Below are 72,089 nucleotides of genomic sequence, written 5' to 3' on the forward strand. Positions count from 1 at the left end.
AGGAAATCTAAGTTCTTGAGCACAAGGTTTTTGGTAAGTATATTTTGATAGTATAGTTCCTTCATCACTTTCATCCCTTTTCTTCAATATACTCACCCTATTATAAATGGTTTTTAGGAGTGTTCCAAGGTCCCAAATCAGTTCTCATATCCCGGTTATTTTGGTAAGGAAAATAGGATAGGATTTATGTGTTATATGATTTTATATGTTATCTTATGATTATGTGTTATGTAATATGCTATGTTAAGTATGTTTGTAGACTTGGGCATATGACCCGTACAACTAACAAGCCCCACATAGATTATGGGCATATGACTTGCTTAGCTAGCAAGCCCCACTAATCTAATGGGCATATGACTTGTTTAGTTTATGGGACCCCAAGTAATAATGGCCATTATAGTATGTATGTGACATAAGTGTTATGATATGTTTTATGTTACATTATGAATTTTACGTATATGGTTATGTGTTAGATTTTCCTTGCTGAGCATTAGGCTCACTCCTTTTATGTTTATATGTGCAGGAAAGTAACTTTGGTGGCGGTAAAGGTTCTTGGAAGCTTTGGGATGTGTATTGAGGCGGAATGGATTCAAAGAGCCGAGAGTTTCGATTCGAGGATGAAGTCTCTACTTATGTTTTTATGTGTATTTTTCTGCACTTATTTATGTAACTTTTTTTAATTACAATTATGTTATGTTTTGATTTTAAAACAATGGGATCCCATATCCTAACTTAAATTTTATGTAAGTTTAACCTTTATTTTTACAAGTTTTTAATAAAGTTATGATCTTTTCACTTGTAAGTTCTATTAAGGATTAGGGTCTATGTGTAGTTTTCATTAATGGTCCAAAGTCTAGAGTAGTTGGGTCATTACATTCTAGCTTCAGATTTTACAAAGATTCATATATGGCACATGCAGTCGATATATCGCCCACTATAGGCGATAAATCGCCTACCTTGTTTTTTCGAGGGTCTATGGTTTTGATTATGCAAAGTCGACGTGTTTTTTCATATCAACATAAGTGATATATCGCCCCCTATAGCTACGATATATCGGCTTATGCTTATGTAATAAACAACGTTTTTGCACGTTTTAAGCACACTTAAAGTTTTTACACAAGTTGGTTGTTCGGTTCAAAATAAGATCACCTACATTTACTTTTATATGTTATTACTATTTAGAATTATTATTACTCTGTTGAGTTTCTACTTACAGAAAAAATTACAGTTGTCCATCTTACATCACGACACCACTATTTACAATGGTGGATCTTTAACTTAATCCCTAAACGAATGGAGTAGTTTCCTCTTTTTTTACTATACACATAAGTATTAATTATTTTGTTCCTATTTTGGTGAAGTTGATCAATCAACTTTAATTACTCGTCCTTGATATGTGGGGTCTTCTTTATGGTCGTCCAAACTCTTAATTCATTTGACATCAGATATTATCCATGTTTGGTCTTTCAAGCATGAACTTGAGTACTCTTTCACAAGATTTTTTCTTTGCCTGTTCAATACCACGGGAGTGCTCGACCATAGATGTTCTATTACACCCAAACACCTCTAATAATCGAGCAAGACTTCACTTGATGTATAAATGTCCTACACGATCTTAATTACTGCAAAAATTAATCCTTTATTCACGATAAACACTATTCCAGTTGGGAACCTCTAACAATAGTAAATGTCTTTGTTTTAATTGTGTGAAAACCATGCACAACACAGTTTAATTTTGAATGATGTTTTCTTAACCACTCCTTTAATTAATTAATTATTGGAATAACTACACTACAAATTGATGATAAATAAATTGTTTACAAAAATACGGTATGGTATCTTCCATTCTTATTGTGCCCAGTCACCAAAAACACCCAGCCCCTAAGTCTTGTCTCCCTACTTGCGGTTGGCAGCCATGGGAGGCCATTTGAAATTTTTAGTTAACATTCTTAGTTCACGTTGGACTGTTTCCCTCTGCTGCTCTCCCATTGACATGCACCAGCCCATTGTGTTTGCTAGCCACCAAGACCCGATTGAAGTTTTTGCCACTGCTTTCTTCAACCTCCATTTCCAACCAATTCTAACATTGAAATAACGAGCTCTTTGTATTGTTGAACTAAAATCATCGAGGAGAACAAATCTTAGCAACTAAAGTGCCTGCTAATCCATGCCACCAAATTCACAACAAATCTAGCATGTTGTCGATCATCTGTTGGGAATTGTGCCCTGAAAGCATATGTAGTAGACATTGTTTTAAGAAATAAATAAATTAATTGAATTTGTTATGCATATATTTTATGGACTATATTATTCTGTGATAATATTAAGTAAATATCAGAAAAATTCCTAAGTTCATATATGTGATCTTAACCATGTATTGGTACGGGAGGATTGTGTTTGAGATACATGAACTTGAATAGTTCGCAGTTAAATAAAGTTATGGAATCTTTAGATTAATTACTGCAAGTACGGTCCACTAGTATTATGAATACATATGATATAGATCCGGATTACTAGGGTGGTAGGACACTTTAGTGGAAGTACTTTATATATTAGAGAATATATATAGAACTGGACCAGATATGTTTATTAATACTTAGTTAAATACTATTTCGAAGTATTAATTAAATATATCAATTGATGATCATATACAAATAGATCTTAATCCTGAAGTTACTGTGAACTCTTGTTTATGCTATATGAGTCATTTGATTCACTCGTTAGGGTTTGTCGGAATGATCAAGCTAGAAACTTTTGTTTTGGGAACTCATTAATGTAAATGACTGGGGACATAGTATACAGATATGGAATCTATACCTTCTTGTAAGAGATTGAATAATAGTTCTCTTAAGGGTTGACTTTTGGGACTGAAAGGTTATTGAGCTCAAATTCATAATTTAGTTATGAATTAACCTTCACTAGTAAAGTCAATGGTACTTAAGGAAACTAGATATAATTAAAATGGTAAAACGGTAATTTTATTCCCGGTTAATTATGAACCATTATTAGAGGGTTAATTTGTATGTAATGATTATAAAGTACTCAGTAAATGAAATGTCTATAATTACAAGAGTGCAGTCTCATATTTATAGTGGAGTAATCATGAGATTAATAAATTCAGATTATTTAATTAATAATCATAAATTTATTGGAGCTTGGAATTATAGGTCCATAGGTCCCCATACTCTATCAACACTATTCAAGGCAAGAGTCGATATAAAGGGTAAAATGGTAAAAAGACATATTTAAGAAGAAATTTATTCTTTGGGCCAAATATGTAATTATGTGATAATAGTGATTAATTAATTAATTGCAAATTAGTTGTAATTATCAAAATTAATTAATAATGAATTATTATATAATTTTCAAAATTATGTATAAATAATTAATTTATTATAATTTTCAAAATTATAATAAAATAAATATTTACTTTACAAAATTAGTATTTGCTTAAAATTGGTTTTAATTAATTAAATATCTTTATTTGAGTGGGAGATAATAATCTGATAAGTTCAAATTGGATTTGAATTTAAAATATTGATATTTATTCAAATAATTGATTATATGTGATAATTAGTTAAAAAGATAATAGATTCAAATTTGAATTAATTATCAAGTTGTTGGATTTTATGTGATAAGATAGTTTGAATAAATAATTAAATAATTGTGGAAAAATCATATATCCCTAATTTATAAGGTGCTGCACGACACACACAGTCCCTGGACTATGTGTGGCGTGCAGCTATATAAAAATCAGGGATATATTTTTCACTTTTATTTATTTATTTAATTAATTAAAAATTCAAAAGTTAGTTTTTGATATTTTCATTAATAAGATAATTAATTAATTAAAAGAAAAATTGTAAATTGGTTACATATTTATTTTTTAAAATTTAAATATTTTTCATATAAGTTAGACTTATCAGAAAATAAAGAAGATACTAAATTTATTCGCTCTAAGAAAAAGAATGATACTTTTTTATCTCTCCCTGAAAAAGATACAGGTCCAATCTCAGGCCTATTCTCTTGATCTCATGTGTTGAGTACATCAAGTTGAATCAGAAATATTTCACCCTTTATTCTCTAAGTGCCCACACACTTCTTGAGGTGTAGAGAACGTTGTGGAAGATCTTGGTGTGAGTACCTGGGAGCAGCTTGGATAGAAAGATCGTTTATTTTACGAAAAGATAGCAATGACACTTGATAGGCATTAAGAGGTATGTTCTTTATTATTTTCTTGTTTATGATTAATATATGTATATTAATGGGTCCGCGTGTTTAAATGTAGTTTAAATACGTTACAAATTTATTTTTTGTTGTACACTGGGCCAACCCATCACTATTCTGCTACATATTAGGAAACTTGTTCCTAACAATTGGTACTAGAGTGGTCATTAATCTCTGCATACATTAATTACTGTGTGAGCATAATATAAATTCTTATGTTATCGTAATATATGTGAATGAACAGATGTATGTATGTTTAAAGTTTATTCTTAAGGGTTGTTAATTATATGGTGTTTTGGGTTTATGAATAGTTTTTTAAAATTCTAGATGAAAAATGTAAGTCATTTTGGGGCATAGGAATTTTTTTGTCAATTAATTTTCTGCTTTAAATTATTTTAAGAAAATCTACGGGCGCCCATGCGCCTACTGCGCGCGTGCCCCTGCGCCTACATCAGCACGCCTTCCAGCCACACCTCCCCATTCCGAGCCACCTTATGTCGCCGGCCCTAGGGTTTCTAAACCCTAGGGCTTGCATCTTTGTTATCTATTTAAAATTGTGAGCCTAATTTATTTTAAGCCCATAATTAAAATTGTTTTGTTTTGAATTAATTGTTTGAGCCCAAAATCAAAAGTTGGCCTAATAACTTATTGGGCAATAAAGCCCAAGTTAATTATTCTTAAACTTTGTTTAAGAAAATTTAAAATTATTGTAATTCAAAATTAAATGGATAAAGTGGCTTAATGGATCAAGACTACTTGTGAAGACCCAAAAGTTGAAGATAGAGATCTCTTTAGGTTTTATTTAGTTTCTTACATTTTTTGTGTATAATTTTTCAAGTTTTGTAATTTTTCTAGAAATAGCCAAGACACCCGGCCCACATTTATTTATTTATTTAGTTAGTATTTATTTATTTAAATGTTTGAATGTGATTAAATTGTTTAATACTTTATCATGCATTTTTGACATGCCATACATATTACCCGCACAGTATTTAAAATTAGCATGCATCTCATATGAGTAGAAACATGCCTTAGGATTGTCTTATGTGATTATATTCTTTATGTGATGGACCATATAATAAAAAATCTAGTTTTAACTAGTTCAAGAGCATAAATAGATTTTAAAAGTAGTTTAATTTCTATTATTTAATATAATTATTTTATTAAATAATAAATGATATTCTGAGTAATTATAGCAAATTAAAATTGAATTAATTAGGGCATAATTCTATAATTTAAATTTTTCTTGATTGGATTAGTAATTATTAGAATATCATTTGGTAAAAATAGATCATTTTATTTTTACAAACTAATTAAAAAGCATAGGATGTTTTGAGAAAAGACATATTTTAAAATAGTGAGTGGGAGAGGGAGTTATGACAATAAGTCTCATGACCTCCATTATTAGTTAGCACCGAGGTAACATGGAGAGAGCCTCGCGACACCATTGCTTGTGTCCCCCTAAGGAAGGCTTCCGACTGTGTTATTCTTAAGGCAAATTTCTTTTTCAAGAATAGGATTTAATGATGTATTTCAAGTTTGACTGACCCTAAGGCACATTCTTGAGTTAAGTCATTGATCTAAAATAATGGGTTACACTCACAAGATGCATTAGGCTTTCGAGCAGACTAGTGTATCATTGACCAAACAAGCGGTTTTTTATAAGTCAAAAGAGAAATGTTGATTTGAGTTTTCACTTATAAATTTGAGAATTTGTCTCAAAATTAATTTAGAATTAGTCTGACCTACCCTAAGGCTGGTCCATTAATGTTCAAATTAATTAATCGTGGAATTAGTAATTATTTTTTTTATGTGTTCTTTAATTGTTGCATTCATGCATAACATTTACTATTCCAAAAATTACTGATATTTATTATATGCATAAATTCAATTTTGTTTATTTATTAATTTTCAGCAATCATGTCTAGTTCAAATCCTGTATCTTCTTTACTTGATAATGAAAAGTTGATTGGTGAAAACTACATGAAATGGAAATAAAACATGAACATTATATTAATATGTGAGAACCACAAATTTGTCTTAACTGAGGAATGTCCTGAAATCCCTCCCGCTACTGCTGCCAAAATTGCAAGGGACAAGTTTGATAATTGGATCTTATCAAACAACAAAGCAAAATGTTATATGCTTACAAGTATAAGCGATGTGCTCAGAAAGAAGTTTGAAGACACTGAGACTGCTTATGAGATATGGGATTCCCTTCAAGATATGTTTGGGCAACAGTTAGATCAGTGCAGGCATGAGGCCACCAAATCCTACATGACCAAGAAAATGAAGAAAGGAGTTTCTGTCAGAGAACGTGTATTATACATGATCAATATAATGCACGATGCCATTATCCATGGGGCAACCATTGATGAAAGGACTCAAGTGAGCATTATACTTGAATCGCTTTCTCCCATTTTTAAAGATTTCACAACCAACTATGTCATGAAAAAATTAACATATAACATGACATAGCTGTTGAATGAGTTGTAAACTTATGAATCTCTTAAAAAAGGTTCTAAGAAAGAAGGAGAGGCAAATGTTGTTGATTCTGGCCCATCCTCTTCAAAGGCTACAACCAAAAAGAGGAAAAGTGGATATGTAAAGGACAAAGAGAAAGAAAAAGACAAGAATTCAAAGAAGCCTAACAAGTCATCCAAAGGCAAAGAGAACAAGAACACCAAGAGCTCCAAAAATAAGACCCCTAAAGGGACTTGTTTTCACTGTGGAGTAGATGGTCACTGGAAGAGAAACTGTCCAAAGTATCTCGCTGACCTAAAAGAGAAAAGGAAAGGTAAATTTGATTTACTTGTGTTAGAAGCTTGTTTAGTGGAAGACAATTCCTCATCTTGGATGGTAGATTCAGGAGCCACTAATTATGTTTGTTTTTCTCTATAGATTCTTAGTTTGACGAGGAAGCTTGCTGATGGAGAAGTGACTATGAGGGTAGGCAATGGTTAGATTGTCTTTGCAGCAGCAGTTGGAACAGCCCGTCTGGAATTTGAGAAGAATAAATTTCTCATTTTAGAGAACGTTTATTATATTCCTGGATTTTCTAGAAACTTAATTTCTGTTTCTATGTTGCATGAACAAGGTTTTAAAATTTCTTTTAATAATAATTCGATTGTTATTTCAAGATATGGTTTTAAGATATGTTCTACAAAATCTATTGATGAGCTTTATAAACTACAAGCTAAAGAGAAATCTGCTTATAATTCTGAATTATTTAAAACATCTAATCCTAGATCTATTAAATGATAAAAGACTAATTCCAATAGTGAAACATATCTGTGGCACTTGAGATTGGGCCATATTGGTCTAGATAGAATTAATAGTCTTGTAAAGGATGGTCCTTTAAGAGAACTATCTATTGGATCTCTCCCTGTTTGTGAATCCTGTCTAGAAGGCAAGATGACCAAGAGACCTTTCTTTGCTAAAGGTTCAAGAGCTACAGAACAACTTCAGTTGGTACATACGAATGTTTGTGGTCCACTTATTGCACAAGCAAGAGGAGGTTATGAATACTTTGTCACTTTCGTTGACGATTATTCAAGATATAGTTACCTATACTTAATGCAAAGAAAATCTGAAACTTTTGGAAAGTTCAAAGAATTTCAAGCAGAGGCTGAAAAGCAATTAGGTAAATCACTGAAAGTTCTTCGATCTGATCGAGGAGGAGAGTACTTGGATTTTGAATTCGAGGACCATCTGCGTGAGCATGGTATTCAATCCCAACTCACAGCACCTAGAACGCCACAACAAAATGGTGTTTCAGAAAGACGGAATAGACCGTTACTAGATATGGTTAGATCAATGATGAGCTTCTCATCATCACCACTGTCATTCTAGGGCTATGCAATTCAATGTGCTCTATACATATTGAATTTTTTTCCATCTAAGTCTATCTAGAAGACACCCATGGAATTATGGAATGGTTGTAAACCTATTTTACATGTTGTTCCATCTAAGTCTATCTAGAAGACACCCATGGAATTATGGAATGGTTGTAAACCTAGTTTAACATCATTTTCGCATTTGGGGGTGTCCTGCACATGTGCTTAAAGGAAAGACCGGGAAGTTGGAATCACGCTCTGAAGTGTGCATGTTTGTGGGATATTCCAAAGAGACTAAAGGTGGAATTTTCTATAGTTTAAAAGAAAATAAAACATTTGTATCGACAAATGAAACTTTTCTTGAACATGACTATGTTAATAACCACAAACCTCGCAGTAAGGTTGTACTGGAGGAGATGGTCTCGAATGAAGTTGCAAAGTCACCAGCAACAACCAATGAAAAACAACAAGAGGAAACTACTAGTTCTAGTCAGAATAGTAGATAGCCTCGTCGTAGTGGAAGGGTTAGTAAGCAACCCATACGTTATGAACACAAAGTTCAAATGATTGTGTTTGACACAAACAAAGACGATCCATTGACATTTAAAGATGCAATGAATGATTCTGACAAGGACAAATGGAAAAACACCATGAACCAAGAAATGGAATCGATGTATTTCAATTTTGTCTGGGTTCTTGAAGATCCACCTGAGAATATCAAGCCCATTGGTTGCAAGTGGATATTCAAGAAGAAAAGAGGAGCGGGTGGGAACGTAGAGACTTTCTGTAACGCCCTACTTCCTTAGAGTCGTTACGAGGTGAGTTTTTAAGACAAAACAGTGTGCAATGAACTCGCTAACCGAGGTTTTGAACAAAAGTGTGACTAATTAAAAGTTAAGGCTGTAATCTTTGAAAATGCGTCGTTTCATTAAAACTTCTATCATTAAACATTTGGGATCCCAAAATAAGGTTTGAAAACTAATTACATCTTGAAATAAGGTTACAGTTAAGAAATCATAAAAATCATAGATTATTACAGCCATTTTCGAATAAACCCCCAACCAAAGCAGTCGGGCAGGCCAAACATGTACGCGTCGCTTCACGCTCTCCGTACTCATGGTTGGTTGACTCAGTCTTTGCCCTACCTGCAACACGGAGCACCCGTGAGCCGAAGCCCAGCAAGCAAACTCATGCAGAACATAACATATGCCAATATATGTAATTAATCATATCAGATAGCCCACAGATAAACAAGTCAACCATTAGACTAAGCAAACACGGCCGCCCCAGAGCCTTACCGAAGCCTGGGGTATCGGTTCTTACCGCGAGGATAACTCATGTATCCCTTGGGTCCCACCCTGAATATAGCATAACACATGTATCCACCGGGCCCCGCCCTGACTATAGCATCCCATGTGCTAGGTGTTACTTTCGGCCCCACGGCCGCCCCGGCCTACGCCGTACTCGGCCCTTGCCGTTCATTTCATCATAATCACACATATAGTACATTCGAAATAAACATTCACACACATCACGGTTCATTTAAGGTTAAACATTTACACATAATACAATCCGGGGCCATGCCCTACAATCACACAGTGGGGCCATGCCCTATTATCGGGTGTTACGGTTTTCTTACTTGTATCCCGAGCTTTCCGATGAACCACGGCCACGAGCACGGTCCTCTAGCACGAGCCTCCCCGAAATCCTAGTCACAACACACATAAGACACATTTAACAACCTTAAATGAGCCTCCAGGCCAAGTTCTAGTACTCGGAACGTTGAACTTCACCAAACGTACTTCAGATGATATCCTCAACAATCCATCTGCCAGAGTTTCTAATTCCTTCTCAATAAGTATTACTGTCCTCGGCCTCTCAAATGGCACCTTTGAGGCAACCTCTCTATGTCCATCTCCCTCGCGGAACATTCTCAACACCGAGCCCTTCCAGTTCGCTACATGCCCAAAGCATAAGCTCGCCAGTTAAATACTCATCCTTGAGGACTCAGCCTCGAACCTCGAATGTATCGGTGCATTCCAGTTCTCCGTTTCCCGCACCATGGGAAATCCATCCTAACATCTCGAGTCATTCTACGTAGAAGTCATGTCCTCACCTGACCTCCTCTCAGGTGGCATCCTCTTCCTCATGTGCATACCAATTAACCTCCTGGTTCCTGTCGCCATCTCGATAACTACCTTTTCGATCAGGCTTCTTTCCAACCTCAATCTAGGTGCCCAAGCACTATCTGGAGTCCTTTTTACCTCAAAATTGAGAATCCGACCTCGCTGCGTTCTATCAACAAAATTACCGTCTTATCAGTCAGACTTTTCCCCCTTTATGGCAAACCAGACACCATAGGACTATCCGGGGTTCCTTTAACTCGATTATCACAAATCTATCTTTACTAACTCCATCAAAGGAAGCACTGCCCTTGCGGCTCTAGCACTCATGCTCTATACATCAACCATCAGTTCCTCAAACAATATGGCCCTCTCCGCCATCCACATGCAGACAAAACTCTTTCCTCAAAGCAGCCCAAATGCCTTAGACTATTCCAGATCTCATGTCCTTAAATGGGTCGCCACTAATTCCAGATACATCCATCTGTATAAATTTCTGAAATGAACTATCCAATTCACCAAACCCATTGATCTACGATGTCGTTACCCCTAACAGTCCAAACCAGACTTAAACATTTGCCCGTCTCCACGGTTCTAATCATGTCTTTAAAATCTCTTCTAACCATTCATCATCTAGGTTCTTTCCAACCCATTAAGCCAGTGCCTCAGCTCGAGTACCAATTCCAGGCATCTCCCTGCCTCAACATTTAATACAACCCTCTAACCAGGATCTCTCATCCTCTTAACCAAGGGTGGAATTAACTCTGCTCATCTATTGAAAATTTCCTTGTCAACTCGAACTCTCCTCAAAACCCGAGGATAACACCCTTTAAGCCTTTCATATAATACCCTTATCTGTCCATACCTCACAGCAAACCAACACTGGTAACCTTACTGTTAACACATCGGAATCAGCTATTTCCCCAGAGAAATCCGCTGTTCTTCTATCCCATCTCGACTAACAAACTCCGCAGCTTACTCACAAACTAGAGACCCTCTGCTGCTGCTTTCAGGGACAACTGGAGATCTCAACTCCAACTTATATCTAGAATCCCCCTCTCAACACAATATCAAGTCCACAAACCCTTCTAGGAACCAACAACCCGAGTTCACCTGCCAAAACTGACCCAACTTCTGAACTCTGTGGTCCCTACTCTGAACCAAACCGCATCCAGATCCAAATATCCACAGGTATAATGCACACACAAGCATATACAAGGTCAAATCCACAATGTCACACATTTAGCTACCAGATTTAACATCACTAAGTATATCCAGGTCTCAACATGCTTCATACAAGCAAATAAATGGATATAACTTATGAATTTAATTCAGAAAATTAACCACATACACTCAATATGTAAACCATTATGCCAATATTCATCCATATGCATAATAGTATTATTCAGCATGCATCAATCTCAACATGCAATAATCAAGGGCCTAGCCCAACAGCATCTCATGCATATGTCATTTCATTCCTCATGCTCCATATAAATAAGCAGGCAAACAGGGCATTCAAACATATATTCAGTCATGTCAATCATTCATACCAACCAACCCTGAGTCGAGCTTGTCACTGACAGCGAGCGTACATGTTCGGTCGATCTCCAGAACCAATAAACCTTGGCTCGCTCTGATACCAAGTTGTAACGCCCTACTTCCTTAGAGCCGTTACGAGGTGAGTTTTTAAGACAAAACAGTGTGCAATGAACTCGTTAACCGAGGTTTTGAACAAAAGTGTGACTAATTAAAAGTTAAGGCTGTAATCTTTGAAAATGCGTCGTTTCATTAAAACTTCTATCATTAAACATTTGGGATCCCAAAATAAGGTTTGAAAACTAATTACATCTTGAAATAAGGTTACAGTTAAGAAATCATAAATATCATAGATTATTACAGCCATTTTCGAATAAACCCCCAACCAAAGCAGTCGGGCAGGCCAAACATGTACGCGTCGCTTCACGCTCTCCGTACTCATGGTTGGTTGACTCAGTCTTTGCCCGACCTGCAACACGGAGCACCCGTGAGCCGAAGCCCAGCAAGAAAACTCATGCAGAACATAACATATGCCAATATATGTAATTAATCATATCAGATAGCCCACAGATAAACAAGTCAACCATTAGACTAAGCAAACACGGCCAAGCCGCCCCAGAGCCTTACCGAAGCCTGGGGTATCGGTTCTTACCGCGAGGATAACTCATGTATCCCTTGGGTCCCACCCTGAATATAGCATAACACATGTATCCACCGGGCCCCGCCCTGACTATAGCATCCCATGTGCTAGGTGTTACTTTCGGCCCCACGGCCGCCCTGGCCTACGCCGTACTAGGCCCCACGGCCGCCCCGGCCTATGCCGTACTCGGCCTACGCCGTACTCGGCCTACGCCGTACTCGGCCCCACGGCCGCCCCGGCCTACGCCGTACTCGGCCCTTGCCGTTCATTTCATCATAATCACACATATAGTACATTCGAAATAAACATTCACACACATCACGGTTCATTTAAGGTTAAACATTTACACATAATACAATCCGGGGCCATGCCCTACAATCACACAGTGGGGCCATGCCCTATTATCGGGTGTTACGGTTTTCTTACCTGTATCCCGAGCTTTCCGATGAACCACGGCCACGAGCACGGTCCTCTAGCACGAGCCTCCCCGAAATCCTAGTCACAACACACATAAGACACATTTAACAACCTTAAATGAGCCTCCAGGCCAAGTTCTAGTACTCGGAACGTTGAACTTCACCAAACATGGTAAAAGACTCAACCCCGAGCACCCTAGGTTAAATTCCCAAGCCTAAATTCTCAAAATCCCAAAATCCCTTAAGCGCCGCGGCATGGCCCAACCATGCCGCGGCATGGCCCCCAAACAGGGCCACAAAATGCCCAGAAACAGGTAAGGGCCGCGGCCCTACAAGGACCATGCCGCGGCCCGCCCTCCATCCTCAGCGCATCTTAGCCTTCAAGGGCCGCGGCCCTCCAAGAACCATGCCGCGGCCCGACCCTTCGAACCCAGAAAAACCCACCATTTTAATCTCTAACCCTCACCTTAAACCACCCCAAACACATATCCCAATCTCAAAACATCATAACCCAACTCAATAACACAATCATACTCAAAATCCACCCATTTGATCTCAACTTAAGAGATCTAAACCCATAAACCAAAACATAAACCAAAGCTTGAAAAAGCTTAAACCATGCTTCAAATTTCACAAATCAAAACATAAATCAAACTTAATTATGCATAAATTCCTTACCTTAAGTAGAGAATCCATCTCTAAGCTTCCTTCATCCTCTAAGTCTCCAATTTCAGCTCCTCCACTCATCTTCTTCTTCTTCATGCCCTAACTTTCCTTCTCCTTTTTCTTCTCTTCTAATTTTATCAAAGCCTCAAATGACCAAGCCCCAAACCGTGTACCCCTTAATACCCAGCTGCCATATATCAAATTCCCAGCCAAATGACCATTTTACCCCTCCAAATACTCCTTTCCCAACTAAGTCCTCAAGGGCACTCTAGTCTTTCCACTTATATTTCAATTCTACCATTTTCCAACTAAACTTGTTACTCACAGCAGTAACTAATGGTTACCCAGGTTACTCAATCACCAATAACCATTACCCGCTAAATCTAAATTTAACCATAACAATTCCCAAAGTACCCCTAGGCTCCTTCCGAGCCGGATATAAAATCCCGTTGTGACTTTTGAGTAAACTAGCTCTCTAGGACCGTCTCGGCACGTGCATCACAACAATAACACCACACTCACGTGGTACAAATCACAGAATACAATTATCACATATATGCCCTCAGCGGGCTAAAATTACCAATTTACCCCTATCATGCAAACGGGGTCCACATGCATAATTATTTCACCTAACATGCATACTAACCACGTAGTCATGCACCTCAATGTTCAATTAGTCATATAACATGCTTTAAATCATAACCATGCATTAAACTCATAAAATCACACATAAATTCCATTATGCCCTCCTGGCACGCTAATCAAGGCCCTTAAGCCTTATTAGCGAAATTGGGTCGTTACAACTATCCCCTCCTCATAAGAATTTCGTCCTCGAAATTTATCCAAACACATCAATCAGTAAACTCGCAACTCTGACCCTGAATCCCAAAGTCCACCGCCTTAACTTTACTTTTTAACAACACTCTTTCAAGAGCAACAATCTTGCCCCACAAGATCTTGTCTAATAGCCGTGCTCTCGATAGCCCCTTGTTAACCCTGCAACCCTGCCGAAGCCCAGGGTCTGCCTAGAGTACAATGGCCAATTCATTGTCTTATTCCTGATTCCAGAGATACTCAAAAGTCATCACCTCTACTAGGTGGGATCAACTTGTAGGCCCCGCTGGCCTAACCCTTAGTACAACTTCAGTTCATGCTGAATTAAGAGTCAGAACTCTCCCTCCTTTCTCTGCACACCTTACAGATCCTCGTCTGTTACCACGCAGAGATGCAACTCTCTCTTCCCGGAACTTTATTTCCTCATAACTTAGCAATTTACCAGCTCTTTATTCTTTCAAATAGACAGACACCCCTGCCTTAAGAAGTTTCAACGACCTCTTTGGCTTTCACTCTGAACTAAAGCCAAACTATAGTATTCACTATCCTTCACCTCTTACCAAGCCCTACGTCGCGTTACATTAACAAGACACCAGCAACTGCCCCCACGGCTAATTCCTCAGGGAATACACTTCCCTTAATACCTCAAGTATTCGCCTACTCAGCACTTAATTCTTTAAGATATCTGATAAAATTTCAGACTGCCATTCCACTTGCAATCAGCTGATAATTCCAGATTCCCACTCTGTTCTTTTTCGCTCTTTAGATCCATTCCAGAATTTAAAATACTGTAGGGTCTTAATTCGATATCATCGACGTTTTACCCTGCTACCAGTTCACCTGAACCAACTACATTAACTCAAACCACCGAGTTAAAACTTTTCATGTCCAATCACTTTACTCAAGGTCCAAAGTGGCCTATTCCCGTGATACACTACCACATCACCTAACCCCTCAGGGTCCAAAGGAAAACACTAGATTCCGCCACCTGCTCGACCCTCCCGGTACAACGTACCCTAGGAGGTGGAATGATATCCATTCAAAATTCTCGTTCATAAACCAAATCTAATTGGATCCTTCATCCATTCCTGGTATCCCAACTTGTACTACCTTAGCAGGGTCCTTCCCTGCTTCAACTCAAGCCAACACTTTAAATTCCATAGATCATTGGCACTCACCAGCTAATCATACCTACTAGCGTTACGCCAAACTCAGTCGTCGCCTTGTCCACTCTATCACAGTCTATGGCGCTATCCCCTGACTGACACACGCCTCACAGCTAGGAGTTCCGTCTCCAATTATAACTCCCCTCGCTCAATCGAGGATTTCAAATACTGATCATCCGTCTGTTACTTTTCACTACATCTGTGTCTCAACGTTAACCTTTCTCACTAATACCCAAGACTTAAGCATCTTATGATATCCATAACTGTCAACTTAATGCTCCAAGTGTATCAACTGTGTTCATTCTTTCTTCTCCCGCAAGGTTCGATCCAACCTCGCGCCAGATGCGCCTGGGCGTGCATAATCCGTGATGCACCCCTACAAGTCCATGTCCTCATCATAGATCAAGTCCTTTATGCCATCACTCTTTACTTAATCATAACACACACACAAATTCCATCATCGTCCGTAACCAATCAAATCTTACCTTGTCTTCTGAATTTCTTTCTGATTTGACACCACTCAATCCGTCTAACCTCAAGTTTTACTGTTCTCCTCATCTCTGATGTAGTCGTCTCCGGAGGTGCTTGTGCAATAGATGACGCGCTTACCAGTCTTGTTATGCCTTCAATTCTTCAGACGTTTTTCATTAGGTTCTTTGCGACTTCAGACCAAATCTTCTCATACCTGTCCTTTCTTCTTGCAGCTGTAATCTGAGAACTCCTGACGACACCCAACTAACACTCCGTAGAACCTTACCTGAGACTCTGCCTTCTGGGTACTAACGTCTTCAGCATAATAATCAGTTGCTCACCATTTCCGTCTGGGAGTAATCCACATGCACTACTCGTGAGCTTGAAGGGGACTTGCCCACACCGTTCATGCATTCTCTGCCTAAAGAACTTACCTGTGCTGCTGTAGCTTGAACCAATCCAGAATCTTTGTTACCAACTCCTCACACTCTAGCCGACGCAAACTAGACAACCCACGAAATGTCTCTATCCTTGGTTTCCAACTGGCAATAACCAGGTCGTAGATCAACTCTTGGGGACATCGTCCCCTCTTGTATCCAACATTGTACTTTTCGTCCTAACCCGACGATACTAGCAATCCCCGCAGTATAACACTCTGGCTAATCCAAGATCAAATTCCTTCGATTTCTTCAATGGACTTTCTGTCGGCCAAAACCGTCTTCTACAACATCCCTTATACCAATCCTATCTGTAGTCTGACCTTGAAGTATTCCCTAAATCTTTCTTTGCATACTCACATAACTTTCCTACTGGTCAGCTCTGTCTCCTTTACGTACTTCAGATGATATCCTCAACAATCCATCTGCCAGAGTTTCTAATTCCTTCTCAATAAGTATTACTGTCCTCGGCCTCTCAAATGGCACCTTTGAGGCAACCTCTCTATGTCCATCTCCCTCGCGGAACATTCTCAACACCGAGCCCTTCCAGTTCGCTACATGCCCAAAGCATAAGCTCGCCAGTTAAATACTCATCCTTGAGGACTCAGCCTCGAACCTCGAATGTATCGGTGCATTCCAGTTCTCCGTTTCCCGCACCATGGGAAATCCATCCTAACATCTCGAGTCATTCTACGTAGAAGTCATGTCCTCACCTGACCTCCTCTCAGGTGGCATCCTCTTCCTCATGTGCATACCAATTAACCTCCTGGTTCCTGTCGCCATCTCGATAACTACCTTTTCGATCAGGCTTCTTTCCAACCTCAATCTAGGTGCCCAAGCACTATCTGGAGTCCTTTTTACCTCAAAATTGAGAATCCGACCTCGCTGCGTTCTATCAACAAAATTACCGTCTTATCAGTCAGACTTTTCCCCCTTTATGGCAAACCAGACACCATAGGACTATCCGGGGTTCCTTTAACTCGATTATCACAAATCTATCTTTACTAACTCCATCAAAGGAAGCACTGCCCTTGCGGCTCTAGCACTCATGCTCTATACATCAACCATCAGTTCCTCAAACAATATGGCCCTCTCCGCCATCCACATGCAGACAAAACTCTTTCCTCAAAGCAGCCCAAATGCCTTAGACTATTCCAGATCTCATGTCCTTAAATGGGTCGCCACTAATTCCAGATACATCCATCTGTATAAATTTCTGAAATGAACTATCCAATTCACCAAACCCATTGATCTACGATGTCGTTACCCCTAACAGTCCAAACCAGACTTAAACATTTGCCCGTCTCCACGGTTCTAATCATGTCTTTAAAATCTCTTCTAACCATTCATCATCTAGGTTCTTTCCAACCCATTAAGCCAGTGCCTCAGCTCGAGTACCAATTCCAGGCATCTCCCTGCCTCAACATTTAATACAACCCTCTAACCAGGATCTCTCATCCTCTTAACCAAGGGTGGAATTAACTCTGCTCATCTATTGAAAATTTCCTTGTCAACTCGAACTCTCCTCAAAACCCGAGGATAACACCCTTTAAGCCTTTCATATAATACCCTTATCTGTCCATACCTCACAGCAAACCAACACTGGTAACCTTACTGTTAACACATCGGAATCAGCTATTTCCCCAGAGAAATCCGCTGTTCTTCTATCCCATCTCGACTAACAAACTCCGCAGCTTACTCACAAACTAGAGACCCTCTGCTGCTGCTTTCAGGGACAACTGGAGATCTCAACTCCAACTTATATCTAGAATCCCCCTCTCAACACAATATCAAGTCCACAAACCCTTCTAGGAACCAACAACCCGAGTTCACCTGCCAAAACTGACCCAACTTCTGAACTCTGTGGTCCCTACTCTGAACCAAACCGCATCCAGATCCAAATATCCACAGGTATAATGCACACACAAGCATATACAAGGTCAAATCCACAATGTCACACATTTAGCTACCAGATTTAACATCACTAAGTATATCCAGGTCTCAACATGCTTCATACAAGCAAATAAATGGATATAACTTATGAATTTAATTCAGAAAATTAACCACATACACTCAATATGTAAACCATTATGCCAATATTCATCCATATGCATAATAGTATTATTCAGCATGCATCAATCTCAACATGCAATAATCAAGGGCCTAGCCCAACAGCATCTCATGCATATGTCATTTCATTCCTCATGCTCCATATAAATAAGCAGGCAAACAGGGCATTCAAACATATATTCAGTCATGTCAATCATTCATACCAACCAACCCTGAGTCGAGCTTGTCACTGACAGCGAGCGTACATGTTCGGTCGATCTCCAGAACCAATAAACCTTGGCTCGCTCTGATACCAAGTTGTAACGCCCTACTTCCTTAGAGCCGTTACGAGGTGAGTTTTTAAGACAAAACAGTGTGCAATGAACTCGTTAACCGAGGTTTTGAACAAAAGTGTGACTAATTAAAAGTTAAGGCTGTAATCTTTGAAAATGCGTCGTTTCATTAAAACTTCTATCATTAAACATTTGGGATCCCAAAATAAGGTTTGAAAACTAATTACATCTTGAAATAAGGTTACAGTTAAGAAATCATAAATATCATAGATTATTACAGCCATTTTCGAATAAACCCCCAACCAAAGCAGTCGGGCAGGCCAAACATGTACGCGTCGCTTCACGCTCTCCGTACTCATGGTTGGTTGACTCAGTCTTTGCCCGACCTGCAACACGGAGCACCCGTGAGCCGAAGCCCAGCAAGAAAACTCATGCAGAACATAACATATGCCAATATATGTAATTAATCATATCAGATAGCCCACAGATAAACAAGTCAACCATTAGACTAAGCAAACACGGCCAAGCCGCCCCAGAGCCTTACCGAAGCCTGGGGTATCGGTTCTTACCGCGAGGATAACTCATGTATCCCTTGGGTCCCACCCTGAATATAGCATAACACATGTATCCACCGGGCCCCGCCCTGACTATAGCATCCCATGTGCTAGGTGTTACTTTCGGCCCCACGGCCGCCCTGGCCTACGCCGTACTAGGCCCCACGGCCGCCCCGGCCTATGCCGTACTCGGCCTACGCCGTACTCGGCCTACGCCGTACTCGGCCCCACGGCCGCCCCGGCCTACGCCGTACTCGGCCCTTGCCGTTCATTTCATCATAATCACACATATAGTACATTCGAAATAAACATTCACACACATCACGGTTCATTTAAGGTTAAACATTTACACATAATACAATCCGGGGCCATGCCCTACAATCACACAGTGGGGCCATGCCCTATTATCGGGTGTTACGGTTTTCTTACCTGTATCCCGAGCTTTCCGATGAACCACGGCCACGAGCACGGTCCTCTAGCACGAGCCTCCCCGAAATCCTAGTCACAACACACATAAGACACATTTAACAACCTTAAATGAGCCTCCAGGCCAAGTTCTAGTACTCGGAACGTTGAACTTCACCAAACATGGTAAAAGACTCAACCCCGAGCACCCTAGGTTAAATTCCCAAGCCTAAATTCTCAAAATCCCAAAATCCCTTAAGCGCCGCGGCATGGCCCAACCATGCCGCGGCATGGCCCCCAAACAGGGCCACAAAATGCCCAGAAACAGGTAAGGGCCGCGGCCCTACAAGGACCATGCCGCGGCCCGCCCTCCATCCTCAGCGCATCTTAGCCTTCAAGGGCCGCGGCCCTCCAAGAACCATGCCGCGGCCCGACCCTTCGAACCCAGAAAAACCCACCATTTTAATCTCTAACCCTCACCTTAAACCATCCCAAACACATATCCCAATCTCAAAACATCATAACCCAACTCAATAACACAATCATACTCAAAATCCACCCATTTGATCTCAACTTAAGAGATCTAAACCCATAAACCAAAACATAAACCAAAGCTTGAAAAAGCTTAAACCATGCTTCAAATTTCACAAATCAAAACATAAATCAAACTTAATTATGCATAAATTCCTTACCTTAAGTAGAGAATCCATCTCTAAGCTTCCTTCATCCTCTAAGTCTCCAATTTCAGCTCCTCCACTCATCTTCTTCTTCTTCATGCCCTAACTTTCCTTCTCCTTTTTCTTCTCTTCTAATTTTATCAAAGCCTCAAATGACCAAGCCCCAAACCGTGTACCCCTTAATACCCAGCTGCCATATATCAAATTCCCAGCCAAATGACCATTTTACCCCTCCAAATACTCCTTTCCCAACTAAGTCCTCAAGGGCACTCTAGTCTTTCCACTTATATTTCAATTCTACCATTTTCCAACTAAACTTGTTACTCACAGCAGTAACTAATGGTTACCTAGGTTACTCAATCACCAATAACCATTACCCGCTAAATCTAAATTTAACCATAACAATTCCCAAAGTACCCCTAGGCTCCTTCCGAGCCGGATATAAAATCCCGTTGTGACTTTTGAGTAAACTAGCTCTCTAGGACCGTCTCGGCACGTGCATCACAACAATAACACCACACTCACGTGGTACAAATCACAGAATACAATTATCACATATATGCCCTCAGCGGGCTAAAATTACCAATTTACCCCTATCATGCAAACGGGGTCCACATGCATAATTATTTCACCTAACATGCATACTAACCACGTAGTCATGCACCTCAATGTTCAATTAGTCATATAACATGCTTTAAATCATAACCATGCATTAAACTCATAAAATCACACATAAATTCCATTATGCCCTCCTGGCACGCTAATCAAGGCCCTTAAGCCTTATTAGCGAAATTGGGTCGTTACACTTTCAAAGCAAGGCTTGTAGCCAAAGGCTACACACAGAAAGAAGGGGTTGATTATGAAGAAACTTTTTCTCCTGTAGCCATGCTAAAATCCATTCGTATACTCTTATCCATTACTGGGTGCATGGATTATGAGATTTGGCAAATGGATGTCAAAACAACTTTTCTGAATGGCTACCTTGACGAAACCATTTATATGTCTCAACCAGAAGGGTTCGAAGTAAAAGGTCAAGAGCAAAAAGTTTGCAAGCTTCTTAGGTCCATCTATGGACTCAAACAAGCTTCTAGATCTTGGAATCTTAGATTTGATGACATAGTTAAAACGTTTGGTTTCGAACAAAATGTTGACGAACCATGTGTCTATAAACAAATCAAAGATGTATTCCTCGTTCTTTACGTTGATGATATATTACTAATTGGAAATGACATAACATCATTATCAAAGGTAAAGAATTGGTTAGCTGAACAATTCCAAATGAAAGATTTGGGAGAAGCCAAGTATGTTATGAGCATTGAAATTCTTAGAGATAGACAGAACAAAACTTTGGCACTATCTCAAGCAACTTATATTGATAAGGTGCCAGAACGCTTTAATATGCAAAACTCCAAAAAGGGTGATATTCTAACCCGTTATGGAGTAGTCTTTTCCAAGGAGTAGTGTCTCAAAACACCTCAGGAAGAGGAAGATATGAGACAATATCCCTATGCCTCAGCGGTAGATGTTGTGTACAAGACCTTGCATTTGTTATGCAGTAGGGATAGTCAACCGTTATCAATCCAATCCTGGATTGAGTCATTGGATTGCAGTAAAGAATATTCTCAAGCATCTTAGAAATACTAAAGATTATATGCTTATATATTCAGGTGGAGGCCTGAACTTCGCTGGTTAGACAGATTCTGATTTTCAATAAGACAGAGATAGTCGAAAATCGACTTCTGGATCAGTGTTTACTCTTGGAGGAAGAGCAGTAGTCTGGCGAAGTATTAAACAAACCAGCATTGCAGACTCCACCATGGAAGCTGAGTATATAGCAGCTTGTGAATCAGCTAAGGAGGTTGTGTGGCTCAAGAAGTTCTATTCCAATCTGGAAGTAGTGTCAGATGTGGATAAGCCACTAGTCTTATACTTTGACAACAGTGGGGCAGTAGCTAACTCAAAGGAACCACAGAGTCGCAAGAGGGGAAAACACATCGAGAGGAAATATAACTTGATCAGAGAGATAGTTCATCAAGGAGATGTTCTAGTTATGAAGATAGCTTCAGAGCATAATCTTGCAGATCCTTTCACAAAGACTTTATCCATGAAATCTTTTAAGGAGCATGTAAGAAACATGGGAATGAGAAAGATGCCTCATTTTCTTTAGGGCAAGTGGGAGATTTTTGGGAATTGTGCCCTGAAAGCATATGTAGGAGACATTGTTTTAAGAAATAAATAAATAAATTGAATTTATTATGCAAATATTTTATGGACTATATTATTCTGTGATAATATTAAGTAAATATAAGTAAAATTCCTAAGTTCATATATGTGATCTCAACCACATATTGGTACGGGAGGATTGTGTTTGAGATAAATGAACTTGAATAGTTTGCAATAAAATAAAGTTATAGAATCTTTAGATTAATTACTGCAAGTACGGTCCACTAGTATTATGAATACATGTGATCTAGATCCAGATTACTAATGTAGTATGACACTTTAGTGGAGGTACTTTATATATTAGAGAATATATAGAACTAGAACATATATGTTTATTAATACTTAGTTAAATACCGTTTCGAAGTATTAATTAAATATATCAACTGATGATCATATACAAAATGTAATGACCCAAATTTACTAATGAGGCTTAAGGGCCTTGATTAGTGTGCTAGGAGGGCATAATTGGAGTATATGTGATTTAATGATTTAAAAGCATGTTATATGACTATTTGAATATTTGGGATGCATGACTATGTGTATTAGTATGCATGTAAGCCCTGACTAGGTTAGAAGGGCATAATTGTAAATCTAGCCCGTTGAGGGCATAACTGTATATATTTGTGATAAATTGCTGAGACCACATTATTATGTGGATATATTTATAATCAGTGACTCAAGGCGATCTTAGTAAGCAAGTTAGCGAAAAAGTCACGGCGGGGATTTATACCCGGCTCGGGGCGAGCCTCGAGGTATTTCTGGAATCTAGAGAATATATTGGAGTCAATTTTGACATTGGGGAATATAATTGGTGATTGGATAGGTGTCGGGAAGTAAGCGAAAAATATTAGAGACACTCGAGGAATTAGCGGGAATTGGGTGAAATGACCAAAATGCCCCTAGGTGGATTAAAAGGTTTAGGAAATTATGAGAGGGTATTGTGGTCATTTGGCTTATAAAGGATAGGTATTGTTAAGGTTTTACACTTAGTGGAATTTGTAGAAGGGGCTGGAATTCTGAAGGAAAGAAAAGAAAGGAAAGGAAGGAAAGAAAGGGAATTAGAAGTCTGTTTTTCTCTCCATCGGTTTAAGCTTTTCTCCATCAATTCTTGGGGTCTCTTGGAGCTGAGGTCCAGAGGAGAGCTAGGTGAAGCTTAGAAATTGGGTTCCTGAGTTAAGCTTGAGGATTAGCAGAGGTTACTCATCCATTTGAGGTAAGATTTCAAGGTTTTCTTCAGTTTCTGGTTTTGCTGTTGAACTAGATTTCTAAGCTGAATTTGATGGGAATTCTAGGGAATTAAAGCTAAGGGTTTGAGGAGGAGGAAGCCAAGGAAGTGTAGAGGATATCCTAACATCAAACTTTCCAATTAAAGGTAAGAAACTTTGAACTTGGACACTTGAATTCTGAAGTTTTGTTGTTTGGCTGAGTTTTTGAGCTCTAGGTTCAACTATGGTGAATTTTGTGTTTGGGGGTGCATGTGATTGAGTTTTGTGTGGTTGGGATGTTTGGGATGAGTTAGACATGTTGATAAGCTTGTTTTTAAGTTTGGTTGAAGTTTGGAAAAGTTTTGGTAAGGTTTGGCTCGGGAAAATCGCAGGAGGGAAAAATTGCAGGGGTGCTGTTCTGTGACTAGCGCTACAGCGCTAGCCTTTGGGCGCTGTAGCACTAGGCCAAGTGTTCTGAGGGTGTTTTTAGTTCTGTTTGTAGCGCTGTAGCGCCCTCCAAAGAGCGCTGTAGCGCTACCCTGTTTCCATAAAAGGATTTTTGGGTTATTTTCATGGGTTTTTGCCCGGGGGTTCGGGGTTTGATTCCACCACCCCGTTTGGTGGAATTAGAGCTTCCCGAGGGCTCAGAATTGTTCCCGAGGCTAGGTTTTGGACTTAAGGTTTGGTGATGTTTTTGATCTATGGTTGTGATTAGGTGTGCGCTAAGGCTCAAGGGCGATCGTGCTTGAGGATCAAATCGAATAAAGCTAGCAAATCCATAGGTAAGAAAACTGCACCCGGTTATATGTTTGTGATGGGACTAAGTGCTCCCGTTAACTATATAATGTCATAGATGGTATTATTCCATGGGACATGTGATTTATGGCCTAAGGGTGCCGTAAATTATATTTGCGCATAGGGCGCGGCTCGGCCACTGGTAGCCGAGGACAGCTTAATACGGTTTAAGCAGGCCGGAGTCAGTGGGATAAATAGAGGGTGCGGCCTAAGGGTGTTAACCCTAGTTATCATATGTGGAATTTATTATTGATATGAATTGATATATTTGGTATGATGGATACTTGATTATCATGAATGCTTAAACTGAGTGAGTACATGCTTATGCGGTGTGAGATATTTGATTGTTTGTTGATCGATTGTGCTTTGCTATTTTGTTTTCTTGCTGGGCCTTGGCTCACAGGTGCTACGTGGTGCAGGTAAAGGCAAAGGAAAGTTGGACCAATCCTGAGATGGAGAGCTGCGAGGTTGAATGTACATAGTCAGATGTTCGGCCGCCACAGCTGAGGAGTGGAATAGGACGGGATATGCTTAATTGTTTGTTTTGCCTTAGTATGGCCAATCTCTGCAATTAGATCTTGAATCTTTTGTAAACATTCTTTAACTTATTATTTTTGGGATCCCATGTAAGAGAAAATGTTTATTTATAAGAAATGCAGTTTTTGAAACCAAAATCTTTTAACCCTAGTTCAACTATAGTTTCAGTAACACGTTTTTAATTAAATGACTTGATTAGCAGGTCTTGCACCTTTATAAACATACAGTGTAACGGTCTTGGTTATCCAGGGCGTTACACAAATAGATCTTAATCCTAAAGTTACTATGAACTCCTGTTTATGTTTGTTGACGTGGTTTTTCACCAACAGCAAATTATGAAAATAGTTGGAATGAATTAGTGCTTAATGATAAACTGCAATAAGAAAAATAATACTCAAGAGCACCAGAAAAGAACTCTCAAGAACATTCGTCTTTTTTTCGTGGTTCAGTGTTTAAAATCCACCTAGTCCACGAGTCTATATTATTACTGTTTCTCTCTCTAAATTTTGACAGAGTTTTTGTATTACAGAAACTACTGCTCTTTTTTCCCTATCCAAGATCTTAGTATTTATAGAGAAAATCCCTGGAGAGGCCTAGGGGTCATCACATGACTTAACCCTCGGTATTCTCTGTATCACACTAATTATAAATATTACAATTTGTCCTTAGATATGGTCTGAACATTAGGTAAACTGATCATGGATCCTCAAAGATAATCGGACATGTCATGCCTGACTATGCATGATCATCTTACGTGTTCGGGTTTTTAGGGATCCGCGTACATGCCATGTCTGACCATGCACGTCTATGTAACGTATCCAGGTTTCTAAAGATCCACTGATACGTCAAGTCTCTAGCATACCCCGAGCTTAATATATTGTGAGCTCGTGTCACGGGTGCTATGCCTTATAAACATTACAAGCTCGTGCTTATCGCTTTGCATTCCCCAGCTCGTGTTGTTGTCCAGGGGAGCCATGCTATCTTCGTGGAGAAAATATGGACTTATGGATCATTCGTTACAATTCTATATTCGTTAGCTGTACACGAGCTAAATAAAAGACTCGTGCTGAATTTTAGGACGTACATTTTCCCCCCAAGTCCCTGCTCGTGTTATATGACGTCACCTTCTGACTTACACGGTGGAGACTTTTAAACGTTCGTCGCGATTATCTAGGCTTGCCCACTAATCGAGTACTGGACTCGTGGAACATGACGATTGGCGTCTGTTCGGGTTTCGAGGTTTGCATTAATGGTCTAGCCAAATTTTTGCCGTCGTTTTGCCCTTCGAAACATAGCCATTGGAGCTGGTTCTGACCAAATCGGGCGGCTCACGCTGATCTATGCCATTTACGTATAAAAGGGATAGGCAATTCTTACAAATCACCATCTTTCATTCAAAAAAATTCTCCATCTTCTTCCTTTTGCGTTTTCAAACCTCATCTCTTCTTAGAGAAAAGAAAGAACCCCAAAACCCTTTGTTCCAAAGTCTTTCGGAGACCCAGCTGTTCAGTTGCTCAGGAGTGAGTCCTTTAGACCTTACGAGATACACCTCTTCTATCAACAACCATATTGTAAGTCCTATCCCTTCACATGGGCTCTATTATTATTTATTTATATATATATATATATTTATTGTTTTCTGCATTTTATTTACCATGCTTCGCCGTACTCGATATTAGGGTGTCTTCTTGATTTTTTGGCACATAGGTTTCAACTTTAGGTTTATACAGAAGGTTTGGAACCTTTCCTGAAATTATGACACTTATGATATAGGATGTTTTTTGGGTAGATTTGGGTAATCTTAAAAAATACCCATTTGGTGCATAGAAGATGAAAGGTTAGGGTTCAAACATTAGATTGCTTAGGGAACATGCTTTCTTGGGTGGTCTTTTTCCAAACCGCTCCCCAAGGATAGTAGTGGCCGGATTTTCTAACACACAAATCCCTGAATGTCAGGGGTCTGTTGGGAGACCTAGGCGCGTAGTGTAGGTAGCATGTGGCACCACGCAACGGGCTGAGATTAACTCAGCTCAGGCTTCAAAAGCATTACTTCCTTTCGTGCTTCCTTGCCTTTGCCATTATAAAAATGTTAGGTCGCCTACTAAGTGACTTGTTCTTGTTCGCTAGGCGATCTTGGCACCCAAGAAGAGCGTACCCAAGAAAAGTACAGCCGGCTCCTCGTCCCAACAAATCAATAAGGGAAAGGAGATTGCCTCCAAATCTCCTATTCCTCAATTCAGCCCTGTGGTAGAGAAGGAGTTCGTGGTTGGTCCTAATGCCTTCTTTGAGGCAGATACAATCGTCTCCAAGATCATGACCCAAGGAAGGGTCAACAAGATAATGTTGTCCCAAAACATTGAGGTCGGGACCGGTGTCCTCATAGCCCAACCTCTGTATGAAGGGGAAAGGAGTTGTGTGCCTCTCCAGGACGACTTCGCGGCCTGGAGCGATAAGCATTTGAAGGAGGGGGCCTTCCTTCCTCTGGACCAGTACTTCGCCGACTTCCTCAACTACGTGAAGTTGGCGCCGTTTCAGCTTCCCCCGAACTCATACCTACTATTTGCAGGGTTGAAGTATCTCTTCCTGAAGCATGAATGGGAGGTCCCCACTCCAGTGGACATCCTTTACTTTTTCTACCTCAAGGCCAGCCCGAAACAACGAGGGCGAGGTGACGGGTTCTATTACTTGACCCAATTCCTGAACTCGCCCTCAGTCATCGAGCTCCCCAGCCATCCCAACGACTATAAAGATCAATTCTTTATGTCGATTGGGTTCCGCAATTGCGAACACCGATACTTCAACCGTCCTCGTAGGTCTTCTTTCCTTTCCTTTCTTAGCTCGTGAAATCATTCTCTTTGTACTCGGATCAACTTCTTGTGTATATACTAATTGAGTAGTATTTTTGTGCAGCCATATTCGCGAGGACGGACAAGTCTGCAACCCTCGGGGGTCAATATGATACGCTATCTAGGCTTCCGCCTAGCGAGAAGGACTACTACCAGCTCGTGTCAGACGACACGATGCTGGCGTGTAAGTTAATTGCTGAAGGCCAGATTCTGGCTTTGAGAAGAACACGGGCTAACCTCCCGATGGTCTGTGAGCTCCAGCCTACCCATGAAGGGGATGTCGAGGCCACTGAAGGCGAGGAGCGAAAAGAAGACGAAGTGCCCTCGTGCGAAAGAGGTGGGCTCCCGAGGCTGCTCGGAACCCTGAGTTAGAGCGAGCTTCTTCCGGGGCAGCAGCTGGCCCCTCTGGCCAAGGTAACCCATACCCCTATAGGGATTTAGATAGGGCTATCGCTGACCTTAGGTTTGTTAGGTTTAATCCAAACCAGCTCGTCCATCGCCACCATAGTGACCCAGATAGTAATATAACCCTGCTCCAGTGCGTGGACCACTTAGTGTTACGCCATGACATGGGCTACCCTAAGGGCACCGTTGTCGTAGATAATAACTTATCATTTAGGTCAGCCTTTTTTGAAGAGTATGGGACCAATCTCAGGTTGTGGCCCTCTCTGCTCAAGGGTACCCTTGCCCCTGGACTTAGGCAGTACGTAGAGGAGGAGTCCAACCCCGAGATAGAACCTGAGCCTGAACCTCCCCTAATCCAAGAAATTATTGACTTAGACTCCCCCTCTCCTCCAGCAGTTCAAAGGCTGGAGGTCGTGACAATAGACTCCTCCCCTAGCCCGGAGGGTAGGATCCTTTATTATACTGTATATGTATACACATTTTATGTAAATTGATGACTTCACATGTATACTAACTTCCTTTTCCTTCTTTCCAGGCAAAGAAATGGCACAACCAGGAGCTCCCGACATCCGCACGATTTTTCGAGAGGGAAAAACCAGCTCGGGGCCTACCATAAAGAAGCCCCGATTCACAGCAAAGAGGACGCCTCCTGCGACAGGGACTACCTCCAAATCCCTAGCTAAGGGGAAAGGCACAAGCTCGGCCATTGCGACTGCTGGCGCGACGGAGAAAAGGGGTGCTCCTCCGCCTCCTCCTCGATTTCCATCAGCCCCTGCTCGGGACTAGACAATACAAGCCGACCCCCCAGCTCCGATTGTTCCTACCACCACCGTGAGTATTCCCATCAACCCTCGGGACTTGGAGAAGGTCCCTGATACTTTTCGGGGGACTCTCTATGAGACGGAGAACCACGTGGTGGAGCACATATACAAGGCCAACCCAAAGGACTTGAGGGTAATTGAAGAGAGGAGCCCAGAGAACGTCCCGGAGTCTACCTTGGGGATGACCCTCACAGTAAGATAGCTGTCCTCAGTTAAACATGCATATATTATTTTTTCCGTTTATTTTACCCCAGTATGCGCCTAACTTGTTTCCTTATTTTTATTTTTGCAGTCGGTCTTGGCTCAGCACCGCAGCATAGCCCGGGCCAGGGCTAGGAATGAGGAGCTTCAAACTGAGCTCCAGGTTGCCCAATCCGTCCTAATTGCTGCTCAAGAAAATGAGTGGGCTGCCAAAGCTGCCCTTGCAGCTGCTCAAAAAGGCGAGCTCGATGCCAAGGCTGTCCTTGCATCGTCCCAAGAAAGCGAGCAAGCTACAAAGATTGCCTTGGCCGCTCTTCAAGTTGAGGTCGCGAAGGCCAAAGCCAAACAGCTGAAGGCCGAGGTTGTTGTTAAAGAGGAGAAAGCGGCCTTGCTGACCTCCATGGAGAGCATGTTGTACCAATGCTGGGCCTTCAACCAGGATGGTAACTTCTCCTTCCTGGCTCCTGAAGTGTGGGATCCCTACCTCAAGAAGTTCAAAGCTCAGATCCTACAAGATCACTCTGAGACCAGGGATGCTTCCACCGCGGGCGAGCAGGAGACCGAAGAGGTTACATCCTCAGAGCGCCCTGGAGGGGCTCGATGGCGTTTTCCCTTTGTTTCTTTCTTTTTTTTTGTTTTTGTAAACCTTTGCCATTTGGCTTAGTTTGAGGTTATTTTCCTCGAGACAATTTGTTTTTAATTCATATATCTAACTTTTTATCTATTTGTCTTTTCCTTGATTGTTTCTCATGTTTATGCTTTACTAGACTTGCACACTCAAAATCTTAAGAATCGACTTTTAGATCGGGATAGACATTTTGAACTTGGTTATATCCAAAGTTAATATGTTGATTTGTATCATACCTGTCAAGCATCAGGCCTTGGACCCGGTTATATCTGGGATTTTAAATATTTCAAACTCAGTCCATGTTAGGTTTACTGTTATCTCGAGCTTCTAGGGAAGCCATCAAATTTACAATTTTGCTAACTTCTAAGTTTTGGACCTGGTTGACTCCAAGATAGTTTTGTATGATTTAAAACTTAGTTCATGCTAGGTTTATTGACACCTCGTGTTTTAAAAAAAATATTGGTTAATCAATTTTACTAACTTCTAAGTTTAGGACCTGGTTATGTCCTGAATTTTAAATGTTTCAAATGTTCTGATCCATCTCGGGTTATATGCCCCCCCAAGTAACCAGAAAGTGAACTTTCTCGGTCGCTTGGACAAATGTTTTCACACGAACTAATACATAAATAAACTATATGAAAGACAAGAAATACACAACGATCCCTTCATTTCTTAATCAAATGGCTTTTATAACTAAGCCTTACATAGATGGATGGTATCATCATTGATAATACTTCTTCAGGTGTGTGGCATTCCAAGTCCATGGGACTGTTTCTCCACTCGGTCGAGCTAATTTGAAAGTTTCTTCACGCACGACCTCCACTATTTGATAGGGCCCTTCCTAGTTTGGACCTAAAGCACCGTCTTTGGGGTCCTTGTTTTCCAAAAAGACCCTCCAGAGGACTAGGTCACCCAAACAAAAATTACGCCTTTTAACCTTGGAATTAAAATAACAAGTGATTTTTTGTTGGTAATGCGAGAGCTATAGTTGTGAATCCTCTCATTTCTCATCAATTAGGTCTAGAGATGCCTTGAGCAACTCATCATTCCATTCCTGGCTGAATGTCTGGAGCCTATGCGTGGTTACTTTTGTTTCGACGGGAAGGATGGCCTCGCTTCAAAAAGTCAGGGAGAAAGGGATATGTCCTATGGAAGTTCGGTGGGAGGTCCGACACGCCCATAGTACCTGCGGGAGCTGCTCAGGCTAGACTCCCTTGGCTTCGTCTAACCTCTTCTTAAGATTCGCCTTGAGGGTCCTATTCACAGCCTCAACCTGCCCATTGGCCTGCGGGTATGAAATCAAGGAGAAAATTTTAACTATGTCGTGCTTTTCACAGAACTCATTGACGAGATCACTATCGAACTAAGTTCCATTATCTGACACGATCTTCTTCGGAAGCCCAAATTGGTACACAATGCTCTTAACCACAAAGTCGAGGACTCTTTTTGAGGTGATGGTTGCCAACAGCTCGGCCTCTACCCACTTCGTGAAGTAATCAATGGCCACCACCGCATAACAAACTCCTCCCTTTTCCGTCGATAAAGCTCCTATTAAATCAATTCCCCATACTGCAAATGGCCACGGGGATGAGATCATTGTTAGCTCGACCGACAAAGCTCGTGCAACTATGGCGAATCGTTGGCATCTGTCGCATTTTCGAACATGGGAGATGGAATATTTTGTCAAAGTGGGCCAAAAATAACCCTGCCTTAATATTTTTAAGGCCAAGTTTTGCCCCCTAGCATGATCCCCACAGAAGCCTTCATGCACTTCCTAAAGGATAGTTTTAGCCTCCTCTGGCAGAACACACCGTAGCAGAGGCAAGGAATGGCCTCGTTAGTACAATGTCCTATCCACTACCACATATCTTGGAGCTTAATAGAGTATCCTTCTTGCGTATTTTCTTTCTTCGGGTAGTTTTCCCATTGTAAGATATTCTATCATGGGGTTCATCCAGGTCGGCCTAGCGTCAATCATCTCGACCTCCATCGCACTTCCTGCTGTGCTTAGACTATTCAAGAATTCCATCGGTACTATGTTCAAAGTCTTAGCTTCCTTGGAGGTGGCGAGCTTCGCCAAAGCTTCTGCATTAGCATTCTACTCGCGAGAGATCTGTTCGACTGCGCCATACTCAAATTCTGATAGCTCTTTCTTCACCTCGGCTAGGTAAGCTGCTATCTTGGCACCTCGCATTTGGTATTCCCCTAACACTTGATTGACCACGAGCTAGGAATCGCTATAATACTGGACGGCCCTGGCCTTCAATTCCTTTGCCACTCTAAGCCCAGCTAACAAAGCCTCGTACTCAGCTTTGTTGTTCGATGCCTCAAACCCAAATCGTAGCACGGTATGGAATCGATGCCCTTCCGAAGAAATCAATATGATCCTAGCTCCAGACCCATTCTCATTAGAGGAGCCGTCCACGAATATTCTCCACAACATCTGTACTGGTTCTTTCAAAAGCTCTTCTTGAAATCCAGTGCATTCAGCCATGAAGTCAGCAAGGGCCTGGATTTTGATCGTAGTCTGTGGTACGTATAGTATTTCGAACTGGCTGAGTTCGATAGCCCATTTAAGAGACGTCCCGACGCTTCAGGTTTTTGTAACACCTGCCTTAGAGGTTGGTCAGTCATGACATGGATTGAATGGGACTGGAAGTATGGCCTAAGCTTCCTGGAGGCTAAGATCAGGCAGAACGCCATCTTTTCCATTAGGGGATACCACGACTTAGCTCCGAGAAGTCTTTTGTTGATATAATATACTGGTTTTTGAACCCGGTCTTCTTCTTGGACCAATACGGCACTGGCTGCATTTTTTGTCACATCCAAATAAAGGAATAAGGGCTCCCCTACCACTGGTTTAGACAATACTGGGGGTTCGGTCAAATGCGTCTTCAGATCGAGAAATGCATGTTCGCACTCCTCAGTCCATTCGAATTTCTTATTCCCCCGGAGCAAGTTATAGAATGGAAAGCATTTTTCCGTGGATTTTGAAATGAAGCGATTATGGGTGGCCACTCTTCCAGTCAGGCTCTGGACTTCTTTATGCGAGCTGGGCGAAGGCATCTCCAATAATGACCTGATTTTATCTGGATTTGCCTATATCCCCCTTGTATTGACTATGAATCCCAGAAACTTTCCCGACGCCACTCCAAAAGTACATTTCTGGGGATTCAACCTCATATTATATTTCCTCAGGATCTCAAAACATTCATTTAGGTTGGATACATGGTTGTTGGCAGTCTTGGATTTGACTAGCATATCGTCGACATACACTTCCATGTTTTTTCTGATCTGACCAATGAACATTTTGTTAACTAACCTTTGGTAGGTAGCCCCGACATTCTTTAATTCGAAGGGCATGACTTTATAATAGTATGCGTTTTTTGGTGTCATAAAGCTAGTATGCTCCTGGTTTGCAGGATTCATCGTGATCTGGTTATATCCAGAATACACATCCACGAAGGACATGAGCTCATGCCCCGCAGTGGCATCTACCAACTGATCAATTCTCGACAATGGAAAGCAATCCTTGAGACAAGCTTTATTCAGGTCAGAGAAATCGATGCAGGTCCGCCACTTTCCATTATTCTTCGGGACCAGGATAGGACTCGCAACCCAACTTGGATATTTTTCTTCACGAATGAACCCGCACTTTAATAACCGAGCTACTTCTTCCTCTAATGCCTCAGCTCGGGTTGTTCCTAAACGTCTCTGTTTTCTGGATTTCGCAGGTACGCTCTTATCCAAGTTTAGGGTGTGCATGATCACACCCGGGCTTATTCCCACCATGTCTTCTAAGACCAGGCGAAGGCATCTAGATTCCCTTGCAAAAATTGTATCAGCTCCGTTTTTCTCTCATCGTCAAAATTTTTCCCGATCTTAACGATTCTCGAAGCGTCCTTGGGATCTATATCCTCGCCCATTCGTGGATCGATATCATCGCTTGGGGTGATGCCTCTATCCCTGGCTTTCTGAGGTTCTTCCGTCCCAGGAGCAACTTCTATTTCCTGGGGCTCCTCGCCTCCGTCATGTACGGCCATTATTTGCTACCCGGGTTAGGATTTTCCCTTCATGGAAATGCTATAGCATTCCCTTGCAGTAAGTTGATCGCCTTTGAAAGTGCATATTCCCACAGAGGAGGAGAATTTGATTGCCAGGTGGCGGATAGAGGTTATGGCTTCAAACGTCATCAACGCAGGTCGGCCCAAGATCGCATTATAGGCCGCTGGAAAATCGACCACCACAAACTCAAGGAGGTTGGAGACAGTTCGTGGACCATCTCCCAATGTCACCACTAGCTTGATCGTTTTGATGGCTACTGATCCCTCACCGAAAAATCCATATAGGATCATGGAAGTTGCCTTTAGGTTGGTTACAGACAACCCCATTTTTTCTAAGGTGGACCTAAACAGTAGATTCACAGAACTTCCATTATCTACTAGTATCCTCCTAACTCTTCGGTTGGCAAGCTAAACCGTTACGACTAAAGGGTCGTTGTGTGGGAATTTGACATGGCTGGCGTCTTCTTCCGTAAAAATGATCGGTTGCTTTTCTAACCGCTGGTGCTTTGATAGTCGTTGCTCCGGGATGAACTCCACTCCGTTGTGGAATTTCAGCTCGTTGATATATCTTTCTGGGCACCTCTACTCGTGCCTGCTAGGTGAGGACCTCTGGAAATGGTTGTTATATCTCCTCCTGTGATCGTAGGAGGGTTGTCTTGATTCACCTGATCTCCATTTTGATTCGTTGGAGCCTCCGGAGTTGATGGAATGTTTTGTCGAGTGGGCTGTCTGGGAGTTCCTCGATCCCGGGCATACTGAGCCAAAGGTGCTGCCCTAATGAGAGTCTTGATTTCCTCCTTTAATTGTTTGCAATCATCAGTATTATGACCGATATCATTGTGGAATCAACAAAATTTTTAGGGATCTTACTTCGCCCTTTGATTCTTTAACGATTCTGGCTTTTTCCACGGAAGGCGGGCATAATTCGCCAAGAAGATGCGCTCTCTAGTATCCGTGAGGTCAGAATAAGTTGCATAGATCAGCTTAAACTTCTCCACGAACTTGTTTTTCTTTAACCCGCTCTGGCTGCCTTCACCATTTCCCTTTCTTTTACTACCCCCTTGGTTATTCTGGGCAATGGTTTGAGCTGTAGCACCGGCCACAGTGGTTGCCACTCCAACGGGCTGCATAGGGGCTTGGCTGGTTCCTACAACAGAAGCTCACGCCTCTTCTAGATTAATCCACCTCTGGGCTCAGTTTAGGAACTCATCCATAGTGTTAACTCCCTTTCTCTATAGCTCCTGCCCTAGGTCGCCTCCCACGAGGATCCTTGTCCTCATTGCCATGAGTTTAGAACTCTCGTCGGCGTCTCTAGCTCGGGCAGCAATGTTGGCAAACCTACTTAAGTATGCTTTCAAAGGTTCCCCGGGCTACTGCTTTACATTTTCCAGGGATTCGGCCTTAATCCGAGCTGCCTGAGAAGCTCTTAAAGCTCTCTTGAAATCCGCAGATAAATTCTTCCACGAGCTGATAAAGTGATTTTTGTACTATTTGAACCATTGCCTAGCTGGCCCGATCAAAGTCGAGGGGAATATTAGGCACCTTAGCTCGGCTCCAATGTTGTGGGCCATCATCAGGGTGTTGAACATTCCCAAATGGTCGAATGGATCTCCATCTCCATCAAATTTTGATAAATGGGGCATCCTGAAACCCGGCGGGTATGCAGTTGCCGCAATGTTCGGGCGAAAAGCTCGAGCTCATCCCCTGGATCATATTCATCATTTTCTTTTTTTGATAGGAGTCTTTTCATCAGCTCCTCCATCTGGGCTAACCTTTCGAGGTTTTGGTCTTTGATTCCTTGATTATTCTAGGGTTTTTCAATAGCTCCCATCCTACCGTACGCGTTTGGCGGGTTGTTGTCCCTCCAAGTTTTAGCTTGGTTGGGTGGGACATTCCCGTTATCACGTACTTCGAAAGTACCTCCCTCTTGATGAGTGTAACTGTCTCCATTTTGGGCTGAATTTCTCCCCTGTGAGTTTAGGCGATCTCGAACATCGGTCTGCGGATCAACTTGAAGGCCCTGAGCCGAACTCAGGTGATTTCTCAAATCTGTATCGGACCTGCCACTTCGACGGCTCTCAGTCCAATAACTCCCATTAGCGAAGCTCAGTGCTCGTGGTTGAGGATGAGGATCAGGGATACTACCGCGTGTCCACGGGGCACGAGTAGGGGCAGCGGGAGGAGGATTTCTCCTGCTATCCCCATAAGCAGGAACAATTCGCGCAGAATGAGACAGTGTTGGATGTCTTATGGGCGATGGGAGATGCCTAACTGGCAAGGCAATTCTCGACCCGTCAGGACGGACCAAATTAGCCCTTGGTCATTCTGCTCCACCATTTCTAACTCTCTGGGCCTGGCGATCTGATCGTGACGCAGGGGGGTTGGCTGGAACATGCTGTCTTTGTGAGTTTGCTCCAGATCTTCCCTGTGGGTTGCCACCAGCGTTTCCAAGTGCATATGACGGTGGTACGGAACTTGGGGTCGAGGTCTTAATCGACCGGCTGACTTGCCGATGACCCCTGGGAGGGTCAACAGGCGGAATATCTTGGAGATCTTGTGCCATGGGCGCAGAACTTGGGGTCGAGGTCCTAACCGATCGACTTGGTCTGGATCGGCCATCCCGGCGGGACTTATGATTCCCACCTTGCCTCTTTCCGACATTAACGTCGGTTGCAAGAGGGGGTAGCCGAGCCAAAACCTCTTCGATTTGCTTGTTTACTTTGGCCAAATGGCTTCTTTAACTGCATGTTTTCTAGCTCTACCATAGTCAAGTAATCCGAGTTCGGATTTGGCGGCAATGATGCCGAACTCCCAGTGCCGCTGTGGCCCATCGGTTGTTTTCCCGACTGTTGTTGAACTTCGGGGCTATGCTCATCGAAAACAGCAGTATGTTGAGCCTCCTGCCCACCAGGCTGTTCCATTTCATTGTCGTGCCTCGATAGAGTGACCACCATGATGAAATTTGATTGGGATCTTGATGAAAGCACTAATCTGCAGCTTTTAATGAAAGCACCAAACTGTTGATGCGGTTTTTCGCCAACAACGAATTATGAAAATAGCTGGAATGAATTAGTGCTTAATGATAAACTGCAATAAGAAAAATAATACTCAAGAGCACCAGAAAAAAACTCTCAAGAGCATTCGTCTTTTTTATGTGGTTCAGTGGTTAAAATCCACCTAGTCCACGAGTCTATATTATTATTGTTTCTCTCTCTAAATTTTGACAGAGTTTTTGTATTACAGAAACTACTACTCTTTTTTCCCTATTCAAGATCTTAGTATTTATAGAGAAAATCCCTGGATAGGCCTAGGGGTCATCACGTGACTTAATCCTTAGTGTTCTCTGTATCACACTAATTATAAATATTACAATTTATCCTTAGGTATGGTCTGAACATGTCATGCCTGACTATGCACGATCATCTTACGTGTTCGGGTTTTCAGGGATCCGCGGGAATCTAGAAATCTTATGGGATTAATCTGACAATTTGATTGTTGTTCCACTGCGCATAATCTCTGATTTGATCAATAAAAACCAACAAATGGTATCAGAGCTATCTTCACATATATATATGTATTGAATCTGTGTGGGTTTAATTTTATGCATTTATTTATTTTGATGAATGAATGGATGGCTTAATGTGATTGAATGTGTGGGAATGTTGAATCGTTAATTGTATGGTGTTTTTGGGTTAGGATTTGTTTATGATTAGATCATTGTGTAAGCCATTAAAGGGCATAGGATTTATGTAATTTTATTTGGTTTTCGACACCATAAAATTGTAATTCCAATCACACAAAAGTCAAAACGGAGCCCGGGATTCAGAACTCAGCCACCGCACCTCCGAGGCCAACCTCTGAGCCGCTGCCGGACGTCGTACGGACGTGTCCGTACGAACGTGTCCGTACGAACAACCGTACGGACGTGTCCGTACGAATCCGTACGGTTCCATACAGTCCAGCCCCGTTTGACGCTACATGTCCCCGCCTGACTAGTCCAGAATTTTTTTTTTCTAAAATTAATCTATTATTTTTAATTATTAAAATGTTTAAATATCCTATTTTTGAAATTTGATATTTAAATAATGAGATATTTTTTTTGTTTTAACAAACTTTTTTTTTTATTATCTTATTTAAAATTTATTTTTTAAAAATAGCAGATTTTAATTTAAATTCATTTCAGTTTTAATTCAAAGTTGTTTTAATTAAAAAGAAAAATAAAAATAATGATTATTTAAAAGTTTGTTTTAATTAATCAAAATAATTTGAAAATTGTTTTCTTATTATTATTCTGGACCAACAATGCCACAAATCCTACCGACAGTAAAGTAAAGAAGCCCGATGGAGATCAAGGCATTTTATTTTTTTTATTTTAATTTTATAAAGTGGTTGTAAAATTAGAAATACCCAAAAGCACCCGGTTCAACATTTATTGTTTATTTATTTATTTAAATAATTATATTCATGTGGTTAATGTGATTGATAACATGTTCATGCATTGTATGCCATACATGAAAACCCACACAGTTATAATCATGCATCTCATTAGTAGAAACATGATTATTAGGATTGTCCTATATGTTTATATGAATTGTTTTGTGAAATCAATTGCATGTAAATTACTTAGTTTTATTTTGAAAACTTGGTAAAATATAACACCAAATTTTAAGTCTTTATGACTTAATTTCTTTAAACCAACTTTATTTTAAAAGGTGTTTTTTAGTAAAGTTTAGATGAACATGATTGGTAATTTAAAATTGGATATGCACCTAGAAACTCGCTTTCTTTCCAATTTTAATTATGTTCATAAAGTTTAAAGAAACTGTAATTAATTTGGAATTAATTAGGTTAAAAACACTTATTTCAAAATAGTGAGTGGGAGAGGGTTGATATCTCAAACATAATTCATGGTCTCCATTATTAATATAACACCGTGAGATATGAATAGCGCCTTGCGACGGCTTTGTTTTCGTCCCCCTAAGGAAGGTGTCTGGACATATCAATAGCAAGGTTATATTTCTTACATAGATAGGAACTAATGATGTATTTTAGGCTTGACCGACCCTAAGGCGACATGTCCTAAGTTAAGTCATGAACTCCGAAATAATGGGTTACACTCACAAAGTTATGATTAAGCTTGAGAGTGGATAATCATAACTTGACCAAACTAAGCGGTACTTTAATGTTTAAAAGAGAAAATAAAGAGTTATTTTAAGTATTAAACAATAAAGATAAGAATGTCTTATAAATTCTCTAAAATTAATTTGACCGACCCTAAGGCAGCACTTTAATTATTATAAAATTTTATCGTGGAAATTAATCTTTATTTTATGTGTTTTAATTGTGCTCATGCATCACGTTTAATTTCTGAAACTTTGATATTTATTTTTCTAAATATAATAATAATATTTATTTGTACTTATTTATTACCAGCAAAATGTCTATTGGTGAATCACACACTGATGCCTTTCTCAAATCCTTGGTTTTTGAACCTGGAAATATGAAATACTGGTTTCGAGGCATGTTGACTATTTTTTCTTATAAGAAGATGATGTCAACTGTCTGTGAAAAACCTCCAACAGAACCACCTCTGGCTACTAGCTATGAAGCAGAAGAAAAATATGAAGATTGGATGAAATCCGATCGTATGGCACGTTATTGCATGCTTTCAACCATGCCTGATGAAACAAAGGAAAAATATATACACTATGACTCAGCCCATGAGATGTGGCGAGCAATGACAGAGGAAGTCTATGCTGAGTGTCATCGTTTATATCAAACGAAAAAGGTAAATAAGATTTACATATATTTTTCAACTTTGAATAATTGATTCAAAGATTATGAATATCAAATTCAAATTTTTTGAATAGTAGATTCAAAATATATGCCACTAATCTATTTTTCTTTTGTCTTTCCTTTTGCAGAATCAGAACCCTGAAAAGGAGGAAGAGACTGATGAGGATTTTGGTAGCAAGTAAGGAGCTGGAGAAGTTGAAGAGCAGTAGTTTTTATTTAGTAAGTTTATTGTTAGTTGAACAATTTAAATTTCTTTATTTTGTTTTAGAAATTTTAGATTTCTTTAAACAAAGAAAACTACAGTCTAAAAATTTAGTTTATTGTTAATAATTTTGATTATTAATGTTTGGAAACTTATTTCTATTTTGCATGAAATTTATTTCTTTTATTAATAAAGTAGTTATTATTTAAAGAAATTATCTATTTATTTGTTATGCAAATTCTTTGGGATAAACAAAGTTTGCATACTTACAATGAATGACAATTTTTTTTTATAATTCTGAATTATTTAAAAACAACTAATCCTAAATCTATTAAACTGATTCCGATAGTGAAACATATCTGTGACACTTGAGATTGGACCATATTGGTCTAGACAGAATAAATAGGCTTGTAAAGGATAGTCCTTTAAGAGAACCACTTATTGGATCTCTCCCTGTTTGTAAATCCTGTCTAGAAAAAAAAAAATGACCAAGAGACCTTTCTCTGCTAAAGGTTCAAGAGCCACAGGACCACTTCAGCTAATACATATGGATGTTGCAATCCACTTAATGTACAAGCAAGAGGAGGTTGTGAATATTTCGTCACTTTCATTGACGATTATTCGAGATATGGTTACCTATACTTATGCAAAGAAAATCTGAGACTTTTGGAAAGTCCAAAGAATTTCAAGAAAAGGCTAAAAAGCAATTAGGTAAATCCCTAAAAAGCACTTTGATCTGATCGAGGAAGAGAGTACTTGGACTGTGAATTCAAGAACCATCAATGTGAGCATGGCATTTAATTCCAACTCACTACACCTGAAACAACACAATAAAGTGATATTTCAGATAGTCAAAATAGAACACTATTAGATATGGTTAGATGAATGATGAGTTTCTCATCATTACCACTGTCATTCATGGGCTATACGATTCAATGTGTTCTATACACATTGAATGATGTTCCACCTAAGTCTATCCGATAGACACCCATAGAATTATGGAATGGTTGTAAACCTAGTCTACACCATTTTCAAATTTAGGGGTGTCCTGCACATGTGCTTAAAGGAAAGACCGGGAAGTTGGAAACGCGCTCTGAAGTGTGTATGTTTGTGGGATATTCCAAAGAGACTAGAGGTGGAATTTTCTATAGTCCAAAAGAAAATAAAACATTTGTATTGACAAATGCAACTTTTCTTGAATATGACTATGTTAATAACCACAAACCTCCAAGTAAGGTTGTACCGGAGGAGATGGTCTCAAATGAAGTCGCGAAGTCACCAGCAACAATTAATGATAAAACAACCAAAGAAACCACATTTCCTAAAAAGGAAAAACCAGTGCAATGTCGTAGTGGGAGGATTGTGAGACAACCTATTCGCTACGAGCATGAGACACACGTTCTTGTATCAGATACTGAAAAGGACGATCCATTGACTTTTAAAGAAAGCAATGGAAAACCCTGATGTTGATAAGTGGCAAGAAGCCATGAATCAAGAAGTGGAATCAATGTATTCCAATTCAGTCTGGGAACTTGTAGATCTGCCTGACAATGTTAATGACATTGGATGCAAATGGATCTACAAGAAGAAAAGTGGTGCATATGGAAAGGTAGAAACTTATAAAGCAAGGCTTGTGGCCAAAGGCTACACACAGAGAGAGGGTGTGGACTATGAAGAAACATTTTCTCCTATGGCCATACTTAAGTCCATTCGCATACTCTTATCCATAGCTGCCATTTATAATGATGAGATATGGAAAATGGACGTCAAGACAGCTTTTCTGAATGGCCACCTTGATGAAACCATTTATATGGAACAACCAGAAGGGTTTATAAAGAAGGATCAAGATCAAAAGGTATGCAAATTGTTGAAATCCATATATGGATTGAAACAAGCATCAAGATCTTGGAACTTAACATTTTATGAAACTATTAAAACATATGGTTTCGAACAAAATGCTGACGAAGCATGTGTTTATAAATACATCAAAGGAAAAATTTTGGTTTTCTTAGTTCTTTACGTTGATGATATCCTACTCATTGGGAATGATGTAGAGACATTATCAAATGTAAAGAAATGGTTGGCTGACAAATTCTAAATGAAAGATTTGGGAGAAGCGAGCTATGTTCTAGGCATTAAAATTCTAAGAGATAGAAAGAACAAGCTCCTAGCACTTTCACAAGAAAATTATATTGATGAAGTGCTTGAAAGATTCTCTATGGAGAATTCCAAAAAGGGTCAATTGCCGACCAGACATGGAATTTCTCTTTGCAAAGATCAGTGTCCTAAGACACCACTAAAGGAAGAGGATATGAGAAAGTATCCCTATGCGTCAGCTGTGGGGAGCCTAATGTATGCAATGTTATGTACTAGACCTGACATATGTTATGTAGTAGGGATTGTCAGTCGTTATCAATCAAATCCAGGGTTGGAACACTGGATTGCGGTGAAACATATTCTCAAGTATCTCAGGAGAACGAGAGACTATATGCTAGTATATTCGGGTAGTGACCTCGAGCCTACTAGATACACTGACTCATATTTTCAATCTGATAAGGATAGTAGAAAGTCTACTTCTGGGTTAGTATTCGCTCTTGGTGGTGGAGCAGTTGTCTGGAGAAGCATTAAGCAATCCAGTATAGCTGATTCAACCATGGAAGCTGAATACATAGCAGCTTGTGAAGCAGCTAAGGAAGAAGTTTGGCTGAAAAAGTTCTACACAGATTTGGAAGTAGTTCTAGAAGTGGAGAAACCACTTGTTCTTTACTGTGACAACAGTGGAGCAGTGGCCAATTCTAAAGAACCAAGAAGCCACAAGAGGGGAAAGCATATAGAGCGCAAATACCACTTAATCAGAGAAATCGTACATAGAGGAGATGTGACCATTCTGAAAATCGCATCAGAACACAACCTGGCGGACCCGTTCACGAAGACGCTTCCAGCAAAGCAATTCGAGGGTCATGTACGTAATATGGGATTGAGAGAAATGCCTCACTTGCTTTAAGTACAAGTGGGAGATTGTTAGGAGTGTGTCCTAAAAGCATGTAAAGACATTTGTTTTTTCTGTGAATAAATAAATACAATGGTTTATTATTATTGTCATATTTAGATTGTTAAATTATTGTTTGAATAATTTTGTAAATATCAAAAAAATTCCATATTCATTATTGAGGATGTGATCTTGTATTAGTACGAGAGAATTAAGATCACATGAATGAATAAAAATAGTCAACAACGACAAATTAAAGTTATGGAATTCTTTAATTGGAGTTGTAAGTACGGTTTACTGAGTATCATAATGATACAAATAATCTAGATTCGGATTATTGATGTGGTAAGACATCTCAGTAAAGGTGCTTTATGTAATATGATTATATATGACATGGACCGATATGAATTAAAGTCTTTATCCAAAAACCATTTAACAATAAAGACTTGTAATTCATATCATAACTTATGGTCATTTATAGATCAACCTAAATTCTAAGTGTTCATGAAATCTTGTTCATGTTTATTAAATCTTTTGATTCATTCATTAAGGTCTCTTCAAAGAATGAGACTAATGACTTTTGTTTTGGAGATTTAATATCATGGATGGCTAGGAACATGTATCAACAATACGGAATCTAATCTTTCATAACGGGTCGTATATTAGTTCCCTTAAGGGTTAATTTTGGAACTGAATGATTTTGAGCTCAAATCTATAATTAGATTATAGATTAATTATTCACTAGTAAATTAATGGTACTTAAGGGATAAGAAGTAAATTAGAAAGGTTAAATGGTAATTCTCCCATTCTGATTTATGAACTAATTAATTAGAGGGTTGAACTATTGTAAGATGGTTATATCAATGGACGACTTAAGAAAAAGATTTCTGTAAAAGTATATCTATAACATAAAGAGTGCAATTCTGAATTTATAGTGGAGTAATATCAGAATTAATAAATTAACTATTATAATTAAATAGTTTAATTATTTAGTTTCAATTTATTGGAGCTTAATGTTATAGGTTCATGGTCCCCGAAATGGCTCAAACAATCACTGTCAAAGGCAAATACAAAAACTGGGCAAAAAGGACTTATGTGATAAGTAAAATATTTTTCTATGTATCAAACATAATTATTGTTTAATTATGTGTAATTAATTAATTAAGAATTAATTAATTATTTGATTTAACAAAAATATAATTAATTTATTTTTGCGATTTTTGGCATTTAAATAATAATAAAAATTGGGAAAAATCACATGCCTGCACAGGCACTGTGCTACACGCATAAGAGATGGACTTAGTCTCTTGATTCCACAATTTTAGTTATTTAAATATTAAATAAATAATGAGATATTTTAATATGATTAAAATATTATTATTTAAACAAAAATCTGATAACTGATCAGTTATTTTGAATTTGTTTAAAATAACAAATATTTTAATATATTGGATATTATTAAATATTGGATATCAGTTTTTCACAGAACGTAATTTTTCAGGGATAGAAAAATATCTAGGATTCTCTTAGAGAACAGTAACAAAAACAAAGGTCAAGGTCATTGTTCTTCACAAAACCTAGGTCCAAACTTTATCATATCTCATGTGTTGAGAACATCTGATAAATAGTTATTGCCTATTATTTGTATAGCGAGCCCACACTCGTTCTTTGTGTGCCTAAGAACATTTTGGAAGATCTTGGTGTGAGATCTCAAGGATTCAGCCATACGAAAAGATAGCAGCAAGGAAGGACCTGAGGTAATTTTTCTATTCTTATCTTTGATTCAATATATATATGAGTGTGAAGAAGTAGATCTAGAAATCTTATGGGATTAATCTGACAATTTGATTGTTGTTCCGCTGCGCATAATCTCTGATTTGATCAATAAAAACCAACAGACTTTTGGGACTAAAAGGTTATTGAGCTCAAATTCATAATTTAGTTATGAATTAACCTTCACTAGTAAAGTCACTGGTACTTAAGGAAATAAGATATAATTAAAATGGTAAAAAGGTTATAATTAATTATGAACCATTATTAGAGAATTAATTTGTGTGTAATGATTATATCAATGGACGCTTTATTGTTATAAAATACTCAGTAAATGAAATGTCTATAATTATAAGAGTGTAGTCTCATATTTATAGTGGAGTAATCATGAGATTAATAAATTAAGATTATTTAATTAAAGAGTTTAATTAATAATCACAAATTTATTGGAGCTTGGAATTATAGGTCCATAGGTCCCCACAACGGCTTTATCAACAATATTCAAGGCAAGAGTTGATATAAGGGTAAAATGGTAAACAGACATATTTAAGAAGAAATTTGTTCTTCGGGCCAAATATGCAATTATGTGATAATAGTGATTAATTAATTAATCACAAATTAGTTGTAATTATCAAAATTAATTAATAATTAATTATTATATAATTTTCGAAATTATGTATAAATAATTAATTTATTATAATTTTTGAAATTATAATAAAATAAATATTTAATTTTTGAAATTAGTATTTAATTAAAATTAGTTTTAATTAATTAGTGGAATTAATTAAATATCTTTATTTGAGTGGGAGATAATAATCTGATAAGTTCAATTTGGATTTGAATTTAAAAGATTGATATTTATTCAAATAATTAATTATATATGATAGTTAGTTTAAAAAGATAATAAATTCAAATTTGAATTAATTATCAGGTTGTTGGATTTTATCAGATAAGGTAGTTTGAATAAATAATTAAATAATTGTGGAAAAATCAAATATTCCTAATTTATAGGGTGCTGCACTGGAGTGAGTTTACACTTTTATTTAATTAATTAATGGAGAATTCAAAAGTTAGTTTTTGATATTTTCATTAATAAGATAATTAATTAATTAAAATATAAATTGTGAATTAGTTACATATTTATTTTTTAAAATTTAAATATTTTCCATATAAGTTAGAATTATCAGAAAATAAATAAGATACTGAATTTATTCACTCTAAGAAAAAGAACTATATTTTTCTTTCTCTCCCTCAAAAATATACAGAACTAATCTCAGTCATATTCTCTTGATCTCATGTGTTGAGTACATCAAGTTGAATCAGAAATATTCCATCCTTTATTCTCTAAGTGCCCACACACTTCTTGAGGTATAGAGAATGTTGGGGAAAATCTTGATGTGAGTACTTGGGAGCAGCTTGGATAGAAAGATCGTTTATTTTACGAAAAGCTAGCAATGACAATTGAGAGGAATCAAGAGGTATATTATTTATTCTTTTCTTGTTTATGATTAATAGATCCGCATATTTAAAGTCACTTTAAATACGTTACAATTTTTTTTTTACACTGGGCCAACCCATCACTATTTCACTGTGTATTAGAAAATTGGTTCCTAACATCATCACCATAAGACACAAGCAAACCAAGCTGGGTGAGCTAGAGATAAGAGTGGCAGGTTGACTCAAATCAACATTTAAATAATTTGATTAAGAGAGATTTAATAAATTGTATAATTAGGGAAAATTAATTATGATGATCGATTTAGTTAATCATAATTGCATTATATCATGTAACAAGAATCCTTATTTTCAAAGAAATCATCAAAGACATGCCTCCCTGTTAATAGGAAGGGAAGGTGAGAGTGAAAGGGCTGAACTATTTTTGTAATGTAGAAAACTTTGGACGCCCAATACTAGTAAATAGGGTTTTTGCATCACCCTAGGACCTCAGTTAACATGTCGGCCTTAAGGGCACCATAAAAGATAGGTGGATGTGGTGTTGAAAAAAGTTTAATGTTATTATTTTTGTTAATTAATTTATTTGATTTGATTGGTATAACTAATAATATATATGCTGTAAATAATATTTTTATTTTTGATTTTTTTATTATAGAATTAATATTTTCATATTTAATTGTCTTTTGTATTTGTTATACCTAATTTTGGCATAACCACGTGGCAGATGACATGGCCAGCATATACAATGGTCACCAAGCAAAAGTGGGCATCCCGCCCACTTCGCACCAGCAAGCACCTCGCCCCAGCTGGCACATCACTCACTCAACACAGCAAGGCACCTTGTCCTAGTGAGATGCATTGACCACTTTGTTCTAGTAAGGCACCTCGCCCCAGTAAGGTACCTCGCCCCAGCGAGGCACATCGCTCGTTTTGGCAAACTTAGCCAAAAACAAGCAACAAACAATTTACTGCATCAGCTAGCTAGATTACTATTTCTCGAAAAACATCGAGACTTGAAACAACCTTGAATCTCACAGTCCAATTAGAAAGAAAAGTGACACTGCTAGTTCCACTCGCCTCCTCCGCTTTAAATACCCCTTTATAAACAGTAAAAAGGGCCCTGAAAAATTTATTAGAGAAAGAGAGCATTTATTCTCTTATAGTTCCAGTTACATGAAAAACATAAATTGATCCAAGTATAACTGTTCTTGAGTGTTCGTCAATTCTCTACCAATAGTGGAAGTCATCTTTTTTTTAAGTCGAACTAGTATGTGTCTTTCACATTTATTACTGCATCTATTTTGTTGTCTTTAGTTCATTAGGTTGGTTAGCTTCTTCACTTAAAAATTTATGCATAAATTAACTCTTCATTTATTGCTCCACATAAGTCGACAAAAAAATATTTAACACCATTATTAGAGTGTAAATATGTTGAATTTTCTCGTTAGTGTAAATACTTTTAAAAAGTTGTATATGAAAAATAAAAGCCTAATTTATGCTTTCAATATAATAAATATGCCAAAAATAAATTTAAATCATTTTGCTATACTACTCAAAAATATTTGTTTACTCCAAACCACCTATATTGCTATAGTAAGCATGACTCTTGTAACTAATTCACAAGTCATTATTATGAAATACTTGAGAATTAAGTAGAAATGAAATTACACAACAGAAATGCAAATGACTCGGAATAATCATTTAGTAGCGAATCTAAACAGAGGAAGTTCATTTTTTGCCACCTGTGAGAAAAAGTTATGGTAGTTTAGATTAGATTAAAGGAAGAGATATTCAACAAAAAGACTCTGTCATTCAGCGATCACATATCAGCATTTGAATCCAAATTGTGTCTAAACGAAAACCTGCCAGCAAGCCCTCATTCTCTGCATGAGACACACGCGTCTTCTTCACTTCTCTTCATAAACACCAATGCTTCCACGCAGCTCAAACAGCATTGAAAGAGAGGGGAAAGAAAAAGAGAGACGAGAAGATAAGATAAGAGAAAAATGGGAAGATTCAGATTGACCCTTCTGGTTCTGATGCTTGTGCTGAGCTATGGAGCACTAGGAATATTGGGATATGATGAAGATGAAGACCGGAGTAGGGAGAGGGAAAGGAAGAGCGAAGAGGAAAGAGAAGAGGAAAGGGAGGACGAAAGAGGAGAGCTGCCCTTCATATTGAAGGACTCAAAGCATGTGATGAAAACTGACGCAGGGGAGTTGAGAGTGGTTCGGAGCTCTGTTAGCAGATTTGCCGAAGGACCATTGAGAATTGGGTTCATCTCCATGGAGCCAAAGACCCTTTTTCTCCCTCAGTATCTTGATTCTGATTTGACCATCTTTATTCGCAGAGGTATAGATATATAGACACATTTCTATTTTCTCATCTTCACCAAACCAAACTACTCTGCCTCAGCTGATTAATCCATCAACTGCTGAATTTCTTTCAATTACATGGAAAATTTCAGAATGTAGTACTCAATTCACACTGTTTGCTTGCAGGAGAAGTAAAACTAGGTTTCATATACAAGGATGAATTGGCTGAAAGAAAATTGAAGACCGGAGATGTGTATCGGATTTCATCTGGCTCGGCATTTTATCTTGTGAACACAGGAGAAGGGCAGAGACTTCATATCATTTGCAGCTTTGACACCTCTGAGAGTTTGAGATTTGAAGCTTTTCAGGTATATACACCTCTCGTATAAAGCAGATTAGACCTCTATTTTCAGTTGCCTTTCTTGTCCAAAAATCTCTAGCCGTCTATGGACGAAAATTTAGCACCATTTTGAACCCATTGCTCCTCGTACCGTTCTTTGAATTTTACAGTCTTTCTTCCTCGGTGGAGGAACGAACCCAACATCTGTACTCTCGGGATTCGACTCCGACATTCTTGAGAACGCATTTAACGTAAGTAACTAAACCAAAAGCCATCACGAACCATGGCCTTGACATTGTTCTAACATATCTTATGAGGAAGCAAAATCTATAAAATTTTGCAGGTTACACATGCAGAACTTAAGGAGATTTTAAGCAGCCAACAAGAAGGTCCAATAGTATACATACCAGATTCTCGATCACCAAGAACGTGGGCGAAATTTCTTCAGTTGAAACAGGATGACAAACTACAGCACCTTAAAAAAATTGTGGAATTTCATCAAGGAGAAGACGAAGAAGAAGAAGACCAAGAAAAAAAGCAGAAAACAACTTGGTCCTGGAGAAAGCTTCTGGATTCTGTATTCGCAAATAGAGATAAGAAAACAAAAGACTACAAAGGCAGAGGAAAATCCCCTGACTCTTACAACCTATATGATGGCAAAAAAGGCTTCAAAAACAACTATGGCTGGAGCATCGCACTCGACGAAACTTCCTATTCCCCACTCAGAAAATCCGGCTGCGGGGTCTATCTCGTCAATCTCACAGCGGTAATTTGAATACGCATATGTACATATTATAATTGAGAATGAAATTGAAACTCAAATTGGAGTTTGAATTTGATTTTGACAGGGATCGATGATGGCTCCTCACCTAAATCCAAAAGCTACGGAGTACGGAATCGTGCTAAGAGGAACCGGGATGATACAGGTCGTGTACCCGAACGGGACGTCGGCCATGAACACGGAGGTGAAAGAAGGGGACGTGTTCTGGATCCCAAGGTACTTCCCGTTCTGCCAGATCGCGTCTCGGGCCGGTCCAATGGAGTTTTTCGGGTTCACAACCTCGGCTCGGAAGAACCGGCCCCAGTTTCTGGTCGGGGCTAGTTCGATCCTCCGAGCCATGAGAGGCCCGGAGCTGGCGGCGGCTTTCGGTACGACCGAAGAGAGGCTAAGGAACTTGACCGAAATTCAGCGTGAATCTGTGATCCTGCCGACGTCCGCGGCTTCTCCTCCGGTGAAGCTGCCCAAGCTCGCAAAGAGCTTTGGGGAATAAAGCAATAATAGTAATAAAAATAACAATAATTTCCCTTTGGTGGGTTTTTATTGGGTGGTGAAGAGCACGAGCATAGTTTTTTTGTTTTTCCCCCCCTTTTATTCGCAAAGTGTATGTTCTATCTTCTTCTTTATGTCTAAATATTAATGTTTGTTCATCGTCAACTTCTGTTCTGTATAATTCTCTTAACATCTGACTAGTGTTCTTATCAATGGTAATAATACAAAATGTGATTTGTAGTCAGTAATCTTAATAAAAATTGTAATGAACTTTTGTGATTCAAGATTGGTTAGACAATGTGAGTTTATATCCAATATTGAGTTTATTGGAATCATTCCCTCTTTTTTGGTTGAATACAATTCTCAATCAAATAAGCTTTTATATGATGTACATCTCAGGCTCAGGCTCAGGGGAAGTATTACACCTGAAAAGAATCAAGCATAGCTTTGAGAGTCTTCTCGGATGATTGCCACTGTTTATCACTTGCGCTTGCTACAAATAACACAACTGTGTTTCCCTTTGCTGTTGCTTTTGCAAGATTGTGCGAACCCGTTAGAGCAAATGGAGTCTCAAGCACATATTTGTAGTACTGCATACAGCAGAAAAAGAAAAAGAAAAACAATATTTATCATTTAAACTAATGGAATGTAAATAATACTTTTTTATTAGAGAACTAAAAAATAACAAATAATTAAAATGTAAAAGGAATTTTTCAGTGCATGAACACTATTCCCATTTTAACCTTATGCGGAGCCAACAAGTATAATACATGAAAACTTTATGTGATTTCCAACAAAGTGGAATGTTAGGATTTCCAACAACATGAATCTGAATTCGAGAGCAGTAGTACATGTTACCTAACATTTTAAATTTTTTTACCAAACTTAGGACTTCACAGTAGTTTGAACTTGAGTGATATAAATTTTATCAATTCGTTAATATTTCAATTCAGTGTTTATTGTCATATCATAAGTAATGTCCAAGTTGAGAGGTAATTTTTATTTCTCCAACAAAATAAGTAATGTCCATAACAAATTCTCAGCTCATAAGCCACATTAATCAGAAAAACAAAGAAAATGCACTATACTAGTAATATCTGTAGACTTTTAGAGTTTATACTCCTGAAATGAAAATCTAAAAGGCTTGTGTGTTAATTTCTATCACTAGCTTTGTTCTAAATCACCCCAAGTAGAGGTTCTTGGCTCTAATCCTTTGGAAATTTAAGATATATACATGTAAACGCATAATTTAATACTTAGGTAAATGTATAACTTAGAAATTGTATTACCGTCTGATCTCCAAGCTTCTCGATTGACGACTCAAGAAGCTCATCTGGATCTAAAGTATTTCCAGTAACAAAAGGTCCAAGAGAAGCAATCAACTTTTCAGGACTTCCAATATCTTCTATTGTTGCATTGGGTTTATTGGTCAACCGTATTAGAGGTGAAGCTACTATCTGAACCTTCCCTTGCTTCTCATCCTCAAATTTCACCTCCACCCAAGGCTCTGCACATTTTGGTTGGCAGTAATTTCCAGACAATATGTTAGCCACACGTTGCTGCTTCCATGTTGGTGGAAGTATGAATTGGTATGGCTCCACATTTCCTACAAATTACTAAATTTTAAGTATCATTAGTATATACAAGAGAAACCAACCCACTAGTACATGGTAGAAAAAATGGACAAAAATGTAGGATAATCAAAAACCCAATTACCGATTTGAAATAATTTATTAAATCCGACTTATCAGTTCATAAGGTAGGAAACTGATGGAAGACCCGCATGAGTGAAAATCAACTATAATGCTTGAAACTTTGACTTCATTTTTTCGTAGACCACATAGATAAATGGATTAAAGCGTTGGCAAATACCTCAGTAATAGAAAAATAACAACAATGCATAAATAAGGGTATTGAACTAAGACCTAAACAATAGAAAAATAACAACAATGCATGGAAAATACTACTATTCTACCCTCTCAGTCTCTCTCTCTCCCTCTATGTGATATGGATGTTGGATACCATAACCCACTTCAGGAATAAACCATTACTACACACCATAGAAAAAATTCCAAGCAGTAAATCAAATAGCATGCTAAAATTGTTGATTTCTACCAAGTAATTTCTCGTCAATAGAAACATTATGCTTATGCTAAAATAAGATATGTTCATTCAAAGACATTGTGAAAAAACTCTTGATTACTCAGTCATATATAAAAGAAAAAGAGTACCTGCACGAAGAGCAGGAGTGTCTTTAGACGAAGCCTTGAAAACAACGAAGGAAGGGTCAGAAGTTGATGGTGGCAGGTAGGAGCCGACCTCGACCTCTCTGGCAACCGAAGACGACGGCGTTTTGAGGTCGTGGAGAAGAGGAAGCAATGCAACCCCTTTCAAGAAATCTCTTCTGAGAGTTTTTTGAGGGAATTGGGGTCTGAATGGCGGAGAGTGAGAAAACGAAAGTGTTGGCGGGGGTTTTGAAGTGGAAGAGTGGGTGACAATGGAGTGGGGAATTGGAGAGACAGGAGGAGTAGTCGCCATTTTTTTTTTATTTCTTTTGGATAGAGAGAGAGTGAGATGGAAATATCACTTATCCATGTCTGAGTTAAGATGAGGCCAACTACTGGTTAGTCATTTGTGGTGTTCTTTTTGAAAAAAAAATGGCCTGTCTCCATTTTCCTTTGTCATCCCTGTCACTCCAATAAATAGCCGCCACCTGCTCTTTTTCTTTTAGGTAATGTTTGGTTTGCATTCACTTTTTTAAGTGAGTCCTAAATGGTAAATCTACTGAACTTTTTAGAACACTCGTTAAGAGTCTTTAAATAATTTCTTTTAAGACACGCGGTGCGAACCCTAAAATCTGATGTGTATCTTAAAAGTTTGAATATTTTTTTAAGTTTCAGGACTTTTTAGGACACTCATTGAGAGTCTTTTAAAAAAATATTTTTTAAAACTCGCAGTATGAGCCCTAATTACTAGTGTGAGTCCTAAAAGACTATGAGGAAATTTGAGTTAGTGAAGACTTTTAAGGACATACTTTGAGTGCCCTAAAAGAATAATAAATAAATAAATTAACAAATTAAAGTATTATTAATAAATAAATTAAAAAATAATAATAAAACAAACCCTATCTCCCACTCAGCCCCCTCATCTTTCTCGGATTCTCTCCCACACCCGAAGCTCTCCTTCCCTCTCTCCTGCCTGAGACTTTGCAGAGCCCGACCGCCGCCTTCCCCGCCGCCACCAGCAACATGTGCTAGCCAGGGAGCTTCGGAGGCCACCGAAGCTTCGACCCACGCGAGCCCGAACCCTCACATGCCCCCTAAGACGGACAACGACGCCTGTGATTTTGGCTTTCCCAAAGTTTCCGACCACCTTGGGTCGTTGTGAGTCGAGCCACCACCACCATCGTACTCAACACTTTCATGCGAGCAAAACCCAACCAATGATTGTGTTAGAAGTCGCCGGATTTCAATTTTGGTGTTCGTCAAAATCTATGGAGTCCGAAACTTTTTGCCTCCAATCCGGCCACCACGTTCCATGAGCTTTAGGCTTCGAAAGCCAATCACAGTTTTCTCGAACCACCGTCATAGGGTGGTGGCGTCGCCGCTGTCGCCGGAGCTCCGGCGGGAGCTTTGGCTACCAATTAATTTTTTTAAAATTAAAAACAAAACTTTGCGAGCCCTAAAAACATTCTTTTAGCACTCGCAAAAACTTCACTTTGTCGCGAGTCCTAAAAAATTTTTTAGAAAAGTCTTTTTTGTAGTAGTAATTTTATCATTGGAATGACTTTTCCAATAGGAATTCTAATTCCCTTAAACTAGGTATTTGAGTTTACTAAATTAAATGACTTCATTCTATTCCATCACAATTTTTGTTGTACCATATATGTCACTCTCCAAAAATGGTTTACATTAATGTATATAATTTTAGATAAAAAATAAATAATATTATAATATATATTTATATCATATTTATCAGATAGGAAAAAAAGTTATAAACACTAGACAATTAACATTTTTTATTGTTCTTTTTTTTTTTTGGTCAAGAAGAATAGAAAACTTCATTGAACAAAAGACAATTACAAACAAACAGCCCAGATTGACCTCAAAAAGAGGATCAAACCGAAACTAAAAAATCAACAGCTAATTACGGAGAATATGTTCAGTGAATAGCTGATCATGAGCTGAGATAGTGTGTCTATACATTTTGTTGAGCCTAAACTTAATTGTGAATTTTATATCCTGAACTAAACTCAAAACAGATGAAGAGTAAGAATCATATATACATCTATTTCTATTCTTCCATATGTTGTAGACAACTGCAACAAAAATCATGTTCACAATGTCTGCCTTAGTACCATTCCTGGCTCTAGTCAGCCAAATCTGCCAGTGCTGGAACACCAACGGCCACGCCTGAAACCCCAGCCAATCGAAAATGCAATGAACCAACTGGGAAGACAGAACACAGTCAAAAAACAGGTGAGAGTGAGTCTCAGGACAATTCTCACAGACCGGGCATAAGCTTGAGGCAAGCTGAACGTTCTTCTTGATGAGGTTGTCTCTGGTTAGAAGGTGGGAGTTAATAATTTGCCACAACATGAATCTATGCTTAGGGAGGATTTGTTTGCTCCAAACAGACCTATGATACTCCACTTGTTCCTGAACCAGCTGGCTGTTATACAGCTTGCCAGACCGAAATTTTCCTTGCATACCAGCTGATATAATAGCAGCAGAGCCAAAGAAAATCTTGATGCGACAGAGCTTTCTCCAATACCAGCTACAATCGCCTTTCAATTCGTAATTCCAAATGTTGACACCTTTCAAATAAATGGCGTTAACCCACTTGACCCAAAGCAAGTCTGGTTTAGCTGAGACAGCCCAAATATAATTAGCAAGAACTAAACGATTCCATAAAGAACCATCTCTAAAACCCAGCCCCCCATAGGCTTTAGGGAGACTAATCTTGTGCCAAGAAGGTATGTGCAGTTTGCTCCGCTGTCCCGAGGAACCCCAAAGAAAGCCTCTACATAATTTCTCTATTTCCTTGATAATGCTCTGGGGTAAAATAAAGATGGACATCCAATAATTTCTAAGACTAAGAAGAACTGAATTGATAAGCTGAATCCTACCCGCAAACGAGAGATGCCTACTCGCCCAATTCTGAATTTTCAGCCTATACTTCTGAATAATCACCTCACAGTCGGAATGCTTCCATTTAGTTGGTCTCATGGGGACGCCGAGATACTTAATGGGAAAGGATCCTTCAGCAAGATTAATGTCCTGAGCAATTTTGGACCTTTCAGAATTCGGGACACCACCAAAGAAAATCTGAGATTTGCCAGAGTTAATGGACAGCCCAGAAACAGAGGTAAAATTATCATGAACTGCCTTGATACAATGAACAGCCTGTTGAGAACCTTTACAAAAGACAAGAAGATCGTCCGCAAAACACAAGTTTATAAGCTTCAGACTTTTGCACATGGGATGATATCTAAAAGGGGACTTAAGAGCTGCAAATTGAAAATTTCTGGTTAAGTACTCCATGATAAGAACGAACAATAAAGGAGACATGGGGTCGCCTTGTCTCAGCCCCTTCTTCCCTAAGAACTTGCCTTGGATTCTACCATTAATCACAAGAGAATAGGAAGTACTTTGAACACAAGTCATAACCCAACTAATGAATTTCTTGGGAAAGCTGAGAGCATTTAGAAGATCCTCAAGAAAATCCCAATCCACCGTGTCATAGGCCTTACTAAGATCAATTTTAATCGCACATCTAGAAGAAGTAGAAGCCCTCCCATAATTTTTTATGAGGTCCTGAAATATCATAATGTTGTGGGCTATGGTGCGACCTTTGACGAATGCCCCTTGGTTAGACTGAATAATATCAGGGAGCACAATCTCTAGTCTCTTACAAAGCAACTTAGCCATGCATTTGTAAAGAGTAGAGCAACACGCAATGGGCCTATAGTCAACTGCCTTAGACGGGCAAGCCACCTTCGGGATTAAAGACAAAGTAGTCTCATGAAGGTCATGAGGAAAACCACCTGTCTCAAAACATTGCAAAATGGCTGTACTAATCTCCTCCCCTATATCCTGCCAAACTGCTTTAAAGAACCCAGAACCATAGCCATCAAGCCCAGGAGACTTGGTGATTGGAATACTAAAAAGAGCCTCCCTAATCTCCTTCCTAGAAAACGGTTTCAGCAGCTTCACCTGTTGATCAAACGACAGCCTAGGACCCATCTGAATAGCCTGGAGGTTCAGCTTACAAGAAGCTGAACTGGCACTACCCAACACCCCTCTGAAGTGCCCCACATAATGAGACATAACCTCAGAGATATTGTCAACTAATCCGCCTTCATTATTAATAAATGAAACAATACTGTTATCAGCCCTTCTCTTCTTTAAACTGGCAAAGAAAAATGAAGTGTTCAAATCTCCCTGACGAAGCCAAGTAACTTTACTTCTTTGGACAAGAAAACTGTAGTAACACTTTTCCTGCACTGAAAATAAATCCGCAGCAAGTTTTTCCTTATCCTGATAACACTGATCATTAGGGTGAGCTTGGGCTTGCATCCGAGCACCCTGATAAGCCTCTTTAGCTTTCTGGTAGCTAGCACCAATATCACCAAATCTATCCCTATTGAAAACTTTCAGCCCATGTTTAAGTCTCAGAAGCTTGAAATAGATAGCTTTAATACCTGAAGCTTTGAGAGGAGCCTTCCAGCTAGTTAGAACTTTAGTCCGGAACTCAGGATGCTCAGCCCAGAAATTAAAATACCTGAACATTTTGGGTCCCAAAATTGCTGAATATTGAAGCTTCACACAGCTGGAGCATTGGTCTGAAGTAGATTCCCAATTGAAAAACACAGTAGATTGAGGGAAGCTGTCAAGCCATTTTTCATTATTAAAAACGTGATCAATTTTTGAGTAAATTCTAGCCCGACCTTCTTGATTATTAGACCAGGTGAAGTAGGAACCTACACTTTTTAAAGGCTCAAAATGCACATCAGCTAGCCACCGAACAGAATCTTCCAACTCAAGAGCAGAGATAAGTTTTCCTCCCTATCTATCATTGCCTGAGAAAGGAGCATTAAAATCCCCTAGAATTAACCACGCTTTGTCTAACAAAAAAGGCCTCTGCAGCTCATCCCAAAGACTGCGTCTCCCATCAATAGAGTTAAAACCATAGACAAAGGTGACCCCAAATCTATGCGGAAAACAACTCATCTTGACCAAACAGTGAACCGCCTGAGCAGACTCCTCAATGATAGTAACACTCACAAACTTTCTTCTCCAAAAAATAAGTAACCTTCCTTCAGTGATAGTACTAGTATGGTAATCCCAGTTCAGCAGCATATCCATGAAATTGCTTATTTTACAGTCTTTCAGTTTGGTTTCCAAAAGGCCACAAATACCAATATTACTACTATTACATATATCTCTAACAGGGCTTTGTTTAAATTTGCTATTGAGCCCTCTAATATTCCAACAGAGAATGTTACAGCTATCCATTAGAAGTAATGGGAGAAGAAATACCTCCTTTTCTACCCACCAATGGCTCTTGAAGCACCACAAACTTGTTACTTCTCTTATTTTTTTGCACTTCTTCCTTAGTCTTACCATCTTGTCTCTGTCCCTCTTTTGCTTTAACAGCCACCTTTTTAGGGGTTATCCAATTATGGTCGGTCTGTACTCCCTCTCTTTCACCTGATATCACATTAGATGGAGCTGAAACCTGTGTCATTTGAACCGAACTAGTCTCTGGAACAGGATGCGAGGCCTCCTGTATCTGCATAGAAATCTGCACTTCATTAGTTTCGTCACTCTTGTCACTCTTCTTCACATTAGGTTCCTTCCTAACCCAATTCACAACTTTCTCCTTCCGGCAATCTGTCATTGAGTGGCCAAAACCAGCACAGGTCTTACACTTGACTGGAAGCCATTCGTACTCAACCCCCTGTTCCAGAATCTGGCCATGTTCATTAATGTATTGTATATGCTTGGGGGGCTCATCTGTGATTTCCATTTCCACCAGCACACGAGCAAACTGAATGCGAGATCGCTCCTTAGTGAATTTATCCACCTACCAATTGTGCTCACTAAGGCACTGAGACATTTGCTACCCCAGTATTGGAGCCCCAAATCATGGAGGCGAATCCACAAAGGGACAGAACGAACTAAGCGAACAGCGCTCAAATCAGTAGTCCAAGGCCGAACTATAACAGGTTTTCTGTCAAAGTGTATAATACCATTTTCTAGAACATGATCTCTTGTGGCTTCGTCGTTAAATTTCACCATAGTTAAGCCCATAGTCATTCTAGCTATTTGCACTATTCCCAAATGACCCCAGACCCTTTTAAGGAAACCTTCAAACACTGCCATAGGCGGATTGGCACCTAAGACCATACAGATCACTGCCGAGTTCCAATTAGCAGATTGAACCTTGACCTCCTCTGCATCCATTCTGGCAAATTTCCGACCCTCCTTGTATATTGGTTCTGTAAATTCAAGTTGTTGCTCAGAAAAGGAAAGATGTGCCGCCGAAAAACCCTGCCATTGTCTCTAAGCAGACCCTAGAAAATCTTCCTCTGTCACCTTATCCGCCCATGAGGATCTCTGAGCGGTCGATTCTGCCTTATCTGTCTCCTCCGTTACTGCAACCTGGGGATGAATATCCCCCAAACCAGAAATCTCTTCTGAAGGGTTGAGAAAGTCCCCTTCCGTACACTCCTCCTCCGTTCCAAATTCCAGAACCACATTGCCTTCCATTCCTCCATTTGAAAACGGAGAAAGCTCGTCAGAAACGTGCTGCGATTCTTGATCTCCAGGCTTGATCGAAGGCTTGCGAAGGGTCTTTTTCTTCTTCGCCATGGGAGAGAACCAGACGCCTTCCCGCTTTTATTTGGTCTTAAATTTTATTGTTCTTTTTTGTGCAATGATTATTTGTTATTTTATTATATTAAGAAGGTGTAATTTTATTATTTTATTTTTTAAATAATCAAACACAAGAAAATTCAATAAAATTATAACATATTTATATTAATAAAAAAATTCATTCAATTAAGCACATTTTTTAAAGTAATAATAACATTATTTCTTTTTATAAAATTTTTGTGATTTGAGTATTAATAATTAGAATTTTATTATTATTTATTTGTTTAATTTGTATATAATGGTAATTTAGTAAAAAAAATTAAATTTGAATACAAAATAGTATTTTGGTATATAATAAAAACTAACATTACAAAATAATAGTAATTTGATAAAAACATTTTTATTCATTATAAGAGTATGGGTAATTTGGTCAAAATAATGTTATTTCCATTTCATTTCATAGTATATCAAACATAGTAATTATTATTCTGTCACTCATTCAAAAGTTTCTACCAAACAAAAGAAATAAAATTTCATTCCATTCAATTCATATTCCTATTACCATTATCATTCTATTTTTATTTGGTAACCAAACGCCACCTTAATTTATCAATTGATTATGTTTGCCCCGTTTAATTTCTCATCTCTCTCTACTCAAAACCTCAACCTCATTAATTAATTATTTCATACTCAATATTTTTATATAATTATATGTCAGTAAAATAATATAGGGTAGTTCTCCGGTGCACCCAAAAAATGGCATACTGGTACACTCCAATTTTTGGCTCGATAAGTATTTTCGGTTGGTCGTGTCTATTGTAGTTATTTAGAGCATCCTGAAATTTTTTAGGAAACTCTGAATAATTTACAGTATTAAAAACAATGTTCAAATAAGCTAATTTCCACACGCATAAAGAAACACTCACGAGTGCAATAAACTATTTGAACATTGTTTTTCAACATCGTAAATTATTCGGAATTTCTTGAAAATTTACAGGATGTTTAAAGCCAAAAACTGAAGAGGGGTGAACTGGTGTACCCATTTTTGGGGGTGCACTCTACATTTTCCCAATAATATATCTAACAACTAAAGTTTAAAAAGTACATATTTAATATAAAGTATTATATTTTATCTAAAAAAAATGTAAATGAAATAGCGATGTCAATTGAGCTAATGTAATTCCCTCTCCATCTTATCTCTTATTTAAATAAATACAGTTTTAATAAAATATTATATTTCAATAAAAATGTGTCATGTCAAAAATCTATACTAATCTAGAAAATAAAAAGATAAATACTATTTTGGACCATCTGTTTTACAAAAGTTACCTATTAGACCCTCTTTTTTGTTAAATGACAATTCAAGTTTTGCAAAATGGAACAAAATGATATTCTATGCTTGATTTTGGTAAAATAATGTTTCAATATAACCAAAATACCCCTGCTTTTATTAATTATTGAATTAATTAAATAATTAAAAATAGATTTTAGTATAAAAAATAAATTAAATTGATTGTTGACGCGGTTTTTCGGCAACAGTGAATTAAGAAATTCGAGAATGGAAATTAGGCATTATCTAAACTGTATAATAATAAAAAACACCAAGTACTTTACGTAGTTCAATGGTTTAAATCCTTCTAGTCCACGAGTCTATGTTATAGCTTGTTTATCTCTTAGGAAATTATTTATGACAATTTCTATAGAGTTTTGGCATAGAAATTTTGATCCCTTGATCTGTCCATTTCCCCTCTATTTATAGGAGTTCACAGGATAGATTTGAGAGTAGTTTGACATATTTATAACTTACAAGTTTGAGTAACTTCCCAAATGTATAAATGAATTCACTTAAAGACATAAACTGTCTGGCATTATACGTTCACCAGGCAGGGGTTACAAGACAATAATTAACCGTATAAAGTCTCTGAGTCTTCAGAAATTCAATTCTGTGCATTCCTCGCGTTGGTAGCGAGCTGAAAGCATGCTATGCGGTCTAGAGGCTTTCTAAACTATCATTGACTCGAACATTAAGATGCTCGAGCTACTTATTATGTGACCTGAGGATCCGGCTGGGCGATCTCCCTATTATCTGGTTGAATAGGTCTTGACTAGAACTACTGGTTCAAGGAACTCGTACCCCATTCTCGGAGCTATGAATAACTTCATTAAATGCTTGACACATGTACCATGAACAAGACATGCCAGCTCGTGCTTTTCAGGTACAACATTTTCCCCCCAAGCCTTTGCTCGTGTATGATGTCACCCCTACTTCTGACAGACACAATAGAGACTTTTCCACTTTTGCTATGAGAAACGTGCCCACCTACCCTCTCGAGTACTGTACACGTGTTGGGAATTGTGCCCTTCAAGCAATTGTAGTTGACAATGGTTTTAATGATGTTGACGCGATTTTTTGCCAACAGTGAATTAAGAAAATAACAAGGTTGAATTAGTGCTTGATGGTAAACCGAAGTAAGAAAATAACTCTCAAGAACACTGGTCTTTTTACGTGGTTCAGTTGTTAAAATCCACCTAGTCCACGAGTCTATATTATTACTGATTTTCTCTCTCTGTTTTGACAGTTTCGGTATTATAGAATAATCGTCCCCTTTCCTGTCCAATATTCTCAGTATTTATAGAGAAATTCCTTGGACAGGTTTGGGTAACCCCGTGAGTCAATCACGGATTTGCGTATTTATTACATTTATTATGGAATATTCCCATTTATACTAGGATATGATCTGATCATGAAATAAATAGACTCCTAATATCTGGGGCATTAACTATCACAGGCTAGCCATAAACGATCATATAAAGTATCCGGGTCTTCGGGGATCCGCAGACATGCCATGTGTTCAATTCACCTCGAGTTGAACACGCTGCCGAGCTTGTATCATGGAGGCCATGCCTTATAAATACTATAAGCTCGCACTTATCAATTTATGCATCCCTAGCTCGTACAACCATCATGAAAATCGTGTTGTCTACATGGAATGTACATGGACTCCTTGGCTATTTCTTCCATGCATTTATTTGCCAGCTGCATATAACCTGAGGGAAAGACCTGTGCGAAAATTAGGATACACAAATGAAATCAATAAATGAATTGAATTATTGTGTATATGTAGATTATGTACTATATTACCGTTAATAATATTAAGTAAATATCAAAAAATTCCCAAGTTCATCTATGTGGTCTTAATCTCATATTGGTATGAGAGGAACGAGATTGAGATAATGGACTTAAATAGTTCGGAGTAAAATAAAATTGTGGAATCTTTAGATTAATTACTGCTAGTACAGTCCACTAGTATTATGAATACATGTGACCTAGATCCGGGTTACTAGTGTAGTAGGATACTTTAGTGGAGGTACTTTGCATACTAATAGTATGTAGAATTGGACCCGATGTGATTTGATAATACTTGTTTAAATACTGTTTCCTAGTATTATAAAACACATCAACTGATGATCATATACAAACTTATCTTGATCATGAAGTTACTATGAATTCATATATATGTCATTTGATCATTTGATTCATGTGTTACAGATTGTCAGAATGATCAGGCTAAGAACTATTATTTTGGGGACTCAATGATGTACATGGCTGGGGACATAGCTTAATAGATATGGAATCTATACCTTCTTATAGATTGAATTATGGTTCCCTATTGGGTTGGCTTTTGGAACTGAAAAAGGTTATTGACGTCAAATTCATAATCAGATTATGAATTAACCTTCACTAGTAAAGTCAATGGTACACTAGGAAACAAGATATAATTAAAAGGCAAAATGGTAATTTTATTCCCACTTAATTATGAATCATCAATAGAGGATTAATTTGTATGTAATGATTATATCAATGGACACTTTATGGTTACAATAAAGTATTCAGTAAATATATGTCTTTAATTCTCAATAGCACAGTCTCATATTTATAATGGAATAATCATGAGATTAATAAATATGATTGTTGAATCAAAGAGTTTTGATTAATAATCTATTATTTATTGGAATTATGGAATGGTACTAAACCTAGTTTACGTCATTTCCGTATATGGGGTTGTCTTGCACACGTGCTTGAAGGAAAGTCTTGGAAGTTGGAATCACACACTAAGGTGTGCATGTTTGTAGGATATTCCAAAGAAACAAAATGTGGTGTATTTTATAGTCCTAATGATAACAAAATGCTTGTATCTACAAATGCTACTTTTCTGGAGCATGACTATATAAATAATCATAAACCTCAAAGTAAAGCTGTACTTGAGGAATGATCTCAAATAAACAAGACCAATCACCAACAGTGGCAAATGAAAAATGACAAGAGGATATTGCTAGTTCTTGTTCTAGTCAGAGCAATGGAGAGGTCCGTCGTAGTGGGAGGCTTAGTAAACAACCAGTTCGCTATGAACATGAAGTTCAGATGCTTGTGTCTGACACAAACAAAGATGAGCCATTGACATATAGAGATGCAATGGAAGATCCTGATAAGGAAAAATGGCTAAAAGCCATGGACCATGAAATTGAATCGATGTATTCCAATTCTGTCTGGACTCTTGAAGATCCACCTGAAAATGTTAAACCTATTGGTTGCAAATGGATATTCAAGAAGAAGAGATGAGCAAATGGGAAAGTAGAGACTTTCAAAGCAAGGCTAGTAACAAAAGGCCACACATAGAAACAAGGAGTTGATTGTGAAGAAACTTTTTCACCTGTGGCCATGCTTAAATCTATCTACATACTCTTATTCATAGTTGTTTGCATGCAGTGACGAAGCTAGAAATTATATTCAGTGATGGCTTGACCTGAACAAAAAATTAATTCACAATTAATATATTTTAATATTAAATTTATCTTTTCAAATATTCATATATATTTTCATTTAAAGAAAAAAACACTGTCATAAGAATAAACTAAAATTTGCATTTACGAATATTCATGTTTTGAAATTATTAGATGATTACTTTATTGCCAAGATATAAAAAAAATGTATATTTCAATGTACACAAGTAAACAATATATTAAACTTCTATTTTATTTTACAAGCGATTCTTCAAAATAATCGTAGAAAAGAATATTCTTTCTATTATAATAATATCAATTTTAAAATTCCTCTAACCAAACATTGTTTAATGCTCTTGATTGAATTCTACATTTTAACAATGGACATACCTTGAGGTAAGGTTTATAAAGAACTTTCAGTATGTATGCTTGTTGAACTTCATCACAATTTTTTAAAATAATTTGAAATTAATGTTCTCAATTCTGATAATTTTCAAAATTTTGAGGATTTACGTTAAATCCACATAGGTTAACTTTATAATTCATCATTCTTATAACTCAAAATTGATTAATCTATTACATTCTTGCAATATGTTTTTACCATATTCTTCAAATTTTAATAATATGACAATATATATAAATTTAATTATAATTTTAAAACACAATAATTTATATATATTTATATATACATTTGTCTTAATCTAATTAATGGACTACTAATATGTTCTTGAGATGAATTTGACAATTTAGGAAGTGAGGTCTCCTTATATTAAAAATAAAGCAAGTAAATATAGACTCAATGATTAAATATTATATACATATTTATGCTTATGCTTTTTTTTTTTAATATTTCAATGTAGGCTTGAGCCTACACATAGCCAAGAGTGGCTCCGTCCCTGTTTGCATGTATTATGAGATTTGGCAAATGGACGTTAAAACATCTTTTCTGAATGGCTATCTTGATGAAACCATTTACATGTCTCAACCAGAAGGGTTCGAAATTAAATTCCATGAGAAAAAAGTTTGCAAGCTTCTTAAGTCTATTTATGGACTCAAACAAGATTCAAGATATTGGAATCTTAGATTTGATGAAACAATCAAAACATTTGATTTTGAACAAAACGTTGATGAAACTTGTGTTTACAAACAAATCAAAGATAAGATTGTGGTATTCCTCATTCTTTATGTTATCCCCAAAAATTGGAGATCGATGACGTGGCAATAAAAATGACAGGTGACAAGGAATGATGGGGTGATCTGGCTTAGCAGTAGCCTGGTCAGACTTTGGTTCGAGGAGCACTCCAAGGAGGTGTGGTCGGACCTTGATCCGAGGAGAGCCCAAGGGTGGTGGTCGGATCTTGGTCCGAGGAGAGCCCAATGGTGTGGTGGTCGGATCTTGGTCCAAGGAGAGCCCAATGGTGTGGTCGGATCTTGGTCCGAGGAGAGCCCAATGGTGTGGTCGGATCTTGGTCCGAGGAGAGGAGAGTGCCATGTTAGAGGAGAGATATGGCATGCTAGAGGAGAGTGCCATGTTAGAGGAGAGGAGTGCATGTCCTACCACCATGCACTTGTCCGACCAACAAAAACATGTCCTACCAGCAAGTGTATGTCCTACCAGCACTTGCATATGTCCAGCATGCATGTGTCCGACCAGGACTTGCATGGGTGGTCAGTAGGAGATATGGGTCGACCAGATAGAGGAGGACTAAGTCAAGATTCCCAGAAATGGCTCCAACAAGAACTAGTCTTGGCACGCGCGGGAATCTCTCATTCTTCCCACAAATTGGGGGTTTTGTTACATTTTGAATGTTTTTTGTAATTTAAATGTAATAAATATAATATGAGTAATAAAATATCCCGATCCTAAGGGGATATCAGTTTCTGGTCCCAAGCCTATAAATAGAGGGTTAATGGGATCAGAAAAGGGGACTTTTGGGCAATTTGAAAATTGGTCTGAGTTTCTAGAGAGAGAAAGTGCGTTTTTCTTGAGAGAAACCCTTTTTGTATTCCTGAAAATTTACACTGAAGAAACTCAGTTGACACCGGTTCATCTGATCTTGAGTGTAGATAAAGTAATTAAATCTCTAAGTGGATTAGGCTATTACCGACTGAACGGGGCTGAACCACTATAAAAATCTTGTGTGTTATTTACTTTTCTTGATTAAACCGTCTGTGTCATTTAAATTCTCTTGAAGGTTTGTCGTTATTGACGTTCTCACGTCGTTGGCTAAAAACACAGTCAACACTTTACGTTGATGATATTTTACCCATTGGGAATGACATAGAAACATTATCAAAAGTAAATAAATGGTTAGCTGAGCAATTATAAATGAAGGATTTGGGAGAATCCAAATATGTTCTGGGAATTCAGATCTATAGAGATCGAAAGAACAAAATTTTGGCAATGTCTCAAGCAACTTATATTGATAAAGTGCTAGAATGCTTTCGCATGCAAAAATACAAGAAAGGCATTATGCCTACCTAGTCAGGAGTTAAATTGTCTAAAGAACAATGTCCACAAAAACCTAATGAAGAGGAAGACATAAGATAGTATCCCTATGCCTCTGTAGTAACCAGTCTAATGTATACAATGTTGTGCACTAGACCTGACATCTGTTATCTAGTAGGGATAGTCAGATGTTATCAATCCAATCCTGGATTGAGTCATTGGACAGCAGTAAAGATATATTCTCAAGTATCTTAGACATACTAGAGATTGCATGCTTGTGTATTCAAGTGGAGACCTGAACCCCACTGGGTATACTGATTCTGATTTTCAATCAGACAAAGATAGTCAAAAGTCGACATCTGGATCAATTTTCACACTTGCAGGAGAATCTGTAGTTTGGAGAACTATTAAACAATCCAGTATTGTGGACTCCACCATGGAAGTCGAATACATAGCAGCTTGTAAAGAGACTGTGTGGCTCAGGAAGTTCTATATTGATTTGGAAGTTGCTCCAAGCATGGATAAACCACTTGTTCTGTACAGTGATAACAGTGGGGCAGTAGCTAATTCAAAGGAACCCATAAGTCACAATAGGGGAAAGCACATTGAGGAAATATCACTTGATCTAAGAGATAGTCAACCGAGGAGGTGTTATTGTCTTGAAGATTGCCTCTGAAGATAATCTTCCAAATCTGTTCGTAAAGACTTTATCTATTCAATATTTTCAGGGTCATGTAAGAAGCACGAGGTTGAGGGAAATGCCTTATTTTCTTTAGGGCAAGTGGGAGATTGTTGAGAATTGTGCCCTTAAAGCAATTGTAGTTGACAATGGTTTTAATGAAATGAATTATTATGTATATGTAGCTTATGTACTATATTATTGTTAATAATATTAAGTAAATATCAGAAAATTCCCAAGTTCATCTATGTGGTCTCAATCTCATATTGGTATGACAGGATCGAGATTGAGATAATGGACTTAAATAGTTCACTGTAAAATAAAGTTGTGGAATCTTTAGATTAATTACTGCTAGTACGGTCCACTAGTATTATGAATACATGTGACCTAGATCCGGGTTACTAGTGTAGTAGCATACTTTAGTGGAGGTACTTTGCATACTAATAGTATGTAGAACTGGACATAATGTGATTTGATAATACTTGTTTAAATACCGTTTCCTAGTATTATAAAACACATCAACTAATGATCATATACAAACTGATCTTGATCATGAAGTTACTATGAACTCCTATATATGTCATTTGATCCTTTGATTCATGCGTTACAGATTGTTAGAATGATCAGGCTAAGAACTATTATTTTGGGGAGTCAATGATGTACATGGCTGGGGACATAGCTTAACAAATATGGAATCTATACCTTTTTATAGATTGAGTGATGGTTTTTTATTGGGTTGGATTTTGGAACTGAAAAAGGTTATTGACGTCAAATTCATAATCAAATTATGAATTAACCTTCACTAGTAAAGTCAATGGTTGTAACACCCTACTTTCTTAGAGTCGTTACTAAGTGAGTTTAAATCGTGTCATTCGCTCGCTAATCGAGGTTTTAGGTTAAAAGTGTAGCTAAAATTTGTGACGAAAGTCGTTTAAAGGCATTTAATATAAAAATGTGGTCATTCATTGGAAAATTAAACATTTGAGATCCCAAAATACTGTTTAGAGAATACTTTACATCTCAAAATACATTTAAGGTTGACTTAGGCGACAAATCAACTATTACAGTACATTTTCCCAAAATTAACCCTAGCCGTGGCGGCTGGTAGGCCGAACATGTACTTGTCGCTCCACGCTCTCTATACTCATGGTTGGTCGACTTCACCCTTGCCCTTACCTGCACCATAGAGCACCCGTGAGCTGAATCCCAACAAGAAAACTCAACACAAAACAAATAACATATGCATATCTATCAACAACATATAACAAAGCAACCAACAGACTAAACACATAGCGGCCATGTCGTCCCAGACGCTTTACCAGGCCCTGGGTTTGCGGTCTTCACCTAGAGGATGTCTCTAGCATCCTAGGAGGGTCTCAACCTAACGGCCTGCACTCTGTGTTCTCAATACCGATGTTGACCCCTTGCCGTACACGGCTCCCTGCCGTTCTCGGCCTTCGCCGTTCCCGGCCTTCGCCGTTCACTCACAAATATGCGTCACATAATGTAATAACAGATAATTAAACATACACTAAACTTAAACACTAGGGCCATGCCCTGCAATCCAATCAATAGGGCCACGCCCTGCAATACAACAATAGGGCCACGCCCTGCTCTACGGGTACAACAATTTTCTTACCTGTGTCCCGAGTTATTTGAGCACCGCGATCACGAGCACTGTCCTCTATCCCGAGCATTGTTGAAAATCTAGTCACAACATGTTTATAATAGCCACACATCAAGTTCCAAACCAATAAATAACTTTGAGATATAATTCTAGCCTCTATGACCTCAATTTCTACTAAACTGGGTAGTAGAAATTGTCCCGTGTGCCTAGGTTCGATCGAGCCTTACCAAACCCAGAAACCAACCTAAGGCTAAAATCTCAGGCGAGTCGCGACCTGGCTTAGTGATTCGCGACTTGCCCCCCAAGTCAGAGAGCAAGGACCCAAGCCAAAGGTGAGGCGGGCAGCAACTTGCCCCTAGGGTTGCGGCGCCCCCCAAACCCGAGAGCACACACAGGGCCTACAGGGCACACGCGTTGCGGTGCCCCAGAGCTGGGTCGCGGTGGACCCCCTTCGAACCCAGATATTATGGGTTTCTCTTCCTCTTTCCAGCCAAAAACCACAAAGCTTCAAACTAAGTTCTAGCCAAAATTCAAAACCAAGCCCAGAGTTTTTATTCCCACTGTCTAAACATCATAACTAAACTTCTAAGCAATTCATACTCTCACAAGACACCCAAATTCAAACCAAATACAACTAACAAAACCAGACCTCATGCAAGCTTAAGTTCTAACAACAAAACCAACGGAATTCAACTTGATGATCAGGTTTAAGAGCTTACCTTTGAACTTAACTAAGCCTCTGAACTAATTCCCTGAGTTCCAAGTTTCTAGCCTCCCAAGTTTCAGCCTTGAACCCTTGAATTTCTGGCCTGAAATCCTTCAAAAATTCTTCAAACACCAAAGAAGAGGAAGGAGAGAATCGAAGGAGAGAAAGACTTGAGAGTTTTTGCCTTGTTCTTTTCTTAGTTCCAGTGTTTTCTCAAGCCACTAAGTGTATATCCAATCTTAACAAAAGGGATAAAATGCCCCTTAAGTCTACCCAAATCTTCAAGTGTCACCAAGGGCAATTTCGTAAATTTCCAAGTCCTGTTAATTCCTCAAGTGTTCCTATAAATCCCCGTTTAATCCTGACATATCTAAATAATTATTAAATCACTACCCGTTACTCAATAGTTCTCGAACACATATACCATTGTCAAAATACCCCCAGGCTCCTCCCGAGCCAGGTATTTGACCCCGTTGTGACTTTCTAGATAAAATTGCTCCCTAGGACCTCTCGGATCGTGCATCACAAATATATCACCACTCACTTGTGGTATCACCCACAATATACACAAATATTGCATTTATGCCCTCAATTGGCTAAAATTACAAATATGCACCTTATAACCAAATGGGGCGCCCATGCATATTTAATTACCTAAGCATGCATTTCTAATCACATAACAACGAAAATCATATAATAATGTAATTAAATCAGTTATTTCCCTCACGGCATGCTAATTAAGGCCGTAAGCCTTATTAGCAAATTTGAGACGCTACAATGGTACACTAGGAAACAAGATATAATTAAAAGGTAAAACGATAATTTTGTTCCCACTTAATTATGAATCATCAATAGAGGATTAATTTGTATGTAATGATTATATCAATGGACCATTTATGGTTACAATAAAGTACTCAGTAAATATATGTCTTTAATTCTCAAGAGTGAATTCTCATATTTATAGTGGAATAATCATGAGATTACTAAATATGATTGTTGAATCAAAGAGTTTGGTTAATAATCTATTATTTATTGGAGCTATGAATTATTGGTCCCTAGGTCCCCAACGCAGCTCTATCAATACTATTCAAGGTAAGAGTTGATACAAGGATCAAACTGTGAATGAGCTATTTGAGAGAATATTTATTCTTCGCGATAAATATACAATTATGTGATAATTGAAGTTGCACGATTTATTATTGTATTAATGCAATTTTTGAAATTGTGTAGAAATAAAAGAAATTGATTTTGATCAATTGTTTTATTTAAGTGAGAAAGGATGAATATGGATAGTAAAAATTGGTTTTGATTATTATATTTATTTAATTAATAATAAGGTGATAATGAAAGTTCAAATTTTAAATTTTGAATTTTGAAATTTAAGTTGTTATCTTTTCCTTAAAAAGATGATACATTATTTAAATTTCTAATTATTAATTAATTAAAATAAATATGCATTAAAAATCAAATCCCCTTATTTTAGGGAGGTGTTATACGCATAGGGTTTCCTTCATTCTTTTCAAACTTCATGTTTGAATCAAATGGTGTATGGGCCTCTTTGATTTTGAGATGACTGAATTTGTAGAGCACTTTCTCAACATAGTGGGTTTGACTCAACACAAAACCCCCACTATTCCTTCTAACTTTGATACCTAGAATGGTATCCATCTCTCCAAGGTCTTTCATTTTAAAGTTAGAAGATAGAAACCTCTTCATTTCCATTATTCCTCTCATGTCATTACTCAAAATCAACAATATCATCTACATATAGACACGCAAGTATGACATAGTCACCACAAGTCTTAGAGTATAAGCACTTATCTGCGTTGTTGTGTCTAAATCCATTATAAACAATGATTTTATCAAACTTCTCATGCCATTATTTTGGAGCTTGTTTCAAACCATATAATGATTTTACAAGACTACACACTTTATGTTCAGTTTCTTGAAGAACAAAACCTTCCGGCTGTTCCATATAGACCTCCTCCTCGAGATTCCCATTTAGGAATGCCATTTTGACGTACATTTGGTGAACATAATGGTTATATATAGATGATAAGGCAAAAAAAAACCTTATAGAAGTAGTTCTTGCTACCGATGCATATGTGTCAAAGTAATCTATTCCCTCTCTTTGTTTGAAACCTTTGGCTACTAGCCTAGCCTTGAAGGTTTGTACGGTGCCATCGATTTGGTATTTCTTTCTAGTTACCCATTTGCACCCAATTGGTTTGGACCCCTTTGGAAGGTCAACCAATTCCCAAGTGTGGTTTGACATGATTGAATGCATTTCATCATTAATTGCCTCCTTCCAAAAAGCGGAGTCTCTTGAGGACATTACTTCTTTGAAGGTTTTGGAATCATCTTCTATTTGAAGTACTATTGGATGTTTCCAAGTAACTTTCTCATTATCACCTTCAACAAGGTATAATGTCTCTATTGGAGAACACTTCTCAGTCGATCCCAAATCTTTGAACCTTTGGCTCCTTCTAGGCAATTGAGGTTGCTCAAAAACTATTCTATGAGTCTCCTCTTAAGGCTCTCTAGTTTGAGTTGGTTCTAACTTCTTGTCATCGCATGACATGTTCTCAAAGAACTCAACCTCTCTAGATTCAATTATTACATTAGACTCCAAGTCTAATAATCTATAAGCTTTGCTAGTTTGGGCATAACCCATAAATGCACATCTTATAGCCCTTGGACCCAACTTGGTCCTTTTAGGATCGGTGCTCTTGCAATAAGTAAGGGACCCCCACACTTTATGTAACACCCTAC

The 72,089-nt window shown here is 38.4% G+C and overlaps 2 protein-coding genes across 3 annotated transcripts; one reads left to right on the forward strand and one right to left on the reverse strand.

Moving 5' to 3' along the window:
- The first annotated feature begins 48,270 nt into the window (after positions 1-48,270).
- LOC133788517 (vicilin-like seed storage protein At2g28490) lies at positions 48,271-50,479 on the forward strand. Its single transcript, XM_062226032.1, has 5 exons — positions 48,271-48,622; positions 48,772-48,953; positions 49,096-49,176; positions 49,269-49,691; positions 49,774-50,479. Exons 1-5 carry the CDS (start codon positions 48,277-48,279, stop codon positions 50,194-50,196), a joined length of 1,455 nt encoding a protein of 484 aa, XP_062082016.1. The 5' UTR covers positions 48,271-48,276; the 3' UTR covers positions 50,197-50,479.
- Positions 50,446-52,831, reverse strand: LOC133788518 (psbP domain-containing protein 6, chloroplastic). 2 transcript variants are annotated; one of them, XM_062226034.1, is made up of 3 exons: positions 52,427-52,831; positions 51,485-51,702; positions 50,446-50,785 (listed from the first exon to the last, which is right to left on the reverse strand). In XM_062226034.1, exons 1-3 carry the CDS (start codon positions 52,731-52,733, stop codon positions 50,615-50,617), a joined length of 696 nt encoding a protein of 231 aa, XP_062082018.1. In that variant the 5' UTR covers positions 52,734-52,831; the 3' UTR covers positions 50,446-50,614. The 2 variants fall into 2 exon arrangements, with proteins under 2 accessions (XP_062082018.1, XP_062082017.1); XM_062226033.1 differs by having other exon boundaries at positions 51,485-51,801; positions 52,427-52,829.
- Positions 52,832-72,089: the final 19,258 nt, after the last annotated feature.

The sequence above is a fragment of the Humulus lupulus genome, chromosome 7 (genome assembly GCF_963169125.1).
Source record: "Humulus lupulus chromosome 7, drHumLupu1.1, whole genome shotgun sequence".
NCBI lineage: Eukaryota > Viridiplantae > Streptophyta > Magnoliopsida > Rosales > Cannabaceae > Humulus > Humulus lupulus.

What these genes read in the sequence shown, in the direction of transcription:
- LOC133788517 (XM_062226032.1), top strand. Translation starts at nt 48,277, where the DNA reads ATGGGAAGATTCAGATTGACCCTTCTGGTTCTGATGCTTGTGCTGAGC. An exon ending in TGAGATTTGAAGCTTTTCAG is followed by an intron (nt 48,954 to 49,095) that starts GTATATACACCT and finishes TGAATTTTACAG; the next exon opens with TCTTTCTTCCTCGGTGGAGG. An exon ending in ATCTCGTCAATCTCACAGCG is followed by an intron (nt 49,692 to 49,773) that starts GTAATTTGAATA and finishes TGATTTTGACAG; the next exon opens with GGATCGATGATGGCTCCTCA.
- LOC133788518 (XM_062226033.1), bottom strand. Translation starts at nt 52,733, where the DNA reads ATGGCGACTACTCCTCCTGTCTCTCCAATTCCCCACTCCATTGTCACC. An exon ending in CACTCCTGCTCTTCGTGCAG is followed by an intron (nt 51,802 to 52,426) that starts GTACTCTTTTTC and finishes AGTAATTTGTAG; the next exon opens with GAAATGTGGAGCCATACCAA. An exon ending in AGAAGCTTGGAGATCAGACG is followed by an intron (nt 50,786 to 51,484) that starts GTAATACAATTT and finishes TGCTGTATGCAG; the next exon opens with TACTACAAATATGTGCTTGA.